This window comes from Pan troglodytes, chromosome 1, assembly GCF_028858775.2.
Source record: "Pan troglodytes isolate AG18354 chromosome 1, NHGRI_mPanTro3-v2.0_pri, whole genome shotgun sequence".
Taxonomy (NCBI): Eukaryota; Metazoa; Chordata; class Mammalia; order Primates; family Hominidae; genus Pan; species Pan troglodytes.
Genome location: NC_072398.2, coordinates 172156443 through 172228531, shown reverse-complemented (window position 1 = coordinate 172228531; position 72089 = coordinate 172156443). Strand labels below are relative to the sequence as shown.

At 43.8% G+C, this 72089-nt stretch overlaps 1 protein-coding gene and 1 long non-coding RNA gene across 2 annotated transcripts; one reads left to right on the top strand and one right to left on the bottom strand.

Moving 5' to 3' along the window:
* Positions 1-12403: 12403 nt before the first annotated feature.
* Positions 12404-27109, bottom strand: JUN (Jun proto-oncogene, AP-1 transcription factor subunit). The gene has a single exon (XM_063801435.1). The coding sequence runs from the start codon at positions 13985-13987 to the stop codon at positions 12992-12994; it is 996 nt and encodes a 331-aa protein (XP_063657505.1). The 5' UTR covers positions 13988-27109; the 3' UTR covers positions 12404-12991.
* A 2303-nt stretch (positions 27110-29412) lies between these two features.
* On the top strand, positions 29413-48237 carry LOC134809091 (uncharacterized). The gene is made up of 2 exons (XR_010153779.1): positions 29413-45919; positions 46187-48237. It is a non-coding gene; the product is annotated as an uncharacterized LOC134809091 (long non-coding RNA).
* Positions 48238-72089: the final 23852 nt, after the last annotated feature.

Here is a 72089-nt window from a genome sequence, read left to right as displayed (position 1 = left end):
CCAGTGAGTTCCCTGAGCCAAGCACTCCGCAGCTCCATCGCAGCGTGGGCCTCTTGGAAATTCGGTGCTAGTTCTCAAGGCCTCCTACCTGCTGAACCTTAGTCTTCATTGCTGAAATAAGAGCTGTCCTGCAAACAGCGTTTGGCGCTCGCTTCCTGGCCTCCGGCTGGTGGAGCAAGGACGTTTCCAGCACATAAGATTCCCCACTCTGTTAAAAAAAAAATGTGTTTATACTTGGTCCCCTCTGAAGGCGGACGACACCCATACTTTTGTCCCAGCCCAATTTGTTGGCTGGGTTTTTTCTCATCCTTTAAATCCCGGGAAGCAGGGAACCTGCCCTCTGGCGCCATCTACCGGCACTGTTTTTCGAGTCCAAGGAGCCCCCTGCGGAGTTGGGATGTGTTTAGTAATTGATTGGATGAATCCTGCCACTTCGTTAGTAGATTCTTATTTTCTTCACGGACTCTTTGCCAATTAGTAAAGAGATTATATAGCAAATATATTATCTTACTTTAAAGAGACCAGAGTCTCCTATCTCTCGCTTCCCCCACCCCATCAGTTGTGGCATTCCTTCATCTTTAATTTCTTCCTTCGAAAAATATTTATTTTGTTATTGTATAGAGATCAGGGCATGGGCCACACAGCTGCACACCTGAGCAAACAGAGGGGCTGACTGATTTGCTGTTGTAATGAAAAACATTAGTTTTGGGTTCATTACTGTGATTCCACAATGGGCACCAAATCCCTCTTAAGACCCACCGAAGAAGTCTTCAAAGGGACATGGTTTCAGGTCTGTGCCTGGTGAGAGTGCTGCCTCTTCGAATCTTTGCACAGAAGTAACCTACGGTTGAAGACTCAGACCTGTCAGATCAAAACCAACCCTGGCCTCCAGACCTTGAAACAAGTCAAAACAGTGAACCTTACTCATCCATTTTCAAAATATGGCCTGTTTTCTTTACAAAATGCAGCAAAGCCTCTCAGATGGGCGCTGGCTGCAATATTTGATATATTAGGGAGAATCCTGACTCCTTCCAGGTTTCTGCCCATCTGTTTTAAATCCAAATGGCTTGGCAGAGGATGGTTTTTAGTTATGTATTTTTTTCATTTCAAATGGAATTTAAAACAGCAGGGGCAGAAAGCCCAGATATGGATGAGAGAGAAAATAAAAAGGCTCCTGGAATTCCCCATTCGCCTTCTACATGAAGGAAAAAATATCGGCATTTGTTGTAAACCTACTATGTGTCAATGTATCACTAGGGAGTGTGATGTTGCTGAGCCGTTGGAATTTTATAAAATTTTAAATGTTTTTCATTTTCTTCTTCAGAGGTGGTCTGATTTCATGATCAAGAGCTTGAACTTAAAGTCAAATCCTGCTCCTGCCTCCTGCAGTCATGGGGCCTTAGCTATTCTCTGTAATGACTCTAGGTCTCAGTTTCCTTGCCTGAGAACAGGCCTGTGATAATTACCTTGATGGGCTATTGTCAGTTTTAAATAAGGTAGTGCGGAGGCAACTACCACAGGAATGGTTCTGCCTTAGGAATGAACTACGTGTGCATGTGTCTTTATAGCAGCATGATTTATAGTCCTTTGGGTATATACCCAGTAATGGGATGGCTGGGTCAAATGGTATTTCTAATTCTAGATCCCTGAGGAATCGCCACACTGACTTCCACAATGGTTCAACTAGTTTACAGTCCCACCAACAGTGTAAAAGTGTTCCTATTTCTCCACATCCTCTCCAGCACCTGTTGTTTCCTGACTTTTTAATGATTGCCATTCTAACTGGTGTGAGATGATATCTCATTGTGGTTTTGATTTGCATTTCTCTGATGGCCAGTGATGGTGAGCATTTTTTCATGTGTTTTTTGGCTGCATAAATGTCTTCTTTTGAGAAGTGTCTGTTCATGTCCTTTGCCCACCTTTTGATGGGGTTGTTTGTTTTTTTCTTGTAAATTTGTTTGAGTTCATTGTAGATTCTGGATATTAGCCCTTTGTCAGATGAGTAGGTTGCGAAAATTTTCTCCCATTTTGTAGGTTGCCTGTTCACTCTGATGGTAGTTTCTTTTACTGTGCAGTTTATTGCGGCACTATTCACAATAGCAAAGACTTGGAACCAACCCAAATGTCCAACAATGATAGACTGGATTAAGAAAATGTGGCACATATACACCATGGAATACTATGCAGCCATAAAAAATGATGAGTTCATGTCCTTTGTAGGGACATGGATGAAATTGGAAATCATCATTCTCAGTAAACTATCACAAGAACAAAAAACCAAACACCACATATTCTCACTCATAGGTGGGAACTGAACAATGAGAACACATGGACACAGGAAGGGGAACATCACACTCTGGGGACTGTGGTGTGGTGGGGGGAGGGAGGAGGGATAGCACTGGGAGATATACCTAATGCTAGGTGACGAGTTAGTGGGTGCAGCGCACCAGCATGGCACATGTATACATATGTAACGAACCTGCACATTGTGCACATGTACCCTAAAACTTAAAGTATAATAATTAAAAAAAAAACCAAAACTACTTTGGTTATCCAAAAAAAAAAAAAAAAAAAAAAAGAATGAACTAGTGTGATTTTCAGAAAAAACCTGGGTTTTCTTTGCTCACCATCATCTGGCTGCTCAGTTTGTTGACGACTTGAGGGTACTATATTCGGACATGGCAAGTTAAACCACATACTATCTGGAACCACCTGCCCCTGTGGCCTCCCCTCCTACCTTGTCCCCTCCCCCTGAAGGAACCACGTTTTCTTTTCTTTTCTTTTTTCTTTTCTTTCTTTCTTTTTTTTTTTAGACGGAGTCTCGCCCTGCTGCCAGGCTGGAGTGCAGTGGCAAATCTCAGCTCACTGCAATCTCCGACTCCCTGGTTCAAGCGATTCTCCTGCCTCAGCCTCCTGAGTAGCTGGGACTACAGGTGTGCACCACCACACCCAGCTAATTTTTGTATGTTTAGTACAGACGAGGTTTCACCATGTTGGCCAGGCTGGTCTCGATCTCTTGAGCTCATGATCCACCCGCTTCGGCCTCCCAAAGTGCTGGGATTACAGGTGCAAGCCACTGCGCCTGGCCCGATATTCACTTTCTTAAGATAAGACTTTAAGAAGACATTGACCAGAATTGCCCATTGAGAGACCAAAAAGTAAATAATGAGTAATGCATTGTGACCCAATTTTAGAAAGGCAGTAGATACCTCTAGCCTGGTCTGCAAGGTTTGATAATAATAACAGCAACAATAATCACTAAATGGATGAGCTCTGGTAGTTGACATTTTCTTTTGATCCCCCCAGTATCTACTCCCTCCTAGATCCTGATTTTCCTTTGAAGATACCCTCTTTCCTCCCTGTCTGGCCATGTGCTTTGAATGACTCCACAACCTTGGTTTCAGAGGTGGGCACTTGACCTACACTTAAGCTGGTCAATATATCCCACTTCACCCCTTGGCCATACTGATTGGTTCAGGGATGTGTATGTGACCCAATTAGATCAATGAAGCATAATTCTGGGAGGCTGTGAGAAATTGCTGTAGCCCTCTGACCCCTATGGATGGAGAGTTGGGACTTTCTGGACACTACCACATGGAGACTGAAGATGAAGCTAACACTTCCCAGAGCAAGCTGAGTGACAGACAGAAATCAAAGCCTGATGATACCATTTGAACCCTGTATATAGCCATGTCTGGAGCTACATCTATGATGGTTTTTGACTGATATATTTCAATAAAAATCCTTTCCATTTAAACTAAGTTTCCTGCCTCTTGTAACCATGGAATTCTAACTGATACATTTATGATTTGCTGGCACTAGGTTAAGCTCTTTTACATATATTGACCTATTTAATCGTTACAACAACACAATGGGAGTAGATATTATATTATCTCCATTTCACAGTGAATGCAACTGAGGCTTAGACAAGTGAAATATTTTCCCACTGACAGCTCGAGGTTGATATTAGAATTCAGGTCTTAGCCACTATGCTGTTTCCTCGGCATGCGAATATGGCTGGAGAGTGGCAGCATGGTTCTTTCTCAGGATTCCATATCCTCTCAGGCACTTCATCCAGTTCTCTCCCTCCCCTCCCCAACACTGGTAACCCATTCCTTCATTTTGCTGTCCTTTCCCTCATCTCTTCTCCCAATCTCACACCTTGACTTCAATACTCCCAGGAGATAAACATTAGGCCCTCCACCTAGCAAGTTCAGAGAGCTCAGGTTTAGAGCAAGCTCAGAGAGCCTAAGGCAGGAGACTGGCTGAGATGACCCCTGCACAGCCCCCAGGCCACCTTGTTGTGGAAGCTATGGCCTTAGCCTGGGTGCTGGTGATTGCTTCTTCCTTTTCTGGCACAGAGCCACTCTCAGAGGCTTCTTTGACAGCACCTAGGGCAAGCCAGGCTGATAGGCACCCTGCTCGAATAAGGCATTTCACTGCCTGGGCATTTGTGTGCAGCTGGCTCTGTTTGAAATCCTGCCTCTTTCTGACTTCACTTCCTGAATGTGCTGACAGGCCTCTGAGCCAAGCCAAACAGGTTCACAATGCAGTGCCTGCAGAGTATTCCCCCGTGAGTGCAGCTGGGGAAACAAAACTTTTCTCCAGCCCACAGAGAGGACCTGCCAGCCCTTATATGACCAAGAAGTAGGCCCTGTGAGACCTCGTTGAATCTTAATGGGAAATGTTTTTATTTCAGCTGTGTGTGTGTGTGTGTATGTGTGTGTATTCCTGATTGTATTCCTGATTTTTTTTCTTAAATTAACAAGTCGACAGTAAAAACTAGCTAATTATTCTGTGCCTGCTGTATATAAGTGCTTTAGATGTATGTTCCTCCCAACAACCTTCTGTGCCAGCCATGATTGGCCTCATTTTTGCAAAGAAAGAAATTGAGGATTAGCAATCAATGGTAAGGGACTGGCTCCATGCTCCCCAGCTACAAGTGGCAGAGGCTAGATTTAACGCAGGGGCACTTCACTCCAAAATCTGCATGCCTCTGAGTCATAATACCTCAATTCTCTCCCCTAACTCATAATACCTCAATTCCTGATGTGTTTGTTCAGAAGTGCAGTGAGGAACAGTGGGAAGGGCAGAGGCTCTAGTGTCTTTCTAGCTCTGAAGTTTGGCAAGATAGTTTTTTTCTCTAAATCTCAGTTCCTCATATACAAAATGAAATAACAGTGCCTGTGTGGCAGAGAAGTTGCAAAGTTCAATGAGATAGAAATTTACGTGGCAGTACTATTCAGGAGCAAGGTCCTGTGTGGACAAAGCCAGTTCTTTGGAGTCAGGAAGAGTTGGATTCAGCTTGAGCTTCCACAAGTCACTTATTTCCTAAAGTTGAACAAGACCTGATGCTCCATTTCCCCTTAACACCAACCCTGGAAGTCCTAACACAATGCCTGCTACATAGGAGACATGTAGCAAATGGTATCTATTATAAATATTATATACGTGTCGGTTTTTATTATGCTTGTAGCAAGCATTATTGGTTCCTACCAGAGGATATCATTCCTACTGTTGGTTCCTACTAGAGTTAGAATATACTAGGTAATGCTATAAGAACAAGCAACCCTCAAATTCAGTGCCTTAAAGCAACAAATTCTTGGGGGATTTTGCTCATGCTAAATGGTCGCTGTGGGTATGCTGGTGGTCAGGAGTTGTGGGAGAGGAGAGTGGACTCTGTCCACATCACTATCATTTAAGGACACAGGCTGATGGACATTGCATTCCTGTGTGTCCACAGTTGCCAAGGCAAAGAAAAGGGAAGATGTTGAATCTTGTACTTGCTCTCAAGGTGTCCTATCTTGGTGTGATATGTCACCATTGTTTGCATTTCATTGGCTGATGCAAGTCAGAAGTCCTCTCGCATAAGTTCAAGGAGGTAGGAGATGGCAAAGTACAAGCAATCATGGTGGGTTCATTTCCTAGTCATGAATGATTTTGAGTCTAGGAATATGATCTGCTCCTGTCCAATGGGACAAAAGGGCAAGTCTACTGGGGTGGAGGTGGGGAGCCGCTAGGAAAGTTTCTCTTGTTAATAAAAACAGAAAGATGGTAGTAAACATTCCTGCATTGCTGGTGACTATTGTGTTGACTTATGATGCCGGAAATGCTGCAGGTATCTTGAGTACTCACAAGAAACTTCCTTGACACACTGAGAATGGTGAAATGAAAAGATAGGAGGCACCTGAACCCGTGATTATGTCATTAAGCCACTACATTAGCCACTCGTGGACTTGTTTCATAGCTGGTCTTCTGGTTTACGTTGCATGTTCTGTTGCTGGCCCCTGCACACATCTTAACTGGTAGAATGGTCAATAATAGAACAACTCAGGTGCCTGCCCATTTTTCTCCAGGATAACATAATATCAGGAGAAGTTCCCCCTTCAAGCATGAACCTAAGATCAATCAATACACCCTGGAAGAGATTAGTCATCAGCCCAAGGTGATGAATGTACAATCCTCAGGATTTTTGGGAAATATTCAAATTCTGTCCAGGGGACCAGTGAGTACCTACAACCTAAGAAGGCAATAACTGTATTGGCCATCTGGTAACACAGTTGTTTGAAGCAATAATGAGGCAATCATCAAACAATGTTTTTTAGTGATGTACATGAAAGAAGTTTGTATAGCAAGAAACTCTCAGGGCTTCTCAGCACAGAAGTGTTCGTTCTCTCCAGAGAGGGGGAGTTTGCAGAGAGGCAAGGAGAGTTCATTAGACATTGCTGCGGCATGGACGAAATATCCCAGGAGACTATCTGATTACCTTTGCTCAGATGCTGTGCACATCAAAGAACCTTCTGATAACTAATTCAGTCCTCAGGGTCCTTGATGTAGACCCTGGTGTGCACTGAGTAAGAGACCCAAGGTCACCAGGATTTCTGTTTCTTGGAACAATATAGGTGAAAAATATGGTTCTTGATGCCTGGGGACCAAATTGTGCCCCACCAGTTACTGGAGCCATGGCCTCAACAAAAGCACTTAAAACTCACTGGGAGCCTCAGCTTCTGCTCCCATGAAACATGACTACTATCAATGGGCATCCCGAGAACAGTGGTGAAAATAACATGAGACAGAAGAGGCAAAAGAGCTTTCGAAACTATAAGAGTACGGACGGGTGAGTACAAATGTCATTGCTCATCACTCTTTCTTTTGCTTAGTATGCTCCAGGGATTCAGGCCTTCTCATAACTACTAGAGTGCACCAGAGTCTTTCCCAGGCTCTCCCTCATGCTGATTCTTCACCTGGGATGTCTCACTCCTATTCATCTGCTCTTCACATGGGGAACTCTTAGTCTAAGATTTCTCAGCTCAAGTAGTTCTCCAGAAATACTTTGTTGCCACCCCAATTTAGATCTTCTCTTTATTAGTGCCCAGTTCTTTTTCTTCATTGCACTTTAATCATATATTTATTTGTGTGTTTCTTTTCCTTCCTCCCTCCCTTCCTCCCTCTCTTTCTCTCTCTCTCTTTCTTTCTTTCTTCACGGAATCTCTCTCTGTCGCCCGGGCTGGAGTGCAGTGGCGCCATCTCAGCTCACTGCAACTTCCGCCTCCTGGGTTCAAGTGATTCTCCTGCCTCAGCCTCCTGGGTAGCTGGGATTACAGGCACCCACCACCATGCCCAGCTAATTTTTGTATTTTCAGTAGAGAGACAGGGTTTCACCATGTTGGCCAGGCTGGTCTCGAACTACTGACCTGAAGTAATATGCCTGCCTTAGCCTCCCAAAGTGCTGGGATTACAGGTGTGAGCCACCGTGCCTGGCCTTGTGTGTTTATTTACTGTTCCTTTTAGCTAGATGAGAAACTCCATGAGGGAAGGCATCCTGTTGCTTTCACTCTTCTGTGTTCCTGGTTTCTGGCACAAAATAGGATTTCAATATTACTTGTGGTAGAAAACGAGTGCTATGGGAATGTAAAATGTTATTATCAGTTCCCTCAACATAATTTGTTTATACATCAAAGAGTTTATAAAGTTTGGGTCAACTAGCCTCATTGAGCTTAATCAATTCTAGGTGACCAGATAAAGTCAGGTTTGGTCTTGCAGCAGTGAAGACCAGTTCTGTGCTATAACCCTGGAAGGCCTGGCCTACACGGTTGCAGGTCTGTTTCATTCACATCTGTTTATTTGAGCTTCCTGACTCTGAACAGGTGGGCTCTAGACCATTTTGTGAGAAGATTTTCTTTCAGGTATCAAATGGACCCAATGGAGAGGAAAATGTAAGTATGGAGCAGGTAGCATAAGAGGAAAGCAAACCTCCTGGTATCCCTCTTTAGGCCTAACTCATCAGAAAGTTACATAAGAAGAAAGGTGGCATGATGTAGCCTGGACCAAGCCATCTTCTTCCCATTTGTCCCCCAACTGTAAGACTACTTTAAATACCACAGGCATTCTAAACAAAACTGAAAACCTATCTTTGGTATTTCACCCCTTACCTAGCTTCTTCTTCACCAATCCATCCTCCAAACTGTTGCCAGCATGAATCATTCTTAAGCTGAGGGTATTATGTCCCCACTCTGTTTCAAATTCACCTGCTTTCTCTGTCACCTATAGGATAACATGGAATGGATATTAAATCTCAACCCAAGCCTTCAACTTCCCTGCCTCTTCTCCCTTCAGTTTTCTTCTCGTATCTTTCTTCCGAGCTTCTCTAAGCAGCTTTCAGGTCCCTAAACACAAGACGTTTTCTCATACTTCTCTGCCTTTGCATGCACGTTTCTTTCCAATCTTTCTGCCTGGTAAGGCCCACTGGATCAGCTCAAATGTCGCCTCTCCCATAAAGCATTTTCTAATAATGTCTCCTTCTGCTCCCATCTGGCACCTTTTTCTTATAGCATATATCTTGTGCCTTTAGAATAGTTTCTATTTCATCTCCACATTCCACTCTACCAGAATGTGAGTTCCTTGAGAATAGGGATTATATTTTGCTCATCATTGAATCCCCACAGACAAGCAGAGGGCCTCAAAGAGACTCAGGACCAGAGGAATGCCCTGCTTTATGATGTCCAAAAGTCCAAAACCAAACAACTCAAGTTAGGTTCCAGAGTTAGGAAAGAATAGTTTTACATTCTGGGGCCATCCCAGCTTCTAACCCTCTTCCCCTCTTCTATGAGATCCTACTTGACCACCATAGAGGTGGGTGGAGGAGGCAAGGGGCAATCAAACCAGAAGTCATGGTCTCTTTCCTTGGTTCATGAATGCACTTCTCTAGCAATGAAATGACATGGAGGAATAGATGGATTAGCATGATTCCTGTCTCAGCAAGCAAACATTGGGTACTAACTTCTGGACCCCTGAAATATGTCTAATTTTACTAACAGAAAGTCCCCTCTCTCATTACCAATGAAGCTGGTTGTTTTAAATGAAGACACATCTGGAACTGTTTTTGTGCCTGCCCAAGGACACACATAGGCTCCATTTCCACCTTCAAAACTAATGTTTCAGGCAGACCCATTTAATGTAAGAAGATGCTCACCTGCATTAGTGGAGGCAGGAAGGGACACTCTGTGTGGCTGGATGTATGAATGTGCTAACAGCTTAATTCTTTTAAGAACACTCACTAAGAACTGGGCTTTAGAACTGGAGGGTTGGCCAGGTTGACTTTGAGGGTTGATCCATCATGAGTTATGCACCTGGAAATGAATGAAGTATATTTACTAGAAGAAACTAAGACTTGGAATTATGTTGGAGGAGGGTTTGAGCTCACTTGTTCGTTCAGTCATCAAACATTTATTTTATGAACATCTACTATATGCCAGGCGCTACATTAAAAGTTTGGGAGTCCATTGATGAAGAAGATAGGGTTCTGACCAGGAGACACAGAGGTTCATAATACATTTTTGTATGTGCTATCATAGGATTTTTGATAAAATGTTATCATGCTCATTAGGGAATTATTCATTCCTTTTGAAGATGGAGTTACTAAGGGAAGCTTTACAGAGAAGGTGTCACTTACGCCAAGACTTGAAGAATGGGTAGGATTTATCAGTTGAACTAGAAGGAAAGGTATTCCAGGCAAATACATGCAAGCAGAAACATGAAGGGGTGAAAGAGCATGGGATTTAGATCCATACAATGATATGTTTCTGATAGTGGGCATGTAGCTGGTCAGTTCATGGTTTATTAACCCTTTTTTTTGAGTCATGGAACTCTGGGAGGGTCAAATAAAAACAAAAATTTCTCTCCTCAGAAGAGTGTGTACAGACACACAAACACAACTTTCTGGGCATTTTCATTGAGTTCGTGAACCCTCTGTCCTGATAGACACAGAGGGTTAAATGTCCTTGATTGAATTATTTTATATATGTAACATATATATATGTGTAAAAAAAAATTAAGAGGATTAATGACGATGTGTCACCAGCTTCATCTTCTCCAACTATTAGTGTTACCTTAATTCAAAGATTAACTCATTGAAGGCCCATAATAAGCTTAACCATTAAGTGTTTATAAGCAGTTAATCTTTTGTCTCCAAAATTTACCAGAGATCATGGGTTAATTTCCTCTACCACAATTACTTTTTTCCACCCCTTTTGGTTAGAATGGTTAGAATTTCAAGAATATACATTTAGAACGTTAATTGAAACAATCAAGCATGGGGATAGGCCTGAGTTTCAGACTTTTTTTTTTTTTTAACACTGAAATCTAAAGCAAACTGGGGAGTGGTGTGGCTTTTCTGTGCTGTACTGTTGTCTGGGCTTAGTCTACCTTTGCAGGTAATTAATTCCCCAGCCTGCTTATTTTTTCTAGTTGGCTCTTGTTTAGCTTCCACAGAGCCCCACCCCAAAATGCTTTATTGTCCCTCTGCTATTTCTACATATGGTCAAAATCATCTCACCTTCCGGGTTGCTGACATCGGCAAATTCAGTTTGGCAAACTGGGCTCTGCTCCCAGTAACCCTTTGTTCAAGAAGTGTTATTACAAAGGAGAGTATATCCGAAGCTAACAAGCCTGTCCAATCTCTTCCACTCCTAGATATACTCCTAAGGAGAAACTCTTTGTGTATTTGGATTTACAGCCACAGGCAGGATATTAGCACTCCCAGACCTACTGGGTACTAGAACACTGCTAATGAGCAAACAGCCCTGACTCAATTAGTGGTTTGTGAAATATTCCTGGATATCAAATTGCTTTTGCTGCCTGATAATCACACTGGCTCTTGGTATGAAAAGCAACCAAGCAAAAAATTGTTCCCTTGTTGAGCACTGCCTTGTTGATCTCCTAAGTTATATCTGTAGGCAGAATTCAAGTTTCCCATTTCCCCAGAGCTGAGGTTTGATTTATGCATGTAATCATTGAGTTAGTGTTCATGTTTTCTCTTGTGAATCTTTTCCATAGTATTAGATTACTATCTTTTGAGACTGATTCTATATTTAAACAAGGTTGATTATTTTAGAAACAAATTAAGAAATAAACTACAGACAGATCCAAAATGCTAAACTGTTAGTTTCCATAGGCATAGGGGTTTATTTGGGGGTGAGGTAGTAGAGAGAGAGATAGAGATGGAGAAAGAGGGAAATAATTAATGAAATTGGGAGACTGTTTCATTCAGATCACAACTTCTAGTTTGACTCTTCCTAAATTCTTTGCTTCTTAATTTTCAAGTCACTTCAGATTGCAGCAATGTTAACCTCAGCAACTAAAAATAAAAACTTCAGTATATAACTTGGGAAGAAAAAAGTAGTAAAGGGAAGCAATTCAAGATCTGTTATTGGTATTTGAATACATTTATTGTGACAAGAATGCTGTTATAAATATTCATAAGCAAAGGCCATCTTTTTATCTAGGAATTGTCAAAGAGAAGATTCCAAATTGGAAGGATACATCTTTTGTAAAATCTGCCACCAATTCCTGCTTTGAGAATAAGCACCTATTGTTAAATTTCTACTAACATTATAAATGGTCACAGCACATGCCACTTGATACAATCCCAAACTTTGAAATGTTTGACTTCTCAGTGGGCTGTCCCTCTCCACTGCAACCCTCCTTCCTCCAGCCTCCTGAAACATCGCACTATCCTTTGGTAAGCAATTCCATATAGATAGCTGGGGGAGGAGGAGTATAACCTGACCATAGCATCAGGTACGTCAGGTACATTTATTTCTAAAGTCTAGTAGAGAACAGTTTTTACTGCTTAATAGTAAGAAGCACTGAGAGTGATTTTAATCGACATTCTTAACTCTTTCAACTCCACCTAGATAGCTAGTATCTACAGATGATGCAGAAAAGAGGTTAGGGGAGTACTTTCCAATAGTTTATTGTATTTTCTTAAATATCCTTTCTGGAATTTTCAGAAACAAAACATAAAAAAATTATATACTTTATTACAAATGGTAAACTCAGAGTGCTCCAAATCTCTTATTTACAAACAACACTGGGCAGGATACCCAAACAAACAAACAAGAAATAACTTACAAAGGCATGAAGCTGTTTATTGACAGTAATCAGCTTTCATCAAATTAAAAAATATATATATGTACATACACAGTTAACGAAGGCAGGCCAGAAAGAGTTCATCTGTAGGCTCAGCCTCGCTCTCACAAACCTCCCTCCTGCCGCCCCTCCCCAACCCTCCCCCCGCTTTGTGTTCTTAAGGAGTACTACAGAAGCAATCTACAGTCTCTATTGCAGTTTGTAACCCCCTCCCCCTCCCCCCTTTAATACTGAATGAGATCGAATGTTAGGTCCATGCAGTTCTTGGTCAATGTTAACGAAAAGTCCAACGTTCCGTTCGCGCGGGGACAGCCCGTCCGCAAAGCGGGGCAGCCCGCAGGCGGCCGCTCCCTGGCTCCACGCCAAGGGAGGGCGCGCCAAGTCCTTCCCACTCGTGCACACTGGGGGCGCCGTCAGGACGCAACCCAGTCCAACTTGGATACCCTTGGCTTTAGTTCTCGGACACTTCTTTTTTCTCTCCGTCGCAACTTGTCAAGTTCTCAAGTCTGTCTCTCTGTGTTATTTTTTTCTCCGTTGCCCCTCAGCCCCCGACGGTCTCTCTTCAAAATGTTTGCAACTGCTGCGTTAGCATGAGTTGGCACCCACTGTTAACGTGGTTCATGACTTTCTGTTTAAGCTGTGCCACCTGTTCCCTGAGCATGTTGGCCGTGGACGCCAGCTCCGAGTTCTGAGCTTTCAAGGTTTTCACTTTTTCCTCCAGCCGGGCGATTCTCTCCAGCTTCCTTTTTCGGCACTTGGAGGCAGCGATGCGGTTCCTCATGCGCTTCCTCTCCGCCTTGATCCGCTCCTGGGACTCCATGTCGATGGGGGACAGGGGCGGTGTCTCGCCAGGCATCTCGGGCACTGTCTGAGGCTCCTCCTTCAGGGCCTGCAGCCGCGGGTGCTGCACGGGCATCTGCTGGGGCAGGTGGTGCGGCGGCTGCTGCTGCTGCTGGGGTTGCGCGGGAAAGGCCAGGCCAGCCGCGCCGTAGGAGGGCGCCCCGCCGCCGCTGCTCAGCGCGCCTGGGTTGAAGTTGCTGAGGTTGGCGTAGACCGGCGGCTCGCTGTGCAGGCTGGCGCTGAAGCCGCCGCTGCCGCTGCCCCCTGCCACCGAGGCTACCGCGGGAGCCACCATGCCTGCCCCGTTGACCGGCTGCGCCGCCGACGTGACGCTGGGCAGCGTGTTCTGGCTGTGCAGTTCGGCCAGGGCGCGCACGAAGCCCTCGGCGAAGCCCTCCTGCTCATCTGTCACGTTCTTGGGGCACAGGAACTGGGTGGGGGTCGGCGTGGTGGTGATGTGCCCGTTGCTGGACTGGATTATCAGGCGCTCCAGCTCGGGCGACGCCAGCTTGAGCAGCCCCACGTCGGGCGAGGTGAGGAGGTCCGAGTTCTTGGCGCGGAGGTGCGGCTTCAGGCTCCCCACTGGGTCGGCCAGGTTCAGGGTCATGCTCTGTTTCAGGATCTTGGGGTTACTGTAGCCATAAGGTCCGCTCTCGGACGGGAGGAACGAGGCGTTGAGGGCATCGTCATAGAAGGTCGTTTCCATCTTTGCAGTCATAGAACAGTCCGTCACTTCACGTGAGGTTAGTTTGGGCTGCGCGCACAAGTTTCGGGGCCGCAACAGGGCTCTGGCAAGCGGGGGACACCCGCACCCCCCGGAGCCTTTGACAGGGAAAGTTTCTCTAAGAGCGCACGCACCCGCTGGCTGTCGTCCCCGCTGCGCCCTCCTCACCAGCTCGCTCCAGGGAGCGCAGGGTTAATTAAGATGCCTCCCGCACTCTTACTTGTCGACTCGCGCGCGCTACCCGGCTTTGAAAAGTCGCGGTCACTCACTGAGCGCTCTTCGGGCGCAGCGGTTCCTCGGAGTCCGCAGGAGAACTCACTTCCCAGAGCAGCGGCTCTCCCCGCGGCGCGGATCAGTGCGGACCCTGCAGTGGCCGGCCGGCGGAGGGTCTCGGCCGCCCGGACTCCGACGACTTGTCCCCTCCTCCGCTGCTAGGGGGAGGGGGCGCCCGGCAGCCGCGGCTCGCGCTCGCCCAAGTTCAGCAACCGGTGCTAGCGAAGCTGAGCGCACGTCCTTCTTCTCTCGCGTGGCTCTCCACCGCCTTCTGGTCTTTACCGCCGCGGAGAAGCCTAAGACGCAGGAAAGGCTTGCAAAAGTTCGCTCCGGGACTCTGTGCCACTTGTCTCCGGTCCTCCCAGCCGGGAAAGTTCTTTGCTGCTGCAGCCGCTCGCCGACTTCCCCCGGCGGGCGCGTGGGTACCGCTGCTTTCCGCCGCTGTCAACAGCGCCTGGGCAGCAGGGCTCTCCTCCCGGGGGCGGCTGGAGACCAGGCTCTCTGGGCACTCCCGAAACACCAGCCCGGGAGCCACAGGCGCTAGCTCTGGGCAGTTAGAGAGAAGGTGAAAAGAAAATAAGATTTGCAGTTCGGACTATACTGCCGACCTGGCTGGCTGGCTGTGTCTGTCTGTCTGCCTGAGTCCGCGCACCTCCACTCCCGCCTCGCTGCTTCAGCCACACTCAGTGCAACTCTGAGCCCTTATCCAGCCCGAGCTCAACACTTATCTGCTACCAGTCAACCCCTAAAAATAGCCCATGATGTCACCCCAAGGCCTTCCCATTGGCTCGCGTCGCTCTCAGGGGGGCGGGCCCGCCCGTCACCATGGAGACTCCACCCTAGAAGATTCTTCTCTGGGCCCGCGGAGGCTCACGGGATGAGGTAATGCTCCGCTGCCCTCCTACAGTCGGGCCCTTCTTTCTCCTACCCTCCCCCCTGCTGCACGCCTCTCGGCCCTCTCTTCCCCGGTCCCCTCCCCGGGCCGTTTTTCCCGGCCCGCCCGGTGCATTGTGGGCTGACGTCTTGGGGTTTGACTGTCTAGTGACGGTGGCTGCCGCGAGCGGGCGGACGCTCGCAACCTCTGACGGAGGGGGGCTCAAGTTCACGGCTGCGTACGGGGATGCGGGGGATGCAGGGACCCGGGAGGCCAGGGAACCTGGCCAGTTGTTTTGGGCCAGGGGTGCGGGCGAGGGGTGGTTGTTGTTTCCCCACTTGTGGGGCCCGAAGTCATCCACCGGCGGCCGCCACCGCGCGGGGCTGGAGGCTGAGAATCCAAGTACGCTGCCACCCCCCCCGCACTTCCGGGGGGGCGGGAGTACCGCCCTTAAGGTGGCTCTGTGAAGTCCCAGGTGGAGGCGAGCCTAAGGAGACTTAAGTTTAGGGGCGGTCTCCCGAGAGTCGGCCCCCCACGTTGAGAACGCTCCGAAGTTTGCATCTCGGTCAAGTTCAGGAGCGACGGTCCGCGGGGTCGTCTGGCTGCTCGTAGAAGCCTAGAGATTTGTATTGCCCGAAACTGGACGCTCAGCTGAGTCTCCGTTGCACCCCACTTCATCCAACGGGACCGTGGGGGAAAGGGCGCGGGGGTTCACAGCTTTGCCTCGGAGGGGCAGTTTTTATAGTGGGCGCAATTGGTGGGTAACAGGGTCCAGATGGGAACAAGCGTGTAGGCGATCCGAAACTCGGGGAACCCCGGTGTTAGTCTACTCCCCCTCCCGCCCCCGGACAACACGCACACGCTTAACACAACACGCACAACATAACGCGCGCGCGCGCGCACACACACACTCCATCCGCGCCGAGTTGCTTCCGGGAAAACAAGCCCAGAAGGCGGCGGACACTCGCATAAAGTCACGCAGTAGTACTCGGAGCCCGGGGTAGAACCTGGACTTCAAATTTCTGCACTCCCGGCCGGGTGGTGGGCGCATATCCTGGGTAGCCTCTAGGAAGCGCTAGACACATGTAAGTGGTTCCTTTTCCGCGGTTATTTTATTCTCCCCCCGCCCCCTACCCCTTAGGGACGAAAGTGTGTGGTGGAAAGAATCCCGAAGTCGGGAATCCTGGTTCTTTCGTGGCCAGGCTACCACAATGTGGAGCAAGCAAATCACGGAACTCCTCCGAGCTTCATTTCCCTCATCTGCAGGTGGGGCCGGTGCCGTCCACCTCACTGGGCTGCCAGGAGTTAGTGTGACAGGGTCGCCTGCAGCACTAGGGAGGTGGTGGCCAAACAGCCCGCTTCCCTCCCCTGCCTCGCAGTTTCCATCCTCGCAGAGCCTGGATAGGATGCCAGGATATAAGAGTGCGATTTGGCAGGACCAGGTGTACTTTCCTGTGAGAAGCATCGAGGGGAGGAGGGGAGGGGGAACCGGGTTAGAAGTCAGCTCTTTCCCAAGCCTCTGTCTAGAACTGGGGCTTGAAGTTGGACCTGCAGCAGGTTTAAGTTCCTAGGTTCTAAATTCAGACTTCGCTGCTTCTGAACTTGGAATTCAGCCTTGGGTTCATTGCCCCCAGCCCTAAGGTATTTGCGGCTTTGAGTGTTCAGAAACCAACAGCAGCTGGTATCAGTGGGAAACCTGCCAACTTTTCTTCACTCCGGGCACTCACCTAGCTTTCACTGATCTGCAGAGGGTAACTGAAAGCCTACTGTGAGCCAGGCACTGAGCTGGGGAGGGGGTGGGGTAGGTATACAGTGATGACAAGATCCAGTTGCTTCCTCAAGGAGAGAACATTCTCCTCTGTCTGTTGCCCTGAATCATTTTCTGTTGTATTCAGGGAGTTGGTGTTCTAAATAGTTTTTAATAACAGTAATAAAAATCAGTTTCATGTATTAAACACTTATCTGCCAGGCATTCTCCTAAGCAATTTAAATACGCTGTTTTCTCCCCACAACTGTCTTGAGAGACATATATTATTATCCAGATTTAACATGTGAGGAAATAGGCCCAGAGAGGTTAAGTATCTTTGTTGAGGTCACACAGGCAGCTGGAAATTGACCTCAGGTCTGTGTTACATTCCTTTGTATTTTCTCTACTCTGGCAAACTTTCTTGTGGAGTATTAGTTATCTGCAGAGGAAATAGCGCTTGTGGCATAGAAGAAATTTTCTTGCTGGATCCTCTGACTGTAACTCCGTTCAGAGCTCCTGTATTTAGAAATTTCAAGACTTAGAACTTTGTATAAATATATATCTTTTGCCTAAGGTTCTGTGTGTTCCTCTCTGCCTCATGTGGTTTAGTAGGCTGATCTTCTCCTTATGTTGAGAAATAGCATATTTCATCCAAAAAAATAACAAATCTGTTCATGTTAACGCCCCTGCTTGGAAGCTTTCATTGGCTTTTCCTTACAATCAGGAGAGTTCCGATTCCTATGCCTTGGAGAAGGGGCTTTTCACAATCTAACTCCTTCTCTCTCCAGCCTTATCTCTCACTCCCAGTTCTGTCAGGAAAGGCAGCGTTATGCTGCCCTAACAAACAACCCTAACATATCAGTGGCTTATTCCAGTGAAAGTTGGTCATTTCTGCTACATGACCGTTGTAGGTTGGCGGGGTAGCTCTGCTCATTGTAGTCACTCAAGGGCTCAGGCTGAAGGAGGCCTTGTGTTGATACCCCTTTTCACAGCTATCCTGACTGTGGGGAAGGAACTCGGAACATCATGGCTGTCAGAGCATCCACTTATGGCACACATCACTTCTGCCCATACATCATTGGCCAAAGCAGTCACATGGCCATGCCTCTTTAGATCACTATAATCCTACCAGGTGTCTCAAAGGGCTCTCCAGAAATATTTGGGGAATAACACTAAAGACTCTGTCTCCCTTTCTGTTCACCAAATGTTTGGTCTACTCTCCTTCCCCTGGTGGAATTCCCTCATTCTTTATTCAAGGGAAACAACCTTAAAGACCCATCCAGTCACAGCACCAAGCTGCCCTGCCCATTGTTTTCCATGACTCCTGGATTTGCCCTCGGAGAGTCTTCCTTTTCCACAGCTAAAGCAGGCATTGGAAAATATTCTTTTAAATAAGCTTTTAAAAGTCGGGGAGATGCAGAGTGACATTAAGTCTTGAATATGTGTAGGTAGGCTTCTTATCTATCTGATATGAGGTGTTCCATGTGACAATAGCCACAAAGTTCTTTTCCAGACATACTTCTTTGGTTTGCCATATCTCTTTGCTTTCCTGCTCTCCTGCCTGTTGACTCCTCTGTCTCTCTTTTGCTGTCTCACTCTCTTGCTCTTCACTTGATTTTGAGCACTTTGGGCTTATTGGGTTTTGGTGGGAGAGTTAGACCTTTCTTCCTTTTCCCAGAGCCATTTTGTCCAGTTGAAAGTATGTACTGGGTAAGATCTTAATTGATCCTTTTTTTTTTTTTTTTTTCTGAGACGGAGTTTCACTCTTGTTGCCCTGGTTGGAGTGCAATGGCACAGTCTCGGCTCACTGCAACCTCTACCTCCCGGGTTCAAGCGATTCTCCTGCCTCAGCCTCCTGAGTAGCTGGGATTACAGGCATGTGCCACCACGCCCGGCTAATTTTGTATTTTTAGGAGCGACAGGATTTCTCCATATTGGTCAGGCTTGTCTCGAACTCCCGACCTCAGGTGATCCGTCCTCCTCGGCCTCCTATCCTGAGGTTTTAATAGTAGGTTCATACTTTGTGACTTGATCCTTACTTCAAAGCTTAGTTTCTTCCAGGTCCTTTCTTGCTGAAAGTATTTCTTGATTTTATATTTTACCAGTCGGGACTGGGAAACAATTGCCTCTTCTAACGATGTAAATCCCTGGATTTATAGGTTTTCTCTATTCCATTTCATTGCTGATTGCAAACAGGCCAAATTTTTCTGAGTTCATCTTTGAATAGCTTGTAGTAACTTTCAGAATGCATCCAACAGCCACCAACACACACTACTCACTTTCTGTTTTACAATCCTTTTCTTTAGTTCATCAGGTTCATGATCTGCCTTCTACATTATCACAGGTGATATGTTTACCAAACAGATCACCATCCCTTCAGCTTCTGATAGCAGTGTTCTTAGTTATCACCCTCTAAATGATTGTTTAGTTTTATTGTTGTTATGCTTATTGTTGTTATTACACTAACCCATATCTAGGAGCCAATTTTTATATGAGTCAGGATGGTTTAGGTTATGCTGCCATAACAAACAATCCTAAAATCTCAGTGGCTTAAAAATAAATTTTATATTTTGCTCATACTACATGTTCAAGTTCACGGGGCTCTGCTTAATGTGCTCATTTAGAAACCTAGTCTGAAGAAAGTTTCATCTTGATACATGCTTCAACAATCATCGCATCAGTTTGGCAGGGGAAAGAAAGCATGGTGAACTCACATTGGCTTTAAAAGCTCCCTCCTAGGAATGACACTTCTTATTGTATTTACATATTATTGGCTAAAATTAGTCACATGGCCATGCCTTACTTAAAGGGTGCAGGAAAGTGCAATCCTACTAGGTACCCAGAAGTCAAAGAGCTGGAAATGCACACCTCCATATACTCTAGGTTATGCTGTGTTAGCCATCCAAAAATCTTACTGGGTTACAATCACAGAATTGTTTCTCACTCATATTGCATGTCCACTCATATGGTTTGGTTGTGTCCCCACTCAAATCTCACCTTGAATTGTAATAATCCTCACATGTCAAAGGTGGGGTCAGGTGGAGATAATTGAATCATGGGGTCAGTTTCCCCCATACTGTTCTCATGGTAATGAATTAGTCTCATAAGATATTATGGTTTTATAAATGGGAGTTGCCCTGCACAAGCTCTCTTGCTTGCCACCATGTAAGATGTGCTTTTGCTTCTCCTTTGCCTTCTGCCATGATTTTGAGGCCTCCCCAGCCATGTGGAACTGTGAGTCCATTAAACCTCTTTCCTTTATAAATTTCCCAATCTCAGGTATGTCTTTATTAGCAGTGTGAGAACAGACTAATACATCCACCATAAGTTGGCTGTGTCTCTGATTTACACACATGATCTTTGCTCAAAGACCTTGGTTAATGAAGCACGCTCTTTCTAAAACATTACTGTTATGGCAGACAGAAAAAAGCATGGCTCTTAAAGCTTATGCTGAGAGCAATTTATATGACCGAGCCTGATGTCAGTGAGGAGGGGCAGCAAGTATTTTTGAATAGTATTGCAGTCTACCACACCCTGCACTCCACATTCCCTCCATTCCTTTGAGTCGCTGCCACCCCAGACATTTTCCATTGCTCTGACAGTTTCCTGTCTTTGCATGTACGTTTATCCCTAATCAAAAGGCTACCTGGCAAACTCCTATTCACCCTTCAGGAGCCAGCTCAAATAATCACTACCTCTGAAGCTTTCCCTCACCCCATCTCCTGCTTCACCTCGAATAGTTATTATCCTCTTTGGCTGTCACCATACTGGGTACATACCTGAAGTAGAGAATGTTTTTCACATGATCTTGTAAATGTCTTCTTAAATCCCTGACTCCAAATCCAGCAACTGTGTCTTATTCTTATTTTGTATCTCCAATGCTTAATACAAAGCCTGGCATATGAAAGCATAGAAGGGGCTCAGTAAATGCTTGTTGATGGATTTTTTTTAAATAGCCTTTTCCATAGTGGAATGAAGGGGGTGTTTTAATGATTGAGTAGCAATAGTACCTTGTTTTAATACATAATATTTGGAAAATGTCAAATTCCCCTGCGGAAGCCTCCTTAAAGGCATCCTATTAGCTTAAAAGAGCTAGGACTTCTCATCTCACTTTTCTCCAGCCACACTGCCTTTGGCTGAATCAATCAGGATAGCCTAAGTTATGCTATGATTAAGAATATTTCCAAACCTCAGTGACTTAAGAAATAAAGTTTTTTTCTTGTTCCTATATGTTCATATGCTATAATTAAATCATTTTTTCCCCCAAACCTCAGTGACTTAAGAAATACAGTTTTTTTTTTTCCTTGCTCCTGCAATATGTCCAGCAAGGGTTGGCATGCACTCTGATCACATCACCTTCCTCTAGGACCCAGGCTAATGGAACACCCACTTTCAGGAACATTTCAGATCTCGTGGTAGAAGGAAAGGCAGCTTTGAAGGGTCTCATCACAGCAATTAAGTGTCTTTTCCTAAAAATGTCACATGTCACTTCTCACACATTCATTGACTAAAACTAGTCTCATGGCCCAGCCCAGCCAAGCCACAGGGGGACCAGGAAGCACAATCCTATGGTGACCAGTCCTAATGACTCCCACACTAGCCTTCATTTGTTCCTCATATAAGACAAACTATTTGTTGTCTAAGAACCTTTATAAGAGCCCTCTTAACCCTTCCTTGTTTTTTGGCCAATTTCTATCTTTCTTTGGATGTTAGCTTAAATGACAAAGAGACTTTCTGTGATTTTTCCTAATGTGCCCTCTCTCCATGTAAATTAGATTTCTCCTTATACTCTCATAAGTCCCTATAACTTTTCTTTGAGAAGGATTATGAATAACACCCCTTTCTCACCTTCTGGAGTTAAGAACCAGCTGAGAGTTAGACACAGGAATCAGATGAGTGGGGATCAAAATATCAATGTGAAAGCTAATACAAACTGGTTTGGAGGGTATGGCAAACAGGAAGCCACAGTGGATTTCCTGATTGTCTTAGTCTCTTTTGTGTTGCTATAAAGGAATTCCTGAGCTGGGTAATTTATAAAGAAAAAAAAGGTGTATTTGGCTCATAATTCTGCTGCTTGGAAAGTTCATGATTGGGCATCTGCATCTGGTAAGGGCCTCAGGCTGTTTCTACTCATGAGAGAAGGTGAAGGGGTTCTGGGTGTGTAGAGATTACATGGGCAAAAGGGAAGCAAGAGAGAAAAGGGGGAGGTGCAAAGCTCTTTTTAATATCCAGCTCTCCTGAGAACTAATAGAGCTAGAAGAACTCACTCCCTGCCTCACCCCAGGGAGGGCATTACTCTATTCATGAAGGATCTGCTCCCATGGCCCAGACACCCCCCATTTGGCCCCACCTCCAACAGGTGGGAATCACATTTCAACATGATGTTTGGAGGAGACAAACATTCAACCCATAGCACTGATGTTTCACCCATGCATTAAACTTACCTACTGGTTCCTGGCAATGATGGACAGTTGCAGACCTTCTCCAGAGGTACGGTGAGTGTATACATCCTTTGGATGAATTGACTCTGAAAAGAGAGAGCCGGTTTCCGAGGGGGGCATGCATGGGTTTTTCTTGTGAACTCAGAAATCAGATAACTCAAATTACTTTTCTTTCCATGGGGAGTATATATAAAGGATGGAGAGAAAGGATAAGAGGGTTATTTTAGCAGATGTCCCATCATGGAAAACGGAGGCAAGGGAAATGGTGATTTTCTCTTAACAATAGAATGTTTTAAAAAGTATTATTCTATATTTCTTTATGTAATTATGTATTTTTTTAAACTGTCTTATTAAAGTCCATTTCACACACTAGATGCCAAGTGTCAAGAATATAGAAAAACCGTATCTCTTGGTCTCCACTGTATCCATAGCATCTAGCATGCTTAGCACAGAGAATATACCCAATACATCTTTTTTATACATCGGAGCCCTTGTGGAAGTCCTCTTGGATTTTCTTCAAGGTTTTTGTCAAGGAGGAATGTGTAACTGTTGTATACATTATCACACTTATGGTGATGCCTTTTCTCTACTCAGAACTTCTACAAAACCTATAGGATCATAAAGTGGCAAGAGTCCTTAGTGGTCACCTTCCAAGTCCTGCCTTTTTTCCAATGCAGGAATTCCTTTGCTAGCATCTTCACTACTTAAATACTTCTAGTCACAAAGTAAGGACACAATGCCCAAAGCCAAGAGTAGTAATTCTACTAAATGCTACTGGTTGGACACCATTGGGTCCCATCATTGGGAATATTGTGGGCCTCAAATTTGGAAAGCAATTTGGCCAACCACAGATATCTGTGGGAAGGACAGCCAAATGGTGAGAGGCCTGAAACCTTGTCTTGTGGAGAAGAATTGAATGAACTGGGATTATTTGCCTGGGAGAAGTGTGGGTTGGAGAAGGCAGGGGGAAGACCAATAGAGCACCCATAGGAGTCTCTGTAGGTTTTGAGGTCAGAGCTAGGCTAATGGTTAGAAGTTAGAGAAGAAAACTTTCCTATATTTAAGAAGGAAGTTTCTGAAGTTAAAATTATTTATCAATAGGATAGTTGCCTTAAAAGTAGAATTGTAGTTCCCCTGCTCAACATGTATTTATTATCTACTATGTGCCAGAAACGATGCCATAAATTATCATTTATGATAATTCCTTGTCAGCTCATTGTACTTATAGTAATCATCATTTTTATTTTCAATGTTCATAAAAGCCATCTTAAAGAATCTCATTTAGAATTCTGGAATGGTAATTAACATCACTGTTTCTCATTTCTGGAATTGACCTTTTTTTACCTTCAAAATTCCTAAACCTGGAATGATACATTCTCATGTCCACTATTAGATGGATATTTTTCTGTCAAAAAATGGGTGTTTTCAGTATCCATAAATCAAAATTACCTGGTCTTGGGTCACTTGAGAAGATTAGGTACTCCCTTATCAGCTGTGGCGAAGAACTACAAAGTTTTCACCAAACCTCTTTTCTTTTCCTCTTGTATGTACAGATAGACTACATTTCCTGGCCTCCTTTCTAAATACCTGTGGCTGAGTTTTAGTCAATGCAGTGAATGTGCTGTGTATCACTTACAGGCTTGGCTCATAAAACCGTCTCTCCCCATCTCCTCGTCTCTGTGTCTCCAAGGTCGTAGAGAAGGGCAGGTCCACAGATAGAAGTAGTCCAGATCTCTGAATAACCATGTGAAAGGTTTCTTATCGACCAGAAATATTCTCAATAGGATTTTGATGGAATGAGGAATCAACTTTATTGCGCTGAGCCACTGAAATGTTGGAGCATATGTGTTAAAGCTGCTGTTTTATTTCAGTTAGTGCTGCAGGATACCCTCAATGAAGAAACAAATGTGGAACTGAACTTAGGGATTTTGTTCTGCTCTTTCTAGTTTGAAGAAAAGTAGTGGAGGAGGCAGAAGAAAAGAATATAGCATTTAATTGTGCTGAGGTTCCTTTTACAATGCTTTCTTCCCATCTAATTTATAAACTTCATGAAGCATGTTACCATGTCTTACATACTCTTCCATATTTAATCTTTCAGTGGGTATTTATTGAGAACTGTAAGGTGCTTTGGGGATTTCAGAAGAAAAATAGATAGCATATATTGTTAAGTATTTTACTCATTTATTCAAAAAATTTTGAGCATTTACTATGGGACAGCCTTTGGTAATCCCTGGTGAAAAAAGCCATAGTACCTGCCCACAAGTTGGGGTCTAGCAAGGAAAATAGAATAAAGAGGCAAGACTAGTCCAGTATGGCAATGCTATGAAAAACAAGGAACAGGATGCTTTAGGTTCCCTGGGGAAATCTGACAAGGGTCAGGGTCAGATAATTATCCTCTAGGAACTGAGCCCTCCAAGATGAGGAGTAGCCAGAAAAAGAGGAGATAGTGGAGAGAGAAAGAATATTCTGGGAAGAGGGAGTGCATGTACAAAGGCCTGGATATTATTGAATATGGGGCATGTTTGGAGGGACAAAAAGGTAAACTGGGAAGAAGAATGGAGAGAATGAGCCTGAGAGGGAAGGTCTTGTAATATATGTATGCATATACTTAATAAATGCATTCAGAAGGCTTTGTGTGATGTACAAGTATAATATGTAATATGGGTATGCATTTACCTAGAAGGAAATATAGCTGATTAACCATCAGGATGTCAATGGTTGTGATTTTTGGGTAATTTCCACTTTCTTTCTTATGTTCTCTGTTTGTTTTAAAATTCTCTACAACGAACATGTATTCCACATGTAATTTAAAAAAATCAGAATACATGTTTCTTTTTCTTATTAGTCGTGACTGCACCTGCTGTCCCTCATTGGATCCTCACAGCAGTCTTCTTTGCAAACTGAGGTTCAGAGCTGATACATGGCGAAGCTGGAATTAGACTTCCTAAGGTCCCATTTATTCTAATTTCCTCTCCATTTTGCCTGCCTTCCCTGCAGTTTTCTAAGTAGCAATGATGGTTTTTCTTGGAACTACTGCCTTTTAGCACAGTGTTGCCTGTTTGTGTGTATGTAGTTTGCAACATGAAGAAACTGGGTCAAAGTTCTTATAATACTGACCTACCTAGGAGGCTTCCCACACACAAAGGATGGTCCTCAACCTACTGGGTTAGGTAGACTTATCTTTTCTGTGATATTATCATATCCTTCGCCAGTTATTTGGAACTTGAGGAGGAGGCTATTGATAGTTTTAAAAAATACAGTTAGGGAGGTGATTATTCCTGATTATTTTATCAACTCACATCTTTATTGACTAGCATGTTGGTGCTTGACCAAACCAGTGATGATGAATATTTGTAATGAATGACAAAACACTTGAAAGTCTGGAAACATTGTGTTAGCATTCTCTAAATCATGTTGTGGCAACAAACAACCCCCAGCATCTCAGAGGCTTAAAACAACATGAGTTTATTTCATATGCATGTTACATTTCCTTCCTGATTTACACCTTAGCTCTTTACTTCGAGACCCAGGCTGAAGGAGCAGCCTCTGTCTGAGATATTGCTGGTGTATGTTACAGACGAGGGTGAGAGCTGTCACCATGGGGTGGCTCTTAAGGCTTTACCTATGGGCATTTCCACTCACCTTTCATTGGCCAAATTGTGTCACAGTGTCACAAAACCAAGCCTGAGACAGGGGAAGAAGAGAAGACTTGATAGGGAGGGGTAGCAACTATTTTGCAAACACTTTCAGTTCTCTGAGTCTCAGTTTCTTTATCTGTAAAGTGGAAATAAGACAATTATGGAATAGTCAAACCATGGAATATCCTGTAGCCATTTTAAAAGGAGCTAATTAACCTTATAAAGATGAGTTGACCTAGAGGAATGCCCATGATGTAGCAATAAGTGAAGAAAGGCGAGTTTCAGAGTAATGTGCATAGCATGGTCTCATTTCTGCACAAATTGAAACACCTATATCTGAGTATATCTGTTTATGTGAGAATACCAATAAAAATAGCTAATGTTTAATGAGTGCTTTCTTCATATGCCCAGCACTATGCTAAGTTTTTTTTTTTTAAACATGCATTTGCTCCTTTAATCCTTGAAAAAAAAACCAGCAGAAAGTTATATACCAAATGGTTATCATTAGTAACCTTAGTTAGGGGTGGGATTAGAGAGAAGATTTTATTCTCTTTAAAAATTAGATTTCTGTAAATTTTTACTTGTCACAATAGGTAGGTTAATTAGCTCTTCTTGTGAAACAAACCATCACAAAATCTGAGTGCTACGCAATGTTAATCAGTTGATTTTCTGCTCTTTGGTCTGCAGGTCAGTTGAGGTGGCTTCACCTTCCTAAGACCTAATTTGGTGTTCTGTCCTCCCCATTACAGCTGCCACCCTTACAGTTTTCTAAGTAGTGATGATGGCTTTTCCTGCAACTGCTGACTTTAATGCATTGTTGCATGTGTGCGTAGTTTACAACCTGGAGAAATGGGACTGAGGGTCACATTCAAATGTGCTCCATGTGTCTCATTCTAGAACTCATCCTAGAGAGGTCGAATCTACCAGGGGCATATTCTTCTCAGGGGAGATACTGGGGTAAATGGAAGCATGTGAAACTTTTTAAGGCCAGGCTTGGAACTGTTATGATATCATTTCTGTCCACATTCTATTGACTGAAGCAAGTATCACAGCTAAGTTCAGTATCAGTAGAGCTGGGAAGTCATAGAGGTTGCAGAAGGAGGAAGTGAATATTGTAATCTATCATAATAAGCATAAATTAATTTCTTAAGAAACAGAAACAAAAATGAAACAAAGAAAAAACTAATAAAGTGAAGAAAAGAGAACACTTATTAGTGATAGTTTAAATTGTGTTTGATATATTGCAGTTACATAATGCATTTCTTAAAAATACAAAGTCCTTATCTACAGTTATAATGAGCACAGTGGTATTAACGTGGACATTTAATTAACCAGAATACTCACTATCTAGTAGGACAGGTACGAATTTACACCAGCTTGGCTTATGCTATCTGTGGTGTGACATTCTAAGCATAATCCAGAGACTGTTTAATGGCAATGTGTCTATGTTACTGCTATTTGTATGGCCATCTGCAACCCAAGGAACTGAAATTATGAAATCAGACTTTTAGACCTGGAAGGGCTCTAGTGCCCATGTAGGCATGTGCTTCCTAAGTTACAGGAATAACTGCTTTTGCCAGTTATAGTCATTCTCTCTATTGGGTGTGTCTCACATTACTGGAAAATGGTTATGGAAATCAAAACTCTGTCATTTAAATAATGAAGACACTGAGCACCCCAGCCATAACTTACTTGAGTGATGTAGTAAGTTAACATCCAAAGATAAGATGGAAACCCAGGTGTCTTGAGTAGTCCCAGGGTCTTTTACTTTGTTTCTCGGCACAACACAAACATCAAGCATGTGGATCATTTGGGAATATTCACTAGGCTCTGAAAACTTCCACTACTCTCTTAAAAAATGTATGGATTCTTCTACTGCTTCCTTTATTCTAAGAGAACCCAAGCACTTCTTACAGCAACTACCACAGAAACACCAAATGACACAGAATATTGAAATAAAGGGTAGCATGTTAAATTTCTTAAAATACTGCCCATGGAATCGGATTTGTTTTCATTTCCTTTTTACTCTAAATAATTTAGAAAATATCTGCCAATACACCTTATGGGAACCAATCACATATACAAAAATGTTTTATTAAGGAATTTGTTAGGATTAAGATTTGTGCTTCTCAAGTTTCAGTCACTTGCTAATCATTGTTTCCATTTTGCTATATCCACTTACATGTCTAAAATCAATTTAATACTTTTCTTTAAATGGACTCACTTTTTTAAAACTCAAAGACAAATTTTATAGGAGATGATGAGTACTATTGTAAATGGATAACAAGCATCAATTGCCATAAACATTTAGACAACTATAAATATAATTACAAAAGTATAAAATAAATGTGTCTATCTACCACTGAAAGCCATCTCTTATTCTATAAGTAACAGGCCTTTTTCACTGATATAGTGAAAAGTATGGATGGACTTTGCAATCAGGAAGACTTGGGTTTGAATCTGAACTCATTCCCTTCCCGCTATTGTAATCTTTGGTAATTTCCTTAAATGGCTCACCACCAGTTTCTCATCTGTAGAATGGAATAACAAAAGCTATCTCCTAGTGTGTGTGTGTGTGTGTGTGTGTGTGTGTGTGTATGTGTATGTGTTTACAAAGCACCCAGGGTTATTCCTAGCTTATAGTAGGAGCTCAAAAAAATTTGGTTACCTTTTTGCTTTCCTCAATATTTCTTTATTTTTCAAAATGACATTCATGAACGATATTGTTAGCTAGAGGAATGCTATGGGGACAGTACTAATTTTTCCCAGAATTACTTACTGTTTGATTGCCTACCATGTGCTAGGAACTGTGCTAAGTGCCATGGGTAAAATGAAGACTGAATAAATAGACTTGGAGTTGAAGACTTGGATTCAAGTCCTAATTCATCTCCATTGAATAAGTCATTTAATATCTCAGAGCCTCAGTTTTCTCATCTGAAAAGTGAATGTGGTGATTGACATTTACTTCAAAGAACTTATGTAAGGAATGCCATGATAGCTTATGGGAGAGGCTTTGGTGAACTGATAGAAGCATTTCTGTTGTAACATTATATACAGGTTCCTGAAATAGTTTGTGTTCTACAGAATTGTACATTAAAAATAACAGGACTTTATGCAGCCATAAAAAATGATGAGTTCATGTCCTTTGTAGGGACATGGGTGAAGCTGGAAACCATCATTCTCAGCAAACTATCGCAAGGACAAAAAACCAAACACTGCATGTTCTCACTCATAGGTGGGAATTGAACAATGAGAAGACATGGACACAGGAAGGGGATCATCACACACCAGGGACTGTTGTGGGGTAGGGGGAGAGGGGAGGGATGGCATCAGGAGATATACCTAATGCTAAATGATGAGTTAATGGGTGCAGCACACCAACGTGGCACATTGTGCACGTTGTGCACATGTACCCTAAAACTTAAAGTATAATAATAATAATAATAATAATAATAATAATAATAATAAAGAACGTAAAAAAAAACAGGACTTTTGCAAAAATAGGGTTGGGTAGACCACAAAAACCTGTACAATATTATGACCACAATGCTAAGATTAGGATATTTATCCTAATAAAAATAATAGAGCTAAGAAGACCTGTTAAACTTTGAATAACTAAATGGATACACAAATGCATATATGCTATAGCAAATTTAGGACTGTATTTTAAAACTAGTGAAGGTTGCTTAATGGAAGGCTTAAGGAAGGGATGAGACTGCTTAGTTGTGTAGGCAAGGGCAAATGTTCAAAGATGGGAAAGCACCATGCTAAAAGCTCCTCCAAGAAGGAGCATGTAGACAAACAGCCCAGCATGATGGGGCTGGGGTGGGTAAAGGCATCATGTCCAGTATTCCCACTATCCATCTCTCTGTGGCAAATGTATTCAACCATGCTAGTGTACCTTCTCCTCGCTGCTGCTCCTTGGTGCAACAAATCTTTGACATCCTGGGAAAAATCAAGCAGCTTGCATGTTATTGTGCTATCATTCCTCTAGTTATCAGTCTTGCCTTGTTTTACAGTAACATGTGTTACAGGGTCATATGTATAGCAGAGCAGTCCACAGATGCAGATGAGGGGTTGTAGCTCTCAATGAATCGCAGGCTTCATGAGCAGAATAAGCAATGACTCTCAGAGATATAATAGAATTCAGTGAGAGACATGAGTCTCTCCCTCTGTCCCTCCCTCCCTTTCCAGCCTGACCAGGCTACTATCCACTCCCCTCCTTGGTTTCAGATTTCCTTTTCTTAACTAGCTTGTGAGCTTCTTGAGAGAGGGCTCTGTCATATTCCTCTATGTGCTCTGAGGGCCCAGCACAGAGGCCCCAGAGCAGAATGTTTGCATTACAGTTGAACTTCCTTTTGTAAGTTGAGAAAAATCCAGGACCCACTGAAGAGGTTCCAGACCTCATTGAGGGCATCAGATCCACTGGACCACCATGAGGCCAGGATGGAGACACTACTGGGACAGGGACAGTGTTTCATTCAGTACCATCTCCTGCATCTCTGTTGGTCCCACGTGACACGGGAACTGCTCAGTGGGTCCCAACCCTACTTTATCCAGGAGAGGGACATGATGGGGCTCACAGAACAGCCTCCTTCTCAGCCCTCCTTCATTTCCCTTCCTTGCCTTCCTTCTTTCCTGTCCTCCTTCCCTTCCTTCATTCCTGTCCTTTCTGCCTTCCTTCATTCCTCTTATCCTTTCCTCCTTCCTCTCTCCCAAACTCTTTCCTTCCTTCCTCCTGTCCTTCCTTCCTGTCCTCTGTCCCTTCCTTCCTCCCATCCTTTCTTCCTTCCTCTTTCCCATCCTCTTTCTTTGTTCCTTCCTTCCCTTTTTCTTTCCTCTCTCTCTCCCTTCTTCCTCCCTTCCTTCTTCCTTCCTTCTTTCCTGTCTTCCCTCCCTTACTCCTCCTTCCATCCTTCCTTCCCTGCCTCTCTTCTCCCTTTCCCTTCCCTTCCCTTCCCTTCCCTTCCTTTCCCTTCCTTCCAATTTGTTGAGCCCCTATTCCATGCCAGATGCTAGACAAGGTCCTAGGGATAAAGTGGTGAGCAAAAAGGCATGAAATCTGTCTTCACAGTGCTTCCATATTGCCTGTAGTTTAAGAGCTTAACCTCTGAAGCCAGATCTCCTCAGTCTGATACTTGACCCTTTCCTTTACTCACTATATGAACTTGGTGAAATTCCTTTCTGGATATCAGTTTTCTCTGCTGTCAAATGAGGCTCATGACAACCTATTTCAGAGAGTTATCGTGAATGTTAAATTAATTGATATGTAAAGTACTTAGATTAGTACCTGACACAGTAAATGCCCAATAAATATTAACAGGAATTGCTAGTATGATAACTGCTATATAGAGACAATAAGTCAACAAATCAATATAAAATCACAAGAAGCAATGTGTGTTATGAATGCAAAGAACTGGGTGGGACTTGCCTATAACTTAGAACTATGTTTTCCCTGGGGTGTAGCTCTGGAACTAGTTGAATATGTAAACATTATCTGACCAAAGAGTTGGCAAATGATTGTGCCTATGGATCATGAAGATCTCTAAATATCCTCTGATTTTGAAGAATAACATTGGGAACCTTTTTAAAGAGAATGATCAGATAGGGCCTCTCTGAGGAGGGGATGTAGATAAATGGTATAAACACTGAAACTGGCAGAAGGAGGGTAGTGTAAGAGAGGCATTACAGTTGGAGGAGAGATGGGAATGGTCACAGGCAGGAAAAAGCCACCAACAATGATCAGGTGTTGAGGCCTTTGACCTGTGGGGTCTGTGCTTGGCCGGTTTTATTAAAAGAATCTTTGTTCCTTGACTGCCAGTTAAAGTGTCACTCTATGTGCAGTCCTCCATTAGGGCTTTTGCATACTGGAGACCAGGCAGTTGCCTCCCATATCTTGATGATTCTAGCACTCATGTCAGGTTATTACCATGAGCCCCTCTGTCCTGCCTGCTGAACTCTGCACCACTATGTCGGCTAGGCCATTGTTTCATTTCTTATGTTAGGCTTGAGAAAATTTAAGAAAGGAAATATAAGAATAGACATTTCTAGGTACTTTGGTCTAAATTCAATCCCAATCCTTAAGGGTGGTTTGGCTTGTTTGTTTGTTTTGACTTTAAGTTCTGGGATACATGTGCAGAACGTGCAGGTTTGTTACATTGGTATACCTGTGCCATGGTGGTTTGCTGCACCTGTCAACCCATCATCTAGGTCTTAAGCCCTACATGCATTAGGTATTTCTCCTAATGCTATCCCTCCCCTAGCCCGCCACCCCACAACAGCCCCTGGAGTGTGATGTTCCCCTCCCTGTGTCCATGTGTTCTCACTGTTGAACTCCCACTTATGAGTGAGAACATGTGGTGTTTGATTTTCTGTTCCTGTGTTAGTTTGCTGAGAATGATGGCTTCCAGCTTCATCCATGTCCCTGCAAAGGACATGAACTCATTTTTTATGGCTGTATAGTATTCCATGGTGTATATGTGCCACATTTTCTTTATGCAGTTTATCATTGATGGGCATTTGGGTTCCAATCCCTAAGTTTTATTCAGTATATGGTACCAGCTATATGCAATTTGGGTAACCTTGGTCACGTCATCTCATTTGCCTGCTCATTCACGGATACTTATTCAACAAATACCAATTGAGCAAGATGTATGTGCTAGTATGACAGAGAGATAGGTCACCTGGGGCCTCAGCTTCTCCACTGCTGAAGACTTGTGCCAGATCACTGGCTTTCAATGCAGTGTGGACTCCAGAGCCCTATTTTATTAAACAAATTAGAGTGGATTCAAGGTTATTCCTCTAATAGCTTCACTCCTTGGTATACTGAAGCTGTCTCAGGTGAAAGAGAAAATGGTGGAGTGACAGCTATAGGCTTGGAATTTTTGTTATTATTACCCAGAACTTAATTGATCTCTGCCTGAATTGTTAGGCTGTGTGAGCCTCACTTGCCACAAGGTCTTCATGAAAAGGATTGAGAACTGCCGAACTGAATGTTCTCTGAGATTCTTTCTAGCTCTGACATTCTCAGAGTGCTGAGACAGTTTTTCTTTTTTCTTTGTTTTCATTTAACACTGTTTCACATGCACATTTCCAAGACTCCATATGGCTGATTTCCTTGTCAGTCTCAGAAACAGTGCTTCAGTTTTGCTTAGCAGTAGTCCTATTGGTTCCTGTCTTCCCTTGATTCCCTCTACTTTTACAGACTTTTTTCAGAGCCTTCATTTCAATGAATCCTAATGGTGTGTGTGTCTGTGTATTTGTCCACACTCAAGGTCTTTATCTGGTACCTACAGGCACTCAGCAACTACCAATTGGATGAATTAGTGAATTCTTAATGATTATCAATAACTTCATCTCACACACACACACATACACACACACACAGAGAGAGAGAGAGAGAGAGAGAGAATGAGAGAAATCATAACCTTTGGCTTATTTTACTTCTTTTTTGAGGGTGTTAATTTTCAAAACGGAATCGCTAGATCCAAAGTTTAGCAGCAAGTTTCATGCTTGTATTACCAGCTACCAGATTGCTGTGTTGCCTCTGTTTTATGTAAGCAGCAGTTTTTCTGATAACACTTGTGTTAATTATTTATAACATTATAAGTAATTAATCAAATCAAGGAGTGTTTTCTCTTCCTTTTTTTCTGGGTGTCAATATTCTTTCTATCCCAAACTCTAGTTGTTTCCCTAAAGCCATCAAATAAGAGGTTTGTCCTCTGAGTTTAACCAGAGAAAAAGAAATGGGCTGCTCCTGCTCTCCACCCTTTGCAATTTCTGTGATGATGATGATGATGATGATGATGATGATGATGATGATGAAGGTAACTATAACAACCCTGTGAGAATATTAATAACCCCATTGACAGATGAGGAAACTAAGGCCCAGAGAGATGAAGTGATTTGCCCTCAGTCACACAGCTAGATATTAGCAAAGACAGGATTTATATCTGGTTCCATGAGACTCAGAACCTGGCCTCTTTCCACTAAACTACACTACATCACTCCCCACGTGGAAGTTCAGGGTCAGGAGCCTGGGGAGCAGCAGGTCTGTCAAGTTCTGCAGGGCTGAGCTGTTTATCATTGTGGAGGACACTCATCACTGTGCTAATTACATTAATTGCTGCCCACTCTGTGGCTAGGTGGGTGGCTTAACAACACCTAGCAACGTGGTAACGATGCCTGGGCCTGTCTTTATGCATGAAAACATCTGCCTTTTTTTTTAAAACTCCTTCCTGTGGTGTCCAAGGATAGTAATTACAGGTTCTATTGGTTGGGAGTTAGTGATTCTCTACCCTGTAGGGAAAAGGTCAAGACTATGAACTTTGCCCTCTATCAGCCTTTTTACTGGAATCGGGAGGGAAACCGAAGATTTATTAAATATCAACCCTGTGCTTGACATTTTATTTAAGGGATCTTTTATAATCCTCATGATTGCTCAAGAAATAGGAATTATATTATTCTTATTTTGTTTATGAGAGTACACAGTCACCATGTTGGGGTCACATAGCAAGCTAGGAGCAGGTGGGAACAGGCTTAGAACTCAGGACTATCAGTGGACACATTTAGTCTTCACAAATTTATCTACACAACAGCATCTCGTAACAGAAGACAGTGTCTTTCTAATGTTTAGAACTGAATTATAGTGAGGCCGAGTCTGTATTTCCAGAGAACAAGCAAGGCATTAGGAGCTGGTGTTTTGTGGAGTTCTCTATTGGTAAAGGATGAATATTTGAGATGTCAGCCTTCCGACCTCCACTCCTTCCCTTAGTTTCTGAAAGAAATTAACAGTTTTCCAGTTGATTTTTAAATAAGTAATTTCAAGACCACCTCTGTCTACTTGTTGGGAATGGACAAGATGGCTTTTGCAATTCATCATAATTGGGTAAATGACTTAATTTTCAGAGACTCAGATAACAGACGATAATTTAGGAAGTAATTGACTTTGGAATGTTGTGTATTCATGTACTTTAAGGGTGTGCCCATATCTATATGTGTAGGTATATATGTCAATAAATGTGTGGTGCGTGTGTGTGTGTGTGTGTGTGTATTCTTCAGGAAGACTTAGAGTAGTAGTGGACTTAGATGACTTGGTTCCTTTTATACCTGCCATTTGTCTATAAATAAAGTTTAAATAAAGTTTAGCTTGTATACTAAAGCTCAGAACAACTACATCATATGATGATACAGGGTAGTAGTTAAGATATATGAAGCTAGGCCAGGGTTTGAATCTTTTTTTTTGTTTGTTTGAATCTTGGCTCGGTCACTTACCAGCTGCTATGACTTGGGCAGGTCACTTAACCTCTCTGGGCATCAGTTTTTTCATTTCTAGAAATAGGGATGATAACAGTTCTCATCTCATGAGGTTCTTCTATGCCACGGAGGCTTTTGAGACAGGAACTATGTCTATACACTTTTCTGCACTCAGCCAGAATGAGGTTTGGAAGGAGCAGGCTTTGGACTTAGATACTCGATTCTGATTCCAGCACTCCCATATTGGCTGTCTGACCTTACAGAAACTATATACCTTTTCTGGACCTCAGATTCCTCATTTACACAATCAAGGCTCCTGATTTCTACCTAAAATGATTGCGATACCACAAGGTGGGACCCATGAGACCTGGTGCAGCAGTAACACACAGGAGGGATCCAGCGAAGGTTGGTTCTTTTTCCCCTTATTCCCATCCTAGGGTCTTACATTTAATAATTGGTGACTCAGCTCTTGTTTGATATGTAAAATACATTCTTTTCTCTCATACTCCATTTTTCCCTCTCTCCACTATTTTCCTTCTCCCTTTTCATAACACTTTCCTTTCTTTTACCTTTTTGGTCAGCTTCTATCTACTGTGATTGATGCCCTCTGTCCAGGTCACCAGCCATTGTCTCCTGGATTGTGGCAGCAGCTTTCTAACTTGTCTCCTTGCCTCTATCTGTCCCTGTTGTTTCATTCTCCATGCAGGGCAGTCCTTCTGTAACCTGAACCAGACCTTGCTGCTCCTCTGTGCCACTCCCTTCGGTGGCTTCTCATCACCATGGCCTGCAAGGCTCTGTGTGACCTGTCTTCTGGCACTCTCTGACCTCCCTCTTAGCTCAGTCTGCTCCAGCCTCAAAGGCCTTCTGGCTGTTACTGGAACATTCAAGCACATTCTTGCTTTGGGTCTTTTATAAATATATACATCTGTCTGTGTGTATATATATATACACACACAAACACACACATACACACACACATATATACACACACACACACACACACATATATAGTTCTCTCTTCCTCCAGATATCTGTAGGCTTCATCCTCTCACTTCCTTAGGCCTCTGCCCACATGGCACCATATCAGAAAGGCCTTCCCTGATGACTTAATATTAAAAAAAAAAAAACCCAAACACTCCCAGTCCTCCGTTTTAGTTTTCCTCTTTTCACTTATCAGTGGCATATTAGACACTTATTCATTTACTTATTTATTTTCTCTCTCCCCTGAGCAGCACGTGACCTCTATAAGAGCAGACTTGGTTTTGTTTTCTACTGTGTCCCCAGAACCTGGAGCACAGTAAGTGCTCAATAAATATTTGCTGGATTTTGTGAATGTGTGTGTCCCCTTTATGAAATGGCACGGAAGAGCCTGCACTGACGCTCCAGGTGATTTGGGGCCTGAATGGGTCACTGATCAACTTTTATCTTAACCAGACCAGGGCGATGAGGAGAATTAGGTGGCTGCTCAGGGGCCCTTCACACACATACCTTTGGGACCGACGCTGTTTCGTCTGCGGCAATGGCGTGCCTGGCTTTCATGCTTGTGGTTTGTACCATAGTTGTGATGTTGTCTAGAATTCCCATGGCAGCTTTACAATATGATTAATTTTGCTCATATAGATACATATCGATTACGGATAAAGATGACTCAAGGTTTAAATTTAGCCCCACCACAACAAATTGAAAGTCAGAGGTGTGCTACCTAATTGCTCCCAGACTATGAAAACAAAAGCACAATGTCTGCCAGCACTGAATCACTCTTCTCCACCCTTTTTCTCCCTTCCCTTCATGTTCTCTGTCTTAATTCTGTTCATGTCGTAAACTGTGGTAGCTTAGAAAAGTGAAAAATAACATCCGGAGTCCAAAGTTCCAGTCCTGACACCACCACCTGTTTACTGTGAGATCTCAAGCATGTTACCCCACCTCCCTGAGCTTCAGTTTCCTCTTTTGTAGAATAGACCTACTTGAAAACAGGCGCTCAATAACATGTGTTGAATGAAAGATGCCTAAGTGAGACAGCATGGGTAGAATGTCTAGCCTAGGGTGAGCACTCAATAGATGCTAGTCACCGGCCATGCTAACTGATGCACCTGACTGTGCTGTCTTCATGAACTTTCTTTGGCTTTGGTTAACCATTAGGATAGGCAACCCAGCTGAAAACAGAGGATGGCTCATGACAAGGCCGTTCCTAATCAGTCTCTCACAAGGGCTTTTATGGAGGCCCTACTATGCGTACAGCAAGGTGTAAGATTCAGGGGTGGGTGGAGCATCAAGCCAGCGAGAGGCATAGTTTCTGCTGCTATTGGTGCCCTGTGGCTGCTGTAACAAATGACCACAAGCTTTGTAGCTTAAAGCCACAGAAATGTATTCGCTCACAGTTCTAGAGGGCAAAGCATTTGAAATCAAAATGTTGGCAGGGCCACGCTCCCTCCAAGGGCCCTAAGGAAGAATCCACTCTCTGCCTTTTGCAGCTTCTGGCGACTCCTGGTGTTGCTTGGCTTGTGGAAGCACACCTCCATTCCGTGCCTCTGTCTTCACATGATCTTCCCTACTGTGTGTCTCTGTGTCTCAAATCTCCCTCTCCTTTCTCTAATAAGGAAACCAATCATTGGATTTAGGGTCTACCCTAAATTCAAAATGTTTTCATCTTGAGATCCTTAACTTAATTACATCTGCAAGGACCCTATTTCTAAATAAGTTCACATTCATAAGTGTTGGGGTTTGGGGTTTAGGGTTTTGACATCTTTTGTTGGGGTCCCAATTTAACCCAGCTACAGTGGCCTCCAGGAATTTCAGATTAGGGAAAGGAAGAGCACACACAGATGAACAAAAAAAGTTTCAAGTAGAGTTTGTAAGACAAATCTTATTTGAAGGTGGTTAGTGGGGGGTTGATCCATTAATTTTTTGATCCAGAAACGTTCACTGAGCCCCTGCTATGCTGGGTGCTGGAGATAGAAATGAGGAAGCACAGTCTCTGCCTTCAAGGAGTTCACAGACTGCTTCAATGAACAGAGAAGCAGGCATTTATTGTTGAGCATGGTAGGAGCTGTGGTAGAAGTAGACCCCTGATGCGATGGGCATTAGCAGGTCTGAGTTACAACCCTCGGGGCTGGTGTTCAGAGAGGGCTTTCTGCAGGAAGTATTATCCCTTCCAAGGCCTAAAGGTTGAGGGAGTAGGAGCTGGCCAGGCCCAAGCGGGAATGGTTCTAGGAAGAAGGAATGGAGGAAAGACAGGCTGGCCTGTATAGGTTCTGCACTACGTAGGGGGCTGGAGAGGTGCACAAGGGATCAGATTGAATGGGATGCTGAAAACCACAGAAAGCTATGGAGAGCCGTAGAAAGACTGTAGGGAGGGGAGTGACATGACTAGATCTGTATGTTAAAAATAAAAATTGGAGAAGGTCTTTTGAGAAAAGTGATTTTCTAATAGAATTTTATTTGATCCTTTTTTTTAAAAAAGAAGCATAACATATATACAGAAATGCATACAAGTCGTAAGGGTGTATTTTGATGAATGATTACAAAGTGAATAGCCCTGTGTATATACTGCTTAGGTTTTCCAGATGTATAGGTTGTCAGAGTACAGGCAGAATAGAGGAGAGATGGCCTAATCATTTGGAATTTCTCTTCTTTGTCCTGTGGAGAAATGGCTTTCATAACAGAAAGAATATGGGATCTAGGGTAGAAAGGCTCAGTTTTGAGCTCTATATCTGGTATTTCCTTTTTGTATGATCTCAGGCAAATGGCTACACTTTCCTTATCCTCAGTTTCACTACTGAGAGTGGACTAGCTATGTCTTCTTCACTAAGATGGTGTGCAGGTAAAATAGGACAAAGCTGGTAAAAAGCTCTCTGCATTATGCAAAATAGTTGCCCATATAATTCTCAAATTCCAATCTGTCTCAGATATGGACTGCTTCACTTTATCTTCTTCCTTCTTTATATGACATTTTGACAGATGAATGAGGAGGGAAGGAGGTGAGGGAGTTTCTCTTTTTGTAATGCTTTTTTTTTTTGGTTTTGTTTTCCATTTCAAAATGCCAGCCACCTCTGGAGTGGCTCTCCTATACCCTTCTCTGTCCCTACTCTTCCTGCTCATTGCTGGCCATCTCACCCAACCAGGTCCAAAGAGGCAGGGGAAGGAGGGCAGGAATGAGGGCATGAAAAGAGCTTCGAGGTGAAAAGAAGTCCCTTCGTCTTCCTTGAGGGTCCCTGCTGTCCCCAGCTGTGCACTAGGCATTTGGGATGGAGGTGGGGGGATGTAGATGGGAAACATGCCATTCACTTTCAGTGTGATGTCAAGACTGTTGAGGCAAAATGAAAACAGCCTAGGCCGGGCGCGGTGGCTCACGCCTGTAATCCCAGCACTTGAGAGGCCGAGGCGGGCGGATCACGAGGTCAGGAGATCAAGACCATCCTGGCTAACACGGTGAAACCCCGTCTCTACTAAAAATACAAAAAAAAGTTAGCCAGGCGTGGTGGCAGGCACCTGTAGTCCCAGCTACTCGGGAGGCTGAGGCAGGAGAATGGCGTGAACCCGGGAGGCAGAGCTTGCAGTGAGCCGAGATCTGGCCACTGCACTCCAGCCTGGGCAAGAGAGTGAGACTACGTCTCAAATAAAAAAACAAAAACAAAAACAAAAAAACAGCCTAATAGCAGGGCAAGACCAGCTAAGGTCAAAGTCTTAGTGTCAGAAGCAAATAGCCCCAAAGGAGGCTGGAAACAGAAGAGACCACTTCACTGGGTAAAACACCTGCAGAAGGTGAGCTCAGTGCTAGGCTCTCCCTTCTCTCCTCTCATTTCAAATTCTTGGCATTTTATGCAATAAATATTTTTAAGCACCTATAGCATATCAGACCATTATTTTATACACATTGTTTTATTTGATCCTCAGAACAACACTAAAAGCTAAGTATTATAATTACCATCTTTTGGAGGAAGGGGACCAAGATTTACAGATTTGCTCAAGATCACACCACTGTTAAAAGAAGGAAATAGCTTTGAACCCACACCCATCCAGTCCCACAAATCCTGCTCTTTCCACTCTGCTATACCGTTCGTTGAACGTATGTGGAAGGGAGCCACGCGCTTTATCAGGCTGCATCACATTGCATGCATTTTTAGTATATGTGTGCACATGCCAACAGGCATGTGGGAATCCTGCTGGGTGAGTTGTAATGAGGGCGTTTTGAGTGGCTAGATGCATTTTTGCTGGTGAGGCCTGGCTCAAGGAGAACAGGAAAGGAAGCATACAGACCCAATGTGTGGGAGGCTAGTCACACGGTGTGAGGGCTTGTCCTTGAACAAACTATTGGGAAATGGGTCTGTTAAGCCCTGGTGAAACTTTACTTTACTGGGGGGCCCCTAGGTTTTTCCATGACTATTTGATTTCCAAAGCATAATTCATTCCCAATTCTTGAAAAAAAAGAAAAAGCAATATTTGTTTAGCACCTCCTGTGTGCCAGGCATGGTGCTTGGTGCTTTACATATGTGACATCATTTAATTCTCACAAACCCTTGCCCATTAATGCCACTGTTCAGCCCAGGAGACAGATTCAGGAAGTTCAGGCGATTTGTTCAAGATTGTTCAGCTGGTGTGGAGCAGCACTGGGGTTCCTGCCCTGTGCTGTTCAACAGCAATCCACACTGGCATTTTAAAGTTATTGGTGGGACATTCTGTCTTTTAATATAGTTGTAAATTATCTCTAATCATGAGATAGGATGACAGCATACTGATCCTTCCTCTCCTCTTTTAGAAAAAGAAAGGCATTATCTTTTCATTCCTGAGCAACTAAGATTCTTTGCCCCAGAGGTAAAAATCTCCACTCCAGGTTACTCATGTGTCATTGTCCGGAGGGTACAATTGCTACTCTTGCTTTCGTTTGGCCCTTTTTCTTCTTCTTTTCCTAAGGTACCTGGCCTCTTTCAAGATATCTCTCACTCCCCCATACCCATCACTATAGTATAAGGCTGCTGAGGTGGCACAGCCATGATAAGGAAGGCAGGGACCTGTGGCCTGGATGAGCCTGTAGTCAGACAGACCTGGTGTGTATGGAGTCTAGAGGCCCTTCTGAGGTTTGAGATAGGCCTAATAGTCTCCCAAAGACCCCTGGTCCCTGCTCACCTAGTGCCATCATAGAAGGGAAAAGATGTTCTTGGTGTCACTGGAGAACATTTGGCCTTGGAGATAAGTGTTTGGGCCACCAGCCCCCTTCAAGAATATATAGCAATTATGAGTGTCTGGATGGACTTCATTTTTTGCACTGGGCGGATGGATTAACCAAACCTCCCAGAAGCGGAATGAATAACAAAGAGGAAGGTCTTTGCAATTCTAGGGCTTGTCCTTTCACATCTCTTTTAAGGCTTGTGAAAGCAGCGAGCAGTGGGGAGGGAGATGGGTGGAATGGGCATTTGTTAACGAGGAGAAATCCTGAGATGCTTGGTTGTGTGACCTGGGGTTGGGAAGCCACTCCACTTCACATCTCTGAGTCTCAATTTTCCCTTCTGCCATTTGGCAAAGGGAATGCTTCCCTTCCTCTTCCCCTGCCCCAGATGGCTGCTGTGAGAATGAGATGAGAATATGTTTAGGGTTTTGGAGTGATGTCCGAACTCAGAGAAGGTGCTTAGGCCAAAGTCAAGAGGCCTGAGGTGTACTCCAGACTCTGCCCTGAACTCAGTATCTCTTCTTTCTGGGGCTTCCTTTCTATAAAATGGGGGAATGAGGGTAGCTTTCTTTCTTTTTTTTTTTTTTCCCTCAATGGTCACTTTTGATTTTAAATGCCATAATGCCATGACTGTTTTCTCAAAGTAGAGGATTAGATGCAACTTTTAGGAGATAAATGGATCATTTAATAGTTACCTGTTCAGTCATTTAATAAATATTTAATGAGGACCTACCACATGTCAGCCACAGTGCTAGGTAAGGGATAGAATAACAAACAAAACAGACGTAGCCCCTGCCCTCATGGAACTTCTAGTCTAGTATAAGACTGTTTGGAAGAACTTCCTCATCTCAGATAGTTGAAGAAGTTTCAGGGCTCCAAGGGGAATGTCGTTAGTTAAAAGAACAATGTCAGGAATGTGTAATAGGTGCTCAAATATTTGTTAAATGAATAAATCAATACAAGCACCTGAAGGAAGCTCTTGCAGTGACCCTAGAGTTAGGAGCAGTTCTTTGGAGTCCAGAAAGACTGTGGGAGCTCTGGCAAAGGGTGTATGTAATTGCTAAATAGTTTGTTTGTTGAGACACCTGTGGATGGGAGGATCTGCCCCTACCTGCCTGGTTCTCAAGGTGGCCACTTACTGGGAACAACGATGGCTTCACTTGCCAGGTCTTTTCCCCAGAGGTGGAGCCCATGCAGATGCTGGAACTGAAGGGGGGAAGGGAAAAGTGGCCAGGGAAAAATGCCAGTGTTTGTATGACATTTGGGCTAAGCCCAGAGGACCCGTAGAGATTGTGGGGTCTCATCTGTATCCTGTCAGAGGGGTAACTGAGGCCTGGATGGGATGTGAGGTCACAAAAGAGTTGGCTCCAAGCCATGTCAGGAGGCTGGATGGGGAGGTGGGAAGAACCTGGGCTTAGGAGTTGGAGAGCACTTGGGTTTGAAGGCTGTGGATCCTTGGATAAATCACTTAATCTCTCTGAATCAGCTTTCTCATCTGTTGAAGAGACATCACAGTGGTGGCATCTGAAAGATGTCATGAGGTATAATGTGTCTCGGACACCTAAAATCAGGACCCAGGACTAACTATAGACCTGATAATCAGTATTTATAATTATTACATTATTAGGACCCAGGTCCTATTTCTGTGCAATGTTGAAAGATAGTGATAAGAACAATTTAGATCAGAACTTACAAGTTTGCATGATCTTCATTATAAACGAAATAGTGAAACAATGCTGAGCGGATTTACAGAGGCGTAACTCATTCATTAACCAGCTTAGATAGGCATTTTTCCCTCTCTTTGGGATTGGTTTTCTCTTCTGTTAAATGGGGATAATTTTTATGCTCAACCTCTTCTCATCCATCTATTAAACATTTATTGAATACCTATTAGGAGTCATAATATGCTTAGTGCTGAGGACACAGGAAGAGGACATAGTTCCTGACCCTAAGGAGCTCATTACCTAGTGGGACACTATTAAACAGATACAACACAGAATAGTATGTATAGAGCATGGTATGTAGCAGGGGCCTTGTCTGAGTGGACAAGGAGGCTTCCTAGAGGAAGCAACATTTAAAGCTGAGGGCTGAAGGATGAATAGGATTTAACCAAGTAAAAGTAAGAAAGGAAGTGGGGAGCTGGAAAGGGCATTCCAGGAAGAAGAAACTGCATGTGCAAAGGCCAGGAGGTCAGAGCGCACAGTGGATATGACGATGTGGCTAGCTGAGCATGTCTGTGCAGTGTCAACTTTGTTGTGAACACAGAGGGAGGCTACTGGGAGATTTTAAGCAAGAGAGTTGGAGTATGATCACATTTGCATGTTAGAAAGAACACTCAGGGTTCTATGCACTTGAATGAAGTTTTATTATGGAGAGCAGTTGGAACAAGTCGATTCTTTCCTCCTCCTCCATCATCCTCCTCTTTTCCCTGTCCACATAACATGGCTCACATGAGATAAAATAACCCACACAAGCATGCCTTGTGTAATGTCTGCCACATAGTAGGTGTCCAATTATCATATAATTCCCCCCTTTTTAAATGTAGTTCCTGAAAGAGAAATCCCCTGGCATGAAGCACAAGTTGGGGCAAAAAAGGTGAGGGTGTGGCTGTTTGTATCTTCTGGCTGGTGTTTGGGTATAGCCGACAGGATTTAGGTCAGAGGAAGTTCCCCAGACAGTTCAGCCTCAACCAGTCATCTGGGGTTTCAGGGAGGGCAGGTGAAGGTCATAATATCCCCCTATTTCAGGAGGCCACCCCTCCCCAGGATCCTGATCTTGAAAATGTACCAGACATGGACCATTGCGTTAATTTGTCTGGGTTGGCTTCCTCATCTGTAAAATGGGTATAAGGTTACCTGTGCTGTCAGCCACATGGGGTTGTTGTAAGAAACAGAAAAGTGTGAACCACCACAAAATAATATAAGACTACATTAATTAATGGCTACCCTGGGCTGGGCCTTGTTCTGTGAAGTAGATATTATCAATTATCCCTATTATACAGATAGCAAAACCAAGGGTCAGAGAGATTATGTGAATCACCCACAGGCACAGAATAAGTAGCTGGAGCTGGAGCACTGGCATTTTAACCACAACACTGTGACACCATGATTTGTTCTCCCTTGAAAACCACCTCCTGCTCCCTGAGCTCTTAGCTTGATGCAGTACTCCAGAAATGAGTGTAGAAAGATGGAAGAAGGAAGGAAAGGGGCAGTGTTTGAAGTCTGAGAGTCTTTCCAGATGCCTCCCTACTCCTCACCCCACCAACTCAGGGTCTTCTTCCAGATGCACTCTGGGAAATGGCTCATGGCATCCTTTTAAAATGACCTGTTACCTGACTCCTCACTAGATGGAGACAGGTGGGGGAAGGGACTGTCTGGTTTGTGTTGGTATCCCCAGGGTCTAGTACAATGGCTGGCACTCAGTAAATATTTGTGAATAAATTCCTCCTGTCATTGTCTGAATTTTCTGCCCATGCTGTCCTCTTGGCCAAGAGGTCTAAAAGCAAAGGAGCTGGGGCTTCTGGAAAGTCTTCCAAGGTCAGTGGATGCATGTGTGATGGAGGCCCAGCAAGAGGTCAGTGTGTTGCCCTGGGGCAAGCCTGCAGGATGGACCCAGAGGGCTGGGGTGGCCGGCTTCATCCAGCTCATTTTTCCCAAGGGATCTGGCGCTCACAGGCTGCACACAGAGCCCACGTGTTGTGTTGCGTGAGGACCCCTAAGGATTTGTTGAGTGGTCCTAGGTGCTCAAGTCACTGTACCTGCAGGGTGGCTTGAGCTGGGCCCACCTGACTGATTGGCTGGTCAATAGGTGGCCTGAGAACCAAAACTAGCCTCCAGCACATTAAGCAACCGGCTTCCTTCCTGCCCCCGGTCAGGAGCTGGGCCAGGGAAAGTGAAGAAACCTGTTTGGGGCCTCGGCAGGGTGGGCGTGGGTGGGGCCCTGCCGGGAAAAGAGGCACCTAGACCAGTTAGTTTCCTTTGCTCCAGGACCGGATGCAGAGCCGGGACTCAGGTGGAGGCAGGAAAAATACGCACCCTGGGTGCACCTGTAAGTCCTCCAGGACTACATTGGTTTTGGCTATGACATGACCAGGGGCTCTGGGTTGGTGGTCACCGGGCGTGGGGCTTCTGGCTGCTAAATCAGGAGAGTGAGCGGGCCGGGCGGCGGCGAATGAGTTGACGGGTGGAGCTGGAAGAGGCTTTGGCGATCCAGCGGGCAAGCGAAGGACACCGGGGGAAGGGGTGGTACCCGGAAACGCAGCTGGGCAGTCGCGCCGCTCCCCTGTCCTCGCCAGCGCGCTTTCTCTTCCTGGCCGCTGCGCCTCCTCCGGGCCCCGCGGTGGCGTGAAAGGCGCTCAGGACAGACTTGTATTTGAATCCAAGCTGTTCCACCCACACGCTTTTGTTCTTGGGCGAGTGACTTCTATCTGACCCAGAGTTTTCCCAGACGAAAGTGGGAAGACGGTGCCTACCCCAAAGCGTCGTGGGAATGAAAGTCAATGAAGTGACATAGGAAAGGTGCCTAGCACATGGCAGGTGCTCAGCAAAGCGGGGTTCCCTTTCCCTTTGTTTAGCCCCAAGATCTCACTCCTAGCGCTGAAGTCGCGCCCCAAAGGCAGCCCCAGGACGGCGGGGTCTGGGAGGCAGGAGGCCTGGCCTGGCAATAACTCATTTGAATCATTTGATCCTCAAATGGGATGGGGGCGAGTGGGCGGATTCTGAGGCTGCCTTTGGAACGCGTTTCTGTGATCCTAGGAGGGAATTTCAATGCATTCTTCCATTCACGTATTTATTTATTCACAGATTCCTATCAGGCGAAGGCCGCCTTTCCTGGCCTCCCGCACAGGCCCGCCAGCGATTCGTCCTTACAAGGCTAGCCTCCGCAGGCTGCCCTCTGTGTAAATAAAGCCACAGACTTCCGCCCACAGGTCGCCGCAGGTCCCGCCCGCAGCGCCGGGCCGCGGGGGAGGCGGGAACTGGTGCTACCGCCGCTACGCAGGCCTCGGGAGGCTCGGAGCCCGCCACGCCCCAGCCCTCGCGCAGGGCCGGGGAGCCACGGGGCCAAAAGGAGGAGCAGGTGGAAGAAATCCAGGCTCAGACCGTCGGAGTCCCCACCCATGAGCACCCTTCTCCACTGATCACTCAGAACATGGTAGGCCCTAGAGAGACAGCAGCCCGACTCTTCCCAGAAACCCTGCAGGAGATTCCTTCTTCCCATTTTATAGAAGGGAGGCTGAGGCTCGGCACGTTTAAATGGCTTGACCAAGGTCCCACAGGCAAAAAAATGGTACAGCAAGATATTGTAACCCAATGTCTGGCTGCAAAACCCAGTCTGTCCCCAACCCACCTATCGTCACCGAGATTGTAAAACTTCTAACCGGGAAGAATCAAATACATGCACAACGGGTTACAGGTTAACAGACAGATGGGAGCGGAAAGGGACATTCCAGCGCTTCCCTGGGCGTGTCGCACAGGGCAACTCCAACCACAGGCGAATTTTCCTGGGTGACAGTTATACTCCTTTTTGCATGAAAAAATACAGATCCTTATTAAAACAATAATCGATTAGACTATAAAACTCTCAAAGTTATTTCGGATCAAAATTATTTTCGGCTGTTTCCACACCTTTTTTTCTCGATTGTGCAGAAATTCTTCAAACCGTGTGCACAGATGGGCAAACTGAGACCCGGACGAGTCCCATTGAGAGAGGGAGGCAGAGCCGGGGTTGGGAGAAGACTGAGATTTCTGGGCTCCGGCTTGGAGTGTTTCCGCTGGGTGGGGGCGCCGGTTTGCGAAGAGCTTTCCTCGGACAGCTACTGCTGCTTTTTGTCGCTCAGCCAGCCAAGTGGGGGCGATTCTGAGTAATCGCAAGCAATCAGCGCGGCTGGGGTTAAAAGCGAAAGGGACTCGCGGGCGAGCGGCCGGGGAGGGCGGCGGGCACACAGCCCAGACGCCGGCAAAGGCGGGGCGCCGCCGGGGTTCCCTCGGTGCGAGCGCGCGCGGCACTTCCTGCTTTTGCTCCTCCCTGCGGTCCTGCCGGCCGTTGTAAACTGGCTCTGCGGGCCACACCCCTGTTCCAGGCCCGCTAACCCACCGGCGGCCCCAGAGCCCCAGGCGGCCCCAGAGACCCAGCCTCAATCCTCAATCCTCGTACAGTCCTCAGGTCCAAGTCCTGGCCACAGGAACGCCAGCCAGATCTGCAGCTCAGCTAGCTGAATTTCAGGTTCCAGAGACCTGGCCCTTTTCTTCCACGTAGGGGACAGTCAGGTTCTCTGGCCTGGGTTTTCTAAAAGTATCCAGAGTTGAACTACCTTTCCACTCAGCAATCCCATTACTGGGTCTGTACCGAAAGAAAAATAAGTGGTTCTTCCAGAAAGACACATGAATCCCTATGTTCATCGAAGTGCTATTCACAATAGCAAAAACTTGGAATCAACCCAGGTGCTTGTCAATGGTGGATTGGTTAAAGAAAATATGGCTCATACACACCATGGAACACTATGCAGTCATAAAAAGAATGAAATCGTGTCCTTTGCAGCAACATGGATGCAGCTGGAGGCCATTATCCTAAGTGAACTAATCAGGAAAAGAAAATCAAATACCACATATCCTCACTTATAAGCAGGAACTAAACAATGGGTACACATGGACATAAAGGTGGACATGATAGACACTGAGGACTACTAGAGTTAGTGGGAGAGGGAGCAGAGCAAGGGCTGGAAAATTACCTCTTGGGTGCTATGCTCACTATCTGAGTGACAAGCTCAATTATACTCAAAACCTCAGCATTAGACAATATACCTTTGTAACAAACCTGCACATGTACCCCCAATTATAAAATAAAAGTTGAGACGGGTGCAGTGGCTCACTCTTTTAATTCCAGCACTTTGGGAGACAGAAGGGGGAGGATCGCTTGAGGCCAGGAGTTTGAGACCCACCTGGGCAACAAAGTGAGACCTCATCTCTACAAAAAATTTAAAAATTAGCTAGGCATGGTGGCGTGCACCTGTGGTCCCAGCTACATAGGAGGCTGAGACAGAAGGATTGCTTGAGCCTAGGAAGTCGAGGCTGCAGTGAGCCATGTTCCTGCTACTGCACTCCGCCATGTTCCTGCTACTGCACTCCAGCCTAGGCACTGGGCTGGACACTGTTTCAAAATAAAGTAAAATAAAAGTTGAAAAAAATATATAAAACAAACAAAACAACCCACACTTGACATTTGCTGACTATATGGCCTTGGGAATATTACTTAACCTCAGTCTCAGTTTCTGCATCTGTAAAATGTGAGTTACTGACACTTACCTCATATAATTGTTGTGAGAAGTAAATATGTGCCTATCTGTAAAGGCCTGGAACATTAAAAAAAAAAAACTAATTAAATGCTATGTTTTGTTATTAGTGTTAGTTAGGCCTAGGTAGGAATCCTGTTTAGGCCAATTAAGAACTGGATACCAGGCAGGTGTACTTTCTTCAGTTTCCCCACCTGGAAAAAGGAGTTTATTACACTTTATGTCACAGGGTGATGGTGAGGTCCCCATTATCTAGCAATTCCACAAGTGATGATGTTTGCAACTCTTACTGTTTGCCAGCACTGTCTTAAGCATTTGACCCTTATTAACTCATTTAATTCTACAATTACAGTATGAGAGAGGTATTAAGAGCATCCCATTTCACAAATAGGAAATTGAGGAACGAAGAAGTTAAATGACTTACCCAAAGTCACACAGCTACTAAGTAGGACCTGAATCTACAAAGTTTGGCTCCTTATTCCATATTCTTAATTCCTGCAGGATGTATCAGACACAATGCTAGGCAATGGGCATGCAGCCAGGAATGATACCACACACAGCTGCCTCCTCAACAAAGGCGAGGGGTTCCTTTCTGAGCTTATTGGCATTCCTTATATATGATTAAGTATTGCATGCATACGCTATATTTTATATAATAAGGTGGCTTGCACACCGTAGATATTCAAGATTGTTGGTTTCCCTCACTGTAATTTTTGGGGGTCCAGTTCCAAGTGCTTACATGGAATGTGGAGGGAGGTTAGGTTTTAAGTGATAGAGAAGTTGGTGTCTAATAGATGCTCCACATACCTAAGTTCCCTCGTCTATGTACTTAGTGATCTTCCAGCTAAAGAGAATAAAACAGCACAGGCTTAAGGTTTAGACCTTTTAACAATAATAATAATTACTTCTGCCTTTGCAGAGTAATTCTGTTTCTGTAGAATTATGTCTGCACTGTGGGGTTCCCAGAATTGAGGGTAAATTTACTGTATTTATCACTTAATCATTTCCAAAACAGCTTATGACTATGGCATCTTTAGTCAAAGGCCCAGAATTCTCCTCCTACCCTCTCTCTTTGGAGTCCCCGTGGTAATTTTTGCTGTAAATGGCTAAAGCTATTAAATATAGTGTACATCTTCCTGCCATGGAAATGTAAGCTGTCATTACATTCATTGCTTAAATGTTGTGATTATTTCAAACTTGGCTTTTGTATTTGAAGCCTTGAGTTAAATGTGGAAAGTAAGGGGGAAAACGGATAATGGTTAGAAATAAAAACATGCAGTGGATAGGTTTCTGAAGTAATAAAAAGCCACTTTAAATTTCAAAAGATTTTAAACCTGTGTGGTTCCAGACAGAATACCCTAAATTCCCGTCAAACATTGTGTCTCTATTCTGAGGGTCAGAACCGCCTTGAGGCAATTCAATGAGCTCAACTGACAACAAAGAATTAAATCATTAATTTCTGCTTGTAAAAGAGATAGCCTGTGGACAACACTCAGCAGTTGGTAGGTATTCACAAGGAAACTATTATGATTAGAGACAGGGATATGGAGAGAACAAAGACGGTATACTCAGCTGCCATTTATTGAGCACCTACTATGTGACAGTTGCTTTCAAATCCATTATTTCAAATAAACCTCAAAATAAGGCTATGAGGAAAAGATCATATTATAGAAGAGGAAGCTGACACTCCAAGACGCTTGTTAACTTGCCGAGAAAGTGAGTGGCAAAGTCTGAGTTGGAAGAAGTTGGGTCTGACTTCAAGTTCAGTATCTGATTCGCTGCACCTCTCTGCTTTTTCCCTGTATGCCCAAATGTCAGTCATTTTAGAGCTGGAGGTGAGGATCAGAGGGGACTTTAAGATCACCTCACCCAGAGTTTCTCTGCCTCTTTTATAATCCAAGTCACCCTAGATAAACACAAAAACCTTACATCCTCTTTTAATGAGTTTCAAATTCAAAATAAGCAAAATATCATGATTCAAAACAAATGAAAGCAAGGGGACATTTTCAGTATTTTGTTTTGAAACAAAACAAGTCTTTCCAGCACTTTTGTTTCCAGCTCCATGCCTCCACCAACCTCACTGGAGAGCTGGTGATCCTTTGCCCCCCTCCTCCTAGTCATTGACTTCCAAGGAAGTTGAGCTCAGAGCGGACTGACTGACTAGCTTGTGACACGGTCAGCTCTTGAACTCAGGTCTGCCTGACTCCAGTGTGGTATCTTTTCTGTAAACACCCTGCTTACTTCATAGCCTGGTCTCTTACTGAACCCCAGCTCACAGTCCACACTTCGGACTGACTTTATCACCTCTAGTTTCCAGAATGTGTCCTCCTCCTTCCTGGCCGTTGCTCAGGCTTTTCCTCTCCGTGGAACACCCTCACTACTGCTCCTCCCCGCTTGTCTGGGGAGCCCCTGTTCCCCAAGCTTCAGCTGAAATGCAGCTTACTTTAGGAGCTTTTCTGGACTCCTGCCTATATCCAAATGAAGGGGACTGATTCCTTTTGTACACGTGCCCATGTACCCATGTAGAATTATCTTTTGGCATTTGCTAACAATTTAATATTGTTTACAAGTCTCTCCCTTTTTTTTCTTTTTTTTTTTTTAAATTTGAGACAGAGTTTCACTCTTGTCACCCAGGCTGGAGTGCAGTGGCGTGATCTTGGCTCACTGCAACCTCTGCCTCCCCGATTCTAGCGATTCTCCTGCCTCACCCTCCTAAGTAGCTGGGATTACAGGCATGCGCCACCATGCCCAGCTAATTTTGTATTTTTAGTAGCGAAGGGGTTTCACCATGTTGGCCAGGCTGGTCTTGAACTCCCGACCTCAGATGATCCACCTGCTTTGGCCTCCCAAAATGCTGGAATTACAGGTGTGAGCCACTGCGCCCAACCTAAGTCTCTTTTTCTTAATCATCTATGACCTCCTTGGATATCTCACTCTACTACTACCAAAATGATGGTGGTTGGGGTGGATCCACATCTTTGTATTCTTTCAAGAGTGCCTGGCATTTAGCAAGCACTCAGTAAATGTTTATGACACACACACACACCACACACACACACACACAACGTCATTGTCAGATTATTTTATTTTAGGTGGCCTTGAGTTTTTACTTAGACTGCGAACTCTCACAGACAACTGTCCTCTGTTGAAGCAACAGGGAGCCACCACAGGTTTTTGAGGTAGAGAGTTTCTTGATCCGTAGGTAACATAAGAGACTTACCCATGGCATTAAAGCTAAAGATCTCCCAGTTTCCAAGCCTTTGCAATCTTTCTCTGGAAAAGTTTTATTTCACAAATAAAAGGCTGAAGAAGAGAAGTGCTATTCTTTCATTTTTTGTTAATTCAAAAAATATATCAAGTGCCTGCCCTCTCCCAGGTGCTATTTTGGGCACCATTTAGATAAGAATGAACTGGGCAGACAAAATATCTCCTCTCTTGGAGTTTGCATTCTCCTGGTGGAGAAAGACAATAAATAAGTAAATAATAACTATATCAGTTCAGATAGTCATAAATATTATGAAGAAAGATATAAAAAGACAGAGTAGGGGATGGGCAGATCATTTTACATGGCGAAGTCAAGAAAGGATCTTTGAGGACGTGGCATTTGGCAGAGCCCTGATGCAGTGAGGAGGGGAGCCAGGAGAAGGTCTGAAGCAAGTGTATTCCAAGCAGGTGAAACAGCAAGTGCAAATGCCCTGAGGTGGGAACAAGTTGGGTACGTGAGAGGAACAGCAAGATGGCTGGAGTGACAGCATGGACAGTGGCTGAGGTAGGCCCTAGGTTGTTTCCCAGGGTGGTTGCTAAGGTCAGACCATAATTTGGTAGATGTGACTAGATCAGCCAGTGCAGCTGGTTCTAAGCTTGAGCCAGCTGTGAATGAATGAATGGAACGTAGACTATCAGCCAGAAAATTAGGCTGAGTACCTTGATCAGACTTTTATTGCTTTTAGTCAGCAACAAAATGAAGGCCTATGGAGCAAAATATAAGAACAATGTGATCTTTTAAATGAGTTTAAATAATCAAAATAGAACAAAGAGTGATTTTTTGAGTGTAAAACAGGTGGTAAGTTGGTGTTTATTCCTTAAAAAGGAATCTGTCACATCCATCCCAAGGTTGTTTTCACTGAAATGTAAAAGTTACTTTCACTGTAATTTGGGGAATGGTATTAAGATGCCACTTGCAGAGGGCAGCTTCAGCTTGATCCTGCCTGAGGACTCTGGAGTGTGGGTTAAACCTCAGGATTATCCTCGCCCAAGGCTGGAGAGCCATAGCACCTAACAGTCCACCCAAGAAGAGCTGCTGGCACTGGCCACCGAAGGCACATTGGAGCCCCCTACCCCCTAAAAAATTAAAAGGAATCCCACTGAAATCTGAGTGGAACAGTGACATTGTCTGATTCGGATAGAATAAAGCAGAATCAAAGAGGATGATCTGGAAGTTCTTTGCCTCACGATGTTCTCATTCATTATACCATAATGATTATAGGACCCAGGACAGTTAGGGATAGCCAGGAGCTCTAGGCCCCTAGGCACATAGTTACCTCCTCTTGGCTTTGCTCTTACTCAGCTTTGAGGGTAGATCACCATGCAGCTTACTCCAAAAGGGCAGGGAAGCAATGTGAAGGCAGAATGACATGAATTCAGATTCTGTCTTCATTTTCAGCTCCGTTGGGAAGCTGTGTGACCTTCAGCATGTTACTTAACGTCTCTGGGCCTCAGGTCTCCTGGAACACTCCATAGTTCCCAGGCCCAGACTTTTCCCACCATACTGCCTTGTCTTTCTACAGTGTTTCTGAAACAACGGAAATGAGAGTTTCTGTTTTTCAGGAACTAATTTGGTGGGACAGTGCATAATTGATATTCTTGCTTTGTAATCATTCAAGCCTTTACTTTGCTTGTTTTATATCTTATAGGGTTTTGATGTGGAGACCTTGAAATTCATTTGCAGAGGAGCAATTTTACACTTTTCTTTAGAACTGGAGGGGAACTTTATAAAAGGATAGGGGAAGGGAGAAGAAGCCCAGCTTTATTTAAGATGCAGTTATGTTGGGGGCAGAGTTGACTATTTGATCATTCTTTGCCTTTTATTGGTAAAACAGACTAGAGTGTCTAAGAGAGTTAGTTGTGTTTTCATATCAAAATTTGGTGGTGGATTAGTGGTGGATCTGAGAGCTATTAGAGGAAGGAAGGGCTCTTAGGGACAAGCCCACTCTCAGGTGGTTGGCAACCCTGCCCAAGTTTGGTGCTGAACGAATAAGTGAATAATTTTTTTCCACATCATATGATAAAGAGGAAAAGTTTGTGCTCATCTTAGGGCATGAGTTCTAGTTCCAGTTCCACCACTTGGGTATGTTCATTACCATCTCCAAATTCCATTTCTTTGTCTTTAATGTGAGGAGGGTTAGACTTGTCGAGCCTACTTCTTTAGGTTGTCTTAAGACTCAGATGCTAATCAAATGTACCTGTATATTACATGTGGTAATTCATGGAGTAAATCTGGTAAAGTCATTCCAGACTCTGCATCTAATTCATAGGATCTCAGGAAAATTGTATAATTTTGCTAAAGCCTCTGTTTTTTCATCTGTAGATGGAGATAGCCCCTGCCTTGCCAAATTCATATGGATGCAATCAGATAATGGATAAGAAAGAATCTTGTAAATTGTAAAGCACCAAAAAATTATTTTTTATGTTATTATTTTTTAATCTTCCTTATCCTATTGGTCACTAGTATATTCCCTAGTCCCTGAGCAGAACTCATGGTGAACATGTTCACTCCCTTTTCATTAGGGGGCTGCTGTGGCCAGAGCATGGGCTTCTGAGTCAGAGAGGCCTCTGCTCAAATCCCTGTTCTACCAGCTACTAGTTGCTGTGTGACCCCGGCTGAGTCACTTAACCTGTTTGAGCACTATCTGAGAACTCAGAAAAATAAGATCCACCTCAGAGGTGTTTGTAGTAAGACTCAAGTAGGAGAGCATGTGTGTGGTATCCAAAACAGCATCTGCTATGAGTTCAATCAGTGCTAATTACTTCTCTTGACAACTCTCCTCTCCCCTTGTATCTTTAAGGCTGCAGTAGTTGGGGGTTGGTCTGTTTTATTTCTAAAACCACTCGTCACATGCTAAACTGAATCATGCTGAGTTGCATGAGTTCCTTTCTGCATTAAGCTGTGGACTCCTTAAGGAAAGGATGTGTAGCTTGCAGTTCTAACCCCTGGTACTGAGTAGACATGCTGTTCTAGGGGCTCACAGAGGGGAGGCAGTGAACCACAGGAGAATGAACATAAACTCTGGGCTACCCAGATCTAGGTTTGAGTTTCTTATGGTAGGACCCGAGACAAATCATCTAATGATACTGAGACTCAGTTTCTTCATCTGACAAATAACCCAACAGAGATGCATGCATAGATGCATACGTTTAGGGATTGTTGGGAAGAGCAGAGATAATGCTTGTAAAATGGCTAGCATGGTACCTGGTGCATACTAGGTCTTAGTGAGCAACTGTTGACTGACTAAAGGCTCTGCCCAGTGTTCCATTCTATCGCTAATAGCATCGTCTTTTCCTGAACAGAAGAAACTGGGAAGTATCCACAGAAGTGAAACACCAAGTGGTATGAGAAAGAGACATTTGCCCTTGCGAGGGAGAATATTTTATCTCTGACATTATTCAGAATTACCTGCACATGTGACAATGAACAAAGAGACTGACTTTTGTTAAATTTCTTCTTTTTTTTAAAGTTTGCTACAGATAATGCATGCCCTTATATATAACCTGTACCAGGTGGACTGCTCTCTACCTCCCCAACCTTGGTTGACACTGGCTTACAGGTGGAGGCCAGGGGGTGGTAGGGTAGGGGAGATGGGGTGCTTAATTCCAAGGCAATGAGATGAGTGTAAATAGAGGTGCATCCATGGCTCCGTTAGGAGCACTGAAGTCAAAGCTATCCATCCACCCTGGTGTTGGGGCCAGGATTTGGGGCCACCACTGCCAGAAAAGGCTCAAAAGGAAGAATATTGAGGCTGGTCTTGCAGGAAGTTCGGGACCATGCCAAACAGGAAAGAGGAGGAAGGGACCTATTAGGCATAGAGGTTCCACACTGCAGGCCATATTCAGAGGATCTCAAGTAGGAGGGTTTGGTTGGGGCAGAACCAACAGGGCATATTACTTATATTTACAAATCTCCCAGGGTGTGACTGAATTTCCACTTCCTTACAGGTTCTGAAGAAGATTCCAGCCTGCCACACTGTTGTGCTGTGAGTCCAGGGCTTAGTGGAACCCTGTCTTGGCCCACAGCCATTAGGATATTTCTCAGGGAAAGCCCTTGGACCAAGAAGTCTAGAATTGTCTGTGAAAACAAAAGCATTTGGATTCTTTTCAGGAAAAATGTAACCTGCAAACAAATAGCCTTGGAAAATCAGTGCCTCACCCTCGGTGCCTGGGTCAGGCACAGGGAGTGCCCCCACCCTGCCCCACCTGCTGCTTTCTGGCTGGAGGCCACCTCCTTTTCCTCTTCTGTATGTTGTCCTGGCTGCCCAAAGGGCAATGCCTCCCCTCCCTGCCTCACCCTTCCCTAGACTTGTTCAGGCCCCAAGTCTTTGCAAGTGTGCTTGCTCTACCTGGAATGTTCTTCCCTCCTTGTCTGTGAGCCCTTTATTATTCTTTAGGACCCAGCTCCAACTTCTCCCTGTTGGTTGATTATTTGCTCCCCTACTATATTGCCCTGGATAATTTCAATTTTAAATATTCTTTTTTTAAAGATAATAATCCTTGATTTTATATTTAAAAATATAATAATAAAGATGGTTGGTTACCAATTCTTTTTTTTTTTTTTTTTTTTTGAGACTGAGTCTTGCTTTGTCACCCAGGCTGGAGTGCAGTGGCTCAGTTCACTGCAACCTCCGCCTCCCAGGTTCAAGCAATTCTCCCACCTCAGCATCCCAAGTAGCTAGGATTACAGCCACATGCCACCATGCCCGGCTAATTTTTGTATTTTTTTAGTAGAGACGGGGTTTCACCATGTTGGCCAGGCTGGTCTTGAACTCCTGACCTTGTGATCCACCCACCTCGGCCTCCCAAAGTGCTGGGATTACAGGCATGAGCCACCGCGCCCGGCCAGTTGGCAATTCTTAAGCTCTTAAGCTCTTGTTATGAGCCAGGCATTGTGGTACATAATGTTACCCACTCCACATGCAAAGTGTTTAGGACAGAAACAGGCACATAGTAAGTGCTCAGTAAGTGTTACTTATTACTAGTCTTATTAGCTATTTTAATTCTTTCACAGCATTTGCAGAAATTATGCTTTCTTCTGTGCATTATAATGATCAGGTTACATGTCTGTGAGCTTCTTGAGGGCAGGGACTATGTCTTTTACCTCTGGTATCTCGGAGCACGTGACTATCCCAAGGGTATTTCATGAGTGAATATCTAGATGTTGAAGTTGGTGACTGATGTTTATCTCAAGAGTTCCCAAGTCAATTTGGAGTAAGGGTAGCCCAAAGAATATAGGACTGAGAATCAGAAGATCTCTGCTTAGTTCTTTTCCAACTAACTACTAGCTTTGTGACCTTGGGCAGATTAGCCAGTCTTTTCTGAATCCCAAATAACCTTTTTCCAAAATGAGAATAATTGTCCCTACCTTGCTTTCCTTTCAGGTTTGCCTTGAGCATCAGATGACCTCACACAGGGGAGAGTTTTGTGAACGGTAAAGTATTTTACACATGTGCAACATTATTGTTTGTATCATATTGCCATCACCACCATACTTGGTGAAACATGAGCTCACATGTAGCTCACATGTAGCTCTTGTTATATAAATATCAATATGTCATTTTGGCTTCTTCACAGTGTTCAAAACTGTAGTTCCTTAATGTTTGGGATGTTCTTTCTCCTCAAAGCAGGCATCCAAGGTATTCACCTCAAGCATTTTGAAGGGTTTTAAATGCGTCTTGATTTTATCACTTGCCTGTTTTAAAATCTCTGGCTCAAAATTTCAAAGTTACACTTTCTCCCAGGAGAGGTCCTGTAAGAATTGTAACTAATCATAGCATTTACTGTTTGATATTATGTAATTCAAGAAGTGAGATGCTAGAGGTTATAAGAAGGGCTGAAAAGAAGTATAAGACATAATCTTACTCTCAAGGAACTTACTATCTAGTATGGGAGTTAGGGCTAAGTCTTAGACTTGTGGGCAAAATATATGATTTGGGAAAAGAAAGACTCCTCTGTGTTGAGCTGGTTTGTGAAGGTCTCAGAGAAAAATTGGATCTTGTTTTAAGCCTTAAAAAATGACTGATGTTTAGACTATAACCCTGGGAACTTAATTCATAAGTCAGGGCCATTGAGTAGTGCTGGTAACATTTCCCTTTTCAGCAAGATTGTTGATTTCTTTAGTTCTTTGTGGAATAGGAGGAAGATATAAGAAGATTCTAGTAATTTATCCCTTGAAAAATGTCTGAATCCAGAAAGCTGCTAATAGTCTATGGCTAATGCTTTTATGATGAGAAAATAAAAATCTTTACTTTTCTTTTCAGCCATGATGTAGTTGTTTTAAAAAATGTCAGAGAGAAATTTGTTCATAGGAAATTGTGATTCAATCTTCCACATAATAATAACAACAAGGAAAGCTCCTGGATCAGTAAGGCCAATTCATAGTGCTTAGGGTAGAGGATGATGCTAATAATAACTCAGAATAAGAAGTTTTTAAAAATACCTAAATGTGAACTATTTAGAAAAGAATAAAATGAGAACACAAGATATGAAAATGTATGTAATGCAGCCAAAGTCATAGTTAGAGGTAAATTCATAGCTTTTATATTTGCAGTTAAAAATAAGAATAAGTAAAAAGAAAGCAACTCTATGTCTAACCTAAGAATTTAGAAAATGAGCAGCAAAACAAAACCAAGAAAAGCAGAGCAATTAAAAAATAGCAAGGATAATAAGTAATTAGAAAATCAATAAAATTAAAGTAGTAGAATTCATGAGCTGGTTCTTTGGGGGGAAAAGTAAAATAAACAAACCTCTGGAAAGCCAACTGAAGAAGAGAAGAGAGGAAAAACAATCAAATAATTAACATCTGAAAAGCTTGTATAGTTTGTAAAACACTATCTCATTTCTTATCACTCTTGGTCCCTAAATTAATCCTCTGTGTTGTATGTTTATATCTCTATCAGACTAGGGATCAAAGAAATGAGGTCACTTTTTAGAGTCATACAACTGGTGAGTAGTAAAATCATGATTTGAACCTGGGTCTTCTAACGTTGTTGAATATTCTTCCAATAATCTCAAGACGTCCTTTCAGGATAAGTACAAAAAGGAAGAGTTAAACATTTAATACAAGGGTTCTCAACCCCCAGGATGCAGACCAGTACCCATCTGTGGCCTGTTAGGAACTGGGCTGCACACCAGGAGGGGAGTAGTGGGCAAGCATTACCACCTGAGCTCCACCTCCTCTCAGATTAGTGGCCACATTAGATTCTCCTAGGAGCACAAACCCTGTTGTGAACTATGCATGCCAGGGATCTAGATTGTGCACTCCTTATGAGAATCTAATGCCTGAAGATCTGATGTGGAACAGTTTCATCCTGAAACCACCCCCCACCCCCTGCCCCATCCATGGAAAAATTGTCTCCCACAAAACTTGTCCCTGGCGCCAAAAAGGTTGGAGACCGCTGGTTTCCTGGGGCTGTCATGACAAACAACAGTAATTTATTCTCTCACATTTCTGGAGGCTAGAAGTCTGAAATCAAGGAACCAGTAGAACTGTACTCTCTCTGAAGGCCCTAAGGGAGAATCCTTCCTTGCCCCTTCCTAGCTTCCAGTGGTTGCTGGCACTTCTTGGCATCCCTTGGCTGCAGCTGCAGCTCTCCAGTGGCTTCTACATCATCACATGGTGTTCTCCCTGTGTGTATTCACATTGTCTTCCCTCTGCACACATATGTCTTCTCCATTTCTCCACTTACAAGGACATCAGTCATGGGATGAGAGCCCACCCTAATCTGGTAGGACCTCAGCTTAACTCATTTAATTATATCTGCAATGATTCTATTTCCAAATAAGGTCATATCTGGTGGACATAAATTTTGGGGAGCCACTACTCACCCAATACAATGTTCTTATTTCTTATGATTGTGGTTTTAACTATCTTTATTTTGCTCCACCCACATAGTGAATTTGTACATGCATCCAGCCAGCCAGCAATCATTTAACCTATTTCTTAAAATAGGTACAGGGTGAGAGTGATAGTTCTAATTTACTTGTCAGAACAATCTAGAGAACCATTCGGATTCAGACACTTTAAGAGGGAGGTGAAGTGGGACAAATACAGAGGAAAGAAACCAGGATTGTAAAATCGTATCACTCTGGCCACAGTTGAGGGAACTGTTAGGATGGCTAAGAAAATCTCAGGTGTGCATATGGGTCATGGAGTGGGTGAGAGATAAGAGCATGAGAACACTCTTCTAATACTTGAAGGCTTCCAGCCATAGGAGTCTGGGTTTGATTTTTTTTTGTCTCCACTATAAGAATCACAACCCGGTGGGTAGAAGCTACAGAGATTTAGATTTTAACTCTGTTAACAGAAGAACTTTAAAAACTAGAATTTTCTAAAGACCTAACTAGGGTTGGATGACCCTGGTATGTGTATGTGTGCAATTTTCAGCCTTTAAGCTGCCACAGCTGCTAAGAGATGCCTTATATGCTGGAAGGGCTAGAGGGCTAGAGGGAGCCTAGAAGAGAAGGGGGATTGTTAATGGATTTTATTACTTGCTGAACACTCCAAACTAGTCACTAGATAGAAATTGCTGTTTAAAAATTATAGGAACACATATTATAAAATTGTTTTGCACAAACTTGCAATGTTTATCAATAAAAACCACAGTGGTTTGCATAAAATTAAGTGACTTTTATGAGCAGATACTGTGCTGGGGCCTAACAATGCAAGATTGAAAAAAATGTGGGCTTCAAACCAAGGGGCTCACAGTATAGTAAAAGAGATATAACATCAAATACAGGCAAACAGCTATAACAATATAGGAATTAGGCATGCAATAAATATTTGAAGAATGAATGATTGAGTGATTTTCTTCAGAGAATATTTTTGTTGTTTTTAAACATTGACTTAGTAGGGTAAGCAACTGTCCTAATTGGCCTGGGACTGAGAGGTTTCTCAGGATATGGTACTTCCCAAGCAAACTGAAATGAGTTGGTCATGCTGATTTACAGGCTTTTAAAGAAGGAGGGAAGATGTAAACGCAATTATTGTAACAGAAGCAACAGCAGTTATGGGAGCAGACACAGGAGGCAAGAGTATTGTTTTTAAAGGGGAACAAGGGCAAGCCTCCAAATTTCATTAGAGAAGGGATGACATCAGTCATGTTCACCACTATATCCCCAAAAGTGTTTGGCACATAGTTGGAATTCAGTCTATATTAGTCAAATACAGTGATGGGCTGCATAATGATGTTTTGGTCAACTACTAACCATATATATGACGCTGGTCCCATAATATTATAATACTGTATTTTCACTGTTTCTTTTGTATGTTTAGATATGTTCAAATAGAAAAATACTTACCATTGTGTTACAGTTACCTACAGTAGTTAGTACAGTAACATGCTTTACAGGTTTGTAGCCTAGGAGCAATAGGCTATACCATATAGCCTACATGTGTAGTGGGCTATACTGTCTAGGTTTGTGTTAAGAACACTCTATGATCACACAACAATGAAACTGCCTAAGAATGCATTTCTTAGAACTTATCCCCATTGTTAAGTGATGCATAACTACATGAACTACATAAGCCAAAAAGCATTGAGCTGGGCCTTGAAGGCTACATAGCATTTTGACCCAGGAGAAAGGAATATGTGATGAAAGACTGCAAAAATAGAGAACTTGGATATAGTAATTGATAAATATGATGTTTAATGGAATCTAGTCTTTTCCTATGTCTTTAAATATTTTTCTTGGGAAAAGTCCTTGAAACAGTAAGTCTATTCTATTTTCCCCACTCTTCTTTCTATCCTGAAAAACTTCCTCCACCCCACTTTTTGCTTCCCTCCCTTTTATCTGTTGGAAGAGATTTTACTTTTTGTAGAAAGGATGCCAGTAGAATCTCTTTCAGGACAAGCCTAAGTAGCAAATAAACTGTCCAGGAAAACATTGTGCTTTGAAATAGGAGACGGGAGTTGGGAGAGAAAGATTTGGCCAAAGAAGGACAAGTAGTCTGGAATGTGTAAAACAGCATGAGAGAAGGAATAAGAGAAAGGGTGTTAAGGCTGGGGAAGGCGCTTGGGCCTTCATGGTGAAGGGTCCAGTTGCCAAATCCCAATGCACTGTGTACTAACCTCCCCTGGGGCACATGGGTGTTTCTTGCTGATTCTCTTTATAGGGGACAAAATGTGAGCATTGCTCCTATAAGTGAAAGAGAAACAAAGGGGAAGAAGACTTTATCTACCGACTAGTATGTCCCAGGTACTGTTGGGCATCTTTATTATATGCACAATCACATACACAAATTTGAAAGAAGATATTATTATCCTCATTATACAAATGAAGAGGCAGAGAAATAAAGAGATGCAGTGATTGCCCAAGATGTTAACTAGTGGCTGGTCAAAGTCAGATTTGAATTCAGGTCTGTCTCGCATTACAACGGTGGTTTCCAACTTTCCATCTTTTTTTTTACAGCTCCACTGATGAAAGACAAAACTTTCCTAGCTCCCTCCTTCTCACTTCCTACCTCTTCTCAACACCATTGGAGTTTTCTGCACCAAATGCACCCAACATTTCCTTCCAGAACACCCTCTCCTTGCTACAACAAGTCAAGATTTTAGCATCTCTTTTACATTAAATATACATATTATTTTGACCTGAACAAAGCCCAAACTTTGTGATAGCCTCTATTTTTTATTACTTCTCAGGAATATTTATAGCAAGTGTTACTGTACTATGAAGGTGTGCTTCTTAAAAGGGCATAGTTACCTACAGTAGGAAGTTATGAGAATCTTATGAGCCCAAGTAGCCCAACAGCCTCTCTCTTAGTGCTTATAGCCATGATCTATTAGCAGAAAAATAAGAGAACCTAAATTCTAGGTTCTCATTATAGAGAGAAAAATAAGAAAACCTAGATTCTAGTCCAGGCTCTTCCATTTGCTAGCTGTGTGACCTAAGTCCCTTTACTTCTTTGAACCTCAGTTAGATTATCTGTAAAATGAATGAATTACACTTTCTTTGCTCACCTCAGGAAACTATATTGAGTGATCACCTTGAGTGAAGTAATAAACCATAAATCAGAAATTATAAGACAAATGAAGGATGTTAACTTTAAATCAATCCTTTGTGGAAAAAAGGGCATAAATAAAATATGAGATATTATTTTTATTTCTTGGTAGTAAGTTCAAGTATAAACATAAACTCAACCTAGCTTAAGCCAAAAAGGAGACATTATTTGCTCAGATAAATTGTGAGAAGGGTAGGGGTGGATCGGAATTGGCCAGATCCGAGTCTCCAGCCCTTACGGGGCACCATCCCTGCCTGTTACCTCTGCCTTCCTGCATATTGGAATTGTTCTCTTCTCTTCATGAGTTCCTTACATGGGATGAGCATGTGATTGCCAAAGCTCCAGGCTTGCCTTCCAGCTTTTGTAGTGTCTTTTTTAATTTGTAAAATATAACTTATGTATGGAATACATAGAATAGTGTATAATAATATATGTAAAGTTTAGGCTTCCATTTTTACAGCTTGTGATCAGAGAGAGAAGAAATTTTCTTCCTACAGCTCGGGGTAGAAAAATCCCATGGAAATCCTTTGATTGGCCTGGCTTGGGACATGTGCATGCCTTAAATAGATCTCCCTGGCTAAGAGTGGGTATTACCATTGACCCACCTTGGGTCTCAGGTCCACCTACTGTGGCCAAGGGGTGGAGAAAGGACAGACAAGGCCATGCCCATTTGTATTCATAGCCAACAATGGAATTTAAACAATAAAATATATGCGATGGGGATGCTTCTGTAGGCTTCTGTTTCTTCCAGGATGCTCCAGCTCTGGAGATGCAGGCCTGCCTGGGTGTTTAATGGGGGACCTTGCACTGCTTACACTTGGGAAATCTTGCCAGGTTTTGCTCAGTTGAAGTTTGGCTAGGCATAATATCTAGAATAAGCACCTACTTACATTGTCAGACTTAGTACAGAGAATGCAGTAAAATGAATTGACTCATGGGTGATCTCTGATCCAGACCCGATACTTCTTACTGCAGCAGGGGAGGCAGAAACTGAGTAAGCATCTGTGCTACAAAAGAGAAGTATGAGCATCCAGCAGCACATAACAGAGGCCCAAGAATGCACTGATATCATCTCAGTGAAGTGTTATGGTTGGGGGAAGGCCTTTTAGGTAGAGGGATTAGCATGCGCAACAGTCTGGGGTTGGAAAGAGCATGCTGGGGGAAGTAAAAGAGGGCCAGTGTGTCCTCATATAGAGAACTAGGGGTAGAAGGGAGGCAGGGTCCAGATTAGGCATCTCAAGGAATATTCAAATGCCAGGCCCACAATGTGTGCTTACCAGTGCTCTCTCTCCATCTTTGGCCAGAATGGGCCTGTGACCATTACAGGAGTTCTGTGGCCCAGCTCCTGACCCCACCATATCCTGTCATGATGTTGTCATCCTCTTTAATAGCAAAATTTAGCAATGGAAGGAGCTTCAGCAGTTGGGAAACAGTTGCAAGGATATTTCCCCCTTTCAAAAGAGCTAAGTCCTGCTGCTAATAATAATTATTATTAATGCTAATCATCACATTTGATACCTCTCTTGCCACAGAGCACGTCAAACCTTCAAAGCTCCCAGGAGCAATAATTACCCCTCCCTGATCCCCTATGAAACAGGTAAGTAGGGGTCTGAGTACAGGATAAGGAGCCACAAAGTCTTCAAAATTAGACTTTTTCTCTTTGTGGAGCAGAAAAAGAAAGGTACACTACAAAGCACTCCCCACCCCCAGCTCCCGACTGTAAAAGTGGAGGCAGGAAGGGTAGGGAGGGAATTGTGGCTTCACAGGTGTGTTGAGAAGCCTAATTAGAAGGTTCAAGGTGCACTTTCATGAGGAAAAGGGCTGCTGAGTGCCTATTCTCCAGACTTCAAATGCCCCTTTTGGCAGACAGCATCAGGGGCAAGGCAGCCAGTGCTGAGACGGAGGGGATGGGGACCACAAACTCTTCCCATGAGATGGCACTTGTCTGGCTTACAGAAGGCTGAGCCAGGCCAAACTGCCTGGATCTCTTAGGCGTGATACTGCTGATACATGGAGGACCAAACCCTGATGCCGTCCAGGTCTTATCTCCTCATGTGATGAAATGCTTTATGGGACCAGGAGCTGTTAGGTCTTTGGTGGCTCAGAAAACCTTCCCAGGGTTTTGCTTTAGTTCAAACAGGACTTCTGGTTTGGTTTTATGCTCTCACCCTCTGCTCCTTCCTCAAATGCATCTATTCTGCATTCACTGTGTGATGGGCCCTGTGCCAGGCACTAGGGATACAAGGATGGAGAAAGGTTGTCCCCAACCTCATGGTTTGTGGGGAAATGAAAACACAAATTGACAATTACAGTTCAGGGTGGTATGCTTTGAAAGAGGGAAGCACAGGGATTGTGGGAACCCAGAGGAACAGCATTTATGCAGGTTGGGGGAGACAGGGAATACCTCCTAGAGGGCTGAGTCAGCCTATCCAAGCTCTTCCCATTAAGCCCAATTATCCTCCAGGAAAGAAGCTTTTTCCTACACATGCCTACCCTCCAGCCACTGTGCACCATGGCCTCTTCTCGTTGAATCCTGCATACCTGCACCAATCCTACGGCACTTCCAACCAACTCTTGTGTTTTCAGACATCTCTTTAGGCATGAAGTTCAATATTCTGAATGACAGAATTAATATCAGTAATGACAATCCTTTACATTTGTATAGTGCTTTGCAGTTTACAAAGTACATTCACATCCATGACCTCAGAGAGCTCAGAGAGTTTAAGGGGTCGATCAGGTAAGCCTGTTCATTGCACCCACCTGTCTGCCTATCAGTCCCGTGCTTTCTCTCATATTCCTGCTGCAGGCAGGCAAGGGGGAAAAGAATGAATATGTAGGGCATGCCTGCTGTTTACCTACTAAATGCTTCACATGGATCATCTCATTTAACCTTCACACCAATCCACTGAGGGTTGCATCATACGATCCCCCTCTTATAGACAGGAAACTGAAGCTCCAAGAGGTCAAGTTATTTGTCCAATGTCCCACAGTTCACAGGGGATGGAGCTGGGATTTCTCCTAACATGGGCTTAACTCCCAGCCTGTTCACTCTTGGCTACACAATGCTACTTGGTATTTATCTCTCAATGCCAGGTATATAGTACAGCTTAGTAGAGTTGTGGAGGTCTGACTTATTTATTTGTCTTCCTATCTTTCTGCCTACCTTTTTGTTCTTGAAGTAGGCATGCAGAGGTGAGGAAGCGAAGCTTTGTCCCTGGCATACTGGCCCCATAGGCACTAAAGAAACACTGGTCTGTGACTGGGCCCCTATTCTCTTTTGCTACCTGGAATGTCGCCGGTAAGAAGCAGAATGTTAAGATGTTGAAACATTGACTGTATAAGATGGATAGTTCCTTCCTGTCCCCAACCTGTAAAGGCCTGAATGTCATTGGAGGCAGCTGCCCAACAAACCTGGAATAGCATTGCCCTCCGGAATATCCTCTCCCTTGGACAGGACTAGGGACGTGCGGTCCAGGCCTTTCTCTTGGGCCCCTCTTTCACCTACCTCCTTGCACATCAGAGCTCTTGGATCTATTTCATGACCTCTGTGTCTCTCAGAGGTCATAGTTTGCTTTCTTATTTACCAGTGGATCCTCTGGTTGTCTTCATTCAACACCCACCTCCTGGGCCAGAAACCTGTGGATCTCTGGGGTGCAGAGTTGAACACAGCCTCTTCTATGAGGCATTCCCAGGTTGGGGGCATTGAACCAGGGTAGAAAGGGTGGATGGAAGGAAGTCCAGAGGCTTGTGGAAGCATGGAGGAGGAGCACACAGGCAGTTAGGAAAGACTTCAGAGGGTGTAGTCCATGGGTTTGGTTTTAAAGGATGCACAGGGATTTTACAGGCAAAGAGATTGGTGGGAATTCCACCCAGAGGGATTTTTATCCCTCTTCAGTACTTGTGACTCTGAGGGACCACACAGGTGTGTGCATGGGTTCTGCAGGACAGCCTCTAGAGGTGGGAAGAGCTCACATGCTGTTTGTGTGGCTTGGTTCCTCAGTCATGATCATCTCTGTCCCCTTGACATGTCATGGTTCCTAGCTACCTTCTTGTTTTTGAGCATTTTTGCTGAACTTGTTCCATTTTGTCAGCATCTTTCAGAAAGTAGGAGTTAGCATGGTGCTTAAGAGAATGGTCTTCAGGACTACAATAGACCTCAGTTTGAATCCTGGCTTTGCCACTTATTAGCTAGGAAGTTAGACAAGTTTCTCTGAGCCTCAGTTTCTTTATGCATAAAATGGAAAGGCCATAATGCCCCACTGGCCTTTGGGGGGTTTAAATCAGATCGTGAATGTGGAAGATTGACACTCATTCTGGCACAAAGCAAGTGGTCAATAAACATCTTCTGAGGCCGTATTCAAAGTGTGGGACCAGAACTGAATGCAAGTCAACTTGGGGGAGGCTGGCCAGAGCTGGACTCTTGCCTCCTGGCCCTGACACTGGCCTTCTCATGCATGCAAGGATCACGGTGGCCCTTTTGGCAGACTCACCCTCTGCTGACTCACTCCAGGTTGCTTGGTCCCTTTGGCTTCCTTCTCAAGGGCTGCACTGCTAAGTCACCTCTCCCCAACCATTTCCTGGAGCTGGTGGTGTGGTGGAGCCTTATCCAGGGCCTGACATTTCGGCTTGTGAAATTCCACTGTGGGTACATTTAGCCCATCCTTCAAGCCTGTCTTGAATCTTGGTCCTGCCTCCTAGTATTTGCTAGCTTGTTTCCTAACAGGATTTCCTCCCAGCCCAATCCATCTAACAGGCTCTGGCCAGAGAAGCTTTTCAAAAATGCTGTTTTCCTCATATTCCTCTCCTGTTCAAAATCCTTCCATGGCTATTGAATGGATAAAGTTAACACTCTTTAGCCTGGCACACGAGACTCTTTATGATCCACCACCAACCTTCTCTTTGGACTGTTTTATTTTTTCCTGCCCAAATAGGGGTGTAATCATTTCTATATTTGAGGATTTTTGAGAGGATTAAGTGAGTTCATACTGGAAAAGTACTTAGAACGTGACTTTTAAGAGCTGTGAGGGGTCTGAGATCTTCCACCACTTGCAAACTAATGGGTTAGCCTGGTACCACTTCATGACTGCTAGGTGGGAGACAAAAGATTTTATCACTCATAGCACTAGCAGTAGCCAGAGTATTAGTGTTTTGTTTATTTACTTATTTATTTTACAGATGGCGTCTTACTCTGTTCCCCAGGCTGGAGTGCAGTGGCGCTATCATAGCTCACTGCAGCCTTGAGGTTCTGGGCTCAAGCAATCCTCCAACTTCAGCTTCCCAAGTTGCTGGGATAACAGGAGTGTGTCATTACACCTGGCTAGGGGTGTGTGTGTGTGTGTGTGTGTGTGTGTGTTTAAAGAGATAGGGCCTTGCTATGTTGCCCAGACTGATCTCAGGCTCCTGGCCTCAAGTGATCCTCCAGCCTTGGCCTCCGAAGTCACTGGGATTACTGGCATGTGCCACCATGTCCAGCAGAACCATTGTTTCCATATGCTATTCCCCTGAGCTCCAATTCCCATGGAGCAATGTGAAGAGGACCAGATGACACCTGGCATTTGACAGTTGCATTAGGAGAGGAATCCAAAGTTTAAGGAACTTGAATTTGTTTTAAGCAAGCCTACCCTCTGCTCTAGAGGGAGACACCATCTCTCTTTGTTCCTGTAAAAACATCCTTGAAAATAATATCTAGAACAAAGGCAGTCAGGCCTTTAATCACAAAACATGCAGAAATTTGAGATATCTTGGAGAATTGTGTATCAATGAGGGCCAGGTGCATTGTGAGTGCTTTGTGCATATCAGCCATGATGAGGGTGAGGGTGGTGGTGGTGGTGTGTGTGCTTTGCTTCTTTCAGTATGGTGGGTCTTCTCTTCAGTATCATCCTTGACTGTGAGTTCTGCTTTTTGTACCTTTAATTATGCAGTTCCCTCAGACCTCCCCATTCCTTCACCTCTGCCTAAAATCTCTGCATTCTAGCTTTAGTTCTCCAATAAATCTCTCCTGACCATCCCAATTTAAATGGACCTCCCCTTTCTAAATTCTGACAGTGCCATCTGTTCCATTCTCTCAGCATTTAGCAAATACTGTTTCCCTCCCCTCAAGTCCTTTGCCAAGCTCTTCCCTCTCCCTGGAACTCCTGCCTCTCTCTCTTCAGATTAACTCCACCTCATCCTTAGTTCATCAGTTTAGGTGACACTTCCCCCAGAATGCTTTCCTGATCTCTCCTGTACCCAGCCTGGATTAGAGGCCTCCATTTTTCTCCTGTGGCATCAGTGGTGACCTCTATGTGGCATTACTTGCCTGGCTTCCCCTCTAGACTTGGAGGTTCTGGAGGATCCTTGTATGCCCAGTATCTGCCATAGTGCCAAAAAGGCATTTAATTAATATTTACAAATGAACGAATGATCACATGAATATATAACTACTCATATCACATATTTATGCAAATTTAATAAACAAATCTAACCATATTGAAAGCTCTTGGAAAATGCCCAGGGGACACAGATACCTCAGTAGGTATTTAGTGTCTCTGGATTGATTGATAAGATATGCAATTATGCTGGTACAGTGGTGTGCACCTGTAGTCTCAGTTACTTGGGAGGGTGAGGTGGGAACACTACTTGAGCTTAGGGATTCAAGTCCAGCCTTGGCAATATAGTGGGACTTCATCTCTAAAAATAATAAGATAAAATAAATGTAATTAGTCAGTACATTCCCTTTTAGATGCAGCAATTTCACCTTGATTTAAAGGATATCTGTGAGGCCAAGTAGACCTCTATTTAAGAGTGTAAAAAAAAAAAAAAAGAATGTATACATTGTCAAAGGTACCATTCATTCTGGTTTTATATAAGGGAAAATTCTAGTAAGCCTTCTCAAAGCAATTTAAAAACCATAAATTTCATGTTCCCTTAACTTAGTAAATATCAAACCCATTTCATCCTTAATAGTCTACAAAATCAACACCAGTTTCAACTAATGGTCTGTTTATAGCTTACATGGTAAATTTCAAATTGCAAATGCATTTTTACACTGGCGTTTGAAGGTTGATATTGGAAAGAATGACAGAGGAGTCACGATGAAACCTGGAGCGGAGTTTGAGGCTAGCTCCCAGTTTTCCATAATAGGATACAATTATACCAAAGAATGGAAAATTTTGGAAACTCAAACCAAGTGATAGGAGCCCTCATGACACTTGGGGAGGCTAAAAACTAGCCTTTCAGGATCAGATGAGCCTGCATTTGAATTCTGCTTCTCTTAATTACTAAGCCTAAGTTTCTTCATTTATATAAGTGGGAAAATGTGACACACAGTATAGGATTGACATGAGGATTCAATGAGGTAACACGTGTTTTTTTAAAAAAAGCCTAGCACAGTATGTGACACATAGTAAGCTCTCAACAAATGCTAGCTGTTATTATTATTACTAATTTGTAGTCAGGAAGACTTGGATTTGTATCCTAGCTCAGGCGCTGACAGCTGTTTGCTGGGCCTCTCAAGCTGAGGGACGTTGAGAACTTTCTTAACTTCTTTAAGCTTTAGTTTCCTCACTGGATCATACGGTTGATGTCATAATAAAATTGGAAGATGATGTGCAATGCTCTTAAGGAATGCATAGCACATGGTAAGCACTCAGTAACTTGTGTAGAAAAATAAAGGTAATAAGAATTATTATTCTCTGCATCTCTTTTTTCCTTATTTGTAAATCTGGAAATACCAGTGTTGCTATATGATTGTAAGGATTGGAAATAATAAAGTATCAAGTGTAATGTTAGACACATAGTAAGTAGGTACCCAAGAGATGGAAGCTATTGTTTCTAGACCCTCCCTCCTCCTGCCTTTGCCTGGCTTCCAGGTCTGGATGAATGGATGCGGCAATTTCTATTTTCAGGGGTTTCTCTGAGAGCACTGAGTTGGGGTGAGGGGCAAGAGAGGGCTCTGTCAACTGGTAACCGCAACCTGGAAGTGAACTTCCCTAATCAGCGCTGCAGGATTCCAACAGCTGGTTCTACTTTGGAATCAATTGGAACCTCCTGGGATCCTTGCTCTTATTCCGCAAGAAGCAAATGCCATCCCACAGCTAAGATTTAGAAATTTGCCACACCATATCAGAAACAGATCCATTTGCCAACAAGGTCAAGGCTCCCAAGGCCAAGGCCCCCGTTCTGGAGCCTCTGCAGCCTGCCGGGTGGCCTTGGAGGCTAAGCCTTCAGTCATAGGTCAAGGCTGCCTGTGGCACTGCCCGCAAGCACTATCCTGCCAATGGCCACTGGGAAATACCACCCCAAACGCCCAGATTTTCATTTCAAAGAGTGAGTCACATTCGGATGTGGAAAGCATGTTAAATAACAATTTTTAGGATATGAATGTTATAGTGCAGCAGCAAGAATGCATTTGGTTTGGAAAGGAAGTGTTTCCTAAATGCCTGCCTTATAATTTCTTCCATCTGCCCATATTTCTGGTGGGCCCTTGAAGTCTCTAGGGCCTCTAGAGTAGCCAGTGCTGCCCTGGGTGCTTTAGGTACCAGAAGATACTGGTTGAATGGCTGTTATCAGCACTAGCTGAGGTTTGAGTCAACAGGTGAAAGAGCAGGCTGTTTCCTAATTCTGGGCTTACTTGCTGTATGGCCTCAGGCAAATTCCTTGCCTTCTCTGAACTTCAGTTTCCTCACCTGAAGAATGATGGGGGTGGGCTATATCTTCTTGAAGCTCCCTTTTAGCTCTTTGATTTTCTGATCCCAAGTGATCGCTAATGCTATAATTGCTCAAAGGATGAAAAACAGCAAATGCCATTAATTAAGCACTTATGGGTCCAAGGACTGTTAGGCACTTTAATAGATAATTTCATGAACTGAATGAATGACTGCAAACATCCATTATCTCTTTTGGAAAAGAGAGTAAAAAGGGAGGTAAAGTGATGAGTGGAGCACTTGTTACGTATTTGACACTGTCCTCGATACCTTGATACACATCATCTTGTTTTGTCCTCTTTTCAAACTGGGAAAGTATTATTACCAAAATTTGTAGAAGAGGAAACTGATGCTTAATGGGGTAAGTAACTCACCACATAAGTGATGTAGCCGAGGATTTGAACCCAGTTTTGCTACTTAGAAAGGGTACATGTATCTGTTTTCTTCCTTGGTATTGAGCCCCT

Excerpts from the sequence above, each read along its gene's own strand:
- JUN (XM_063801435.1), bottom strand. The coding sequence starts at position 13,987 with ATGACTGCAAAGATGGAAACGACCTTCTATGACGATGCCCTCAACGCC.